General features: G+C 38.7%; 1 protein-coding gene across 1 annotated transcript; it reads left to right on the forward strand.

The window, feature by feature from the left end:
• The first annotated feature begins 17,467 nt into the window (after positions 1-17,467).
• On the forward strand, positions 17,468-31,345 carry LOC128119181 (zinc finger protein 120-like). The gene is made up of 4 exons (XM_052752429.1): positions 17,468-20,592; positions 28,293-28,419; positions 28,622-28,682; positions 29,836-31,345. The coding sequence occupies exons 1-4, from the start codon at positions 20,356-20,358 to the stop codon at positions 30,965-30,967; spliced, it is 1,557 nt and encodes a 518-aa protein (XP_052608389.1). The 5' UTR covers positions 17,468-20,355; the 3' UTR covers positions 30,968-31,345.
• Positions 31,346-72,089: the final 40,744 nt, after the last annotated feature.

Genomic DNA, 72,089 nt, shown 5'->3' on the forward strand with positions numbered 1-72,089 from the left:
TACATGTATCAGTTTGGCTCTATCTCTGATTGTTTACTCAAGAAATGCTTTGTAACCCTGAAAATGTAGCATATAATTATCCAGAGTTGGGCTGTTGGAAGAGGAGAGGAGGAGAATGTGTGTTAGTGTGTGTGCACAGCTATGTAGAGGAGCTGTGAAAAAGAGCTGGGTGAAAGAGCTGCTGCTATGAAGGAGCAAGGATGTGAAGGAACTGTGAAAAAGCTGTGCAGTGAGTGAGTGTGTGTGTGTGTGTGGGGGTATGTGTTGAGTGAGGAATATAGCTGAAGAGGCAGAGAAAAAAGTGTGAAAGATGAAGTGTGAGTGAGTGAGTGAGTAAAAAAGTGAGTGAATTATGTAGAAGTGTGTGTGTGTGTGTGTGTGTGTGTGTGTGTGTGTGTGTGTGTGTGTTGAGGGGTGGGTATGGGTGTACAGAAGGAGTTGAGGAGAGAGGATATATACCTGGGCAAGAGAGAGAGAGAGCAGAAAGATTTTTTTTTTGTTTTTCTTTATTAAGAAATTTTCTACTCACTCTGCATACCACCCACAGATCCCACCTCCTCCCTCCTCCCACCCCCAGCCCTCTCTCCCAACCCACTCCACATCCTCATATCTCCCAAATCAAGGTCTCCCATGGGGAGTCAGTAGAGCCCGGCACACTGAGCCTAGGCAGGTCCAGGCCCCTTCCCACTGCACCAAGGCTGCGCAAGGTGTCACACCACAGGCACTGGATTAACAAAAGCCTGCCCATGCACCAGGGATGGATCCTGATCCCCCTGCCTAGGTGCCCCCCCCAAACAGTTTGTGCCAAATAACCATCTTCCATATCCAGAGGGCCTAATCCAGTCCTATGGGGGCTCCACAGCCACCAGTCTACAGTTCATGGGCTTCCTCTAGTGTGGCCAGTCATCTCTGCAGGTCTTCCTATCATGATCTCGATGTCCCCCACCTGCAGAATCCCTCCTCTCTCTCATTGATTGGATTCCTGTAGCTCAGCCTGGTGCCTGGCCCTGGATCTTGAGCAGAAAGATTTTAAAAGAAGATTTTTTTTCAAGATGAAGTAAAAGAGAAAGTTACCATCCGAAAGTGTATGTGTTTATTTTCCCCTCGGATAGAAAAAAGTCCAGTCCTCTATGCATTTGTGGAGGGTTTTTTTTGCATACCCTGGAGGTAGCCTTGGAGCAGGTTCTCCAAAGGCTGTCAATAAATCTACATTCAGTGAACTGTATGGAAGTTGTCTTCGGAAATGGGTCTCCACTGTCAGTTTTCAGAGAGCAGCCTTCTGTCCTAGCATCAGGATAGGTTGTTTAGGAGTCTCCATGAGACCTCTTTGGTCAACAATTCAACCAAATGTAACCCAGTGCTACCACTGGAAGCCCTGCCTGTCTACAGAAGATGTTCAGTTTAGACTCCTTATCTTCCATTACTAGGAGTCATTACTAGGGTCATCCTCATAGATTCTAGGAAGTTGTCAGTGCACTAGGTTTCCACACTAGTCCCCAAATGCCCCCTAATTCTATGTTCTCTCTCCCTCTAACCATGCCTGATCCCTTCCTCCTGTTCATGTTCCACCCACGCACAGAATCTATTCTGCTTCCCCTTCTTAGGGAGATGCATGTGTTTTCCTATAGTCCTCCTTTATACATAACCTTCTGGGTCTGGGAATTGTAGCTTGATTATCATTTATGTAACAGTTAATACCTATTTATCCGTGAACACATACCATATTTGTCTTTCAGGGTCTGGGTTACCTCACTCAGGATGATTTTTTTTCTACTTGTATCTATTTGCTTATAAATTTCATGTCATTTTTTAAAGCAGCTGAGTAATACTATATTGTATAACTCTACCACATTTTCTTTATGCGTTCTTTAGTTAAGTGACATCTACTTCATTTCCATCTTCTGGCTATTATGAATAAAGCCACAATGAACATAGTTGAGCAAGAGTCACTGTGGTAGGATAGGATGTACTTTGGGTATATACCTGAGAGAAGTATAGCTGGGTCTTGAGGTAGATCAATTCTCAAATTTCTGAGAACCCACCATATTGATTTCCATATTGGCTGTCTTAATTTGCACTCCTGCCAGCAATGGAGGAGTGTTCTACTTGCTCCACATCCTCACCAGCATGAGTTGTCACTTGCGTTATTGATCTTAGCCATTTTGACATTTGTAAGATATTCACAAAAGAATCCTTTAGAACCTGAGAGCATCATTTAGAACAAGAAAATTTGGGAGAGTTTACTAAAACTGATTCATGCTGATACCAATATGCATAGCTTTTGAAACAAACACCAGATTTTATTGATGAAACCTAGAATTTTGGGTCATAAACCATTAGATATCAAGGACTTTATGATGCAGTGCCTTGTGTTTTAAACAGCAGTATCTGAGAATTACACTGAATGAACATAATCTGAGTCATATCTGGCCTCTAGCTTAGGTTAACACAAGGGGGTCATTGGCCAATCCTGCAATATCATAAATCTTGTATTATTGATTATTCATTTTTCTCTCTTCATGGTGATATAGAAGGAATCGTATAAAATGAAAATTGCATGTAAAGATAAGTGAGAAATTGTCACATCAAGCACCATATAATGACCTTTTTTCTTTCTTCGTTTCTGAAAAAAACACTCTCAAAAGATCTTGTATAAAACAGATGTTTAGGAGGGGCTCTAGTACCAACCAGGACAATAAGTGCAGGACCATACCAGTACCATACAAGGAACACATTGTTCAAATTCTCAGACCTCACAGCAACATTCAAGGGACACCTCTGTGGAAATTCCCTCATGGGTGCCTGTGATGATGTCTGTGTGCCTACTCCAATTCTTGTGAGTCTCATTTTATGTTCCCACATCTGTGCTTCTCCAAATAATTTCTGTGGGGCCTGTGTTCTCATTCAATTATACCAAACTGATGAGTGTTTAGATAAATTATGAATAAAGGTGAGAGGCTTTCACAACAGTGCCTAAAAAACAAAATGCTGCTGAAGTTTGAACCACGTAACAATAAAAAAGTAAAAAAAAAAAAAAAGTATTCCTAGTTTCAACAAAGGCCCAAAGCCTTTGACTCGTTGAAGGTAATTAAAAAACAATTCTCTGTAGTGCACTTATGGTAGGTTTTATTTTTCATAGTGAAACAGTGGAAGAGGGATTTAACTTCCCATGTGTTCTTGATTCTGACTGTATTTTTCTACACAGAAAGTTGAAAGTAAGAAGTCAGAGCAGAAGGATATGAAAGTCTCCTTCAAAAAAAAATATAGTCAGAAAAACCTTTCTAGAGAACAAATTTTAGGGCTAAGAAAAGATTCCAGGAGAGACAGAAAGTAAGAATAGAGTTTGGGTTGTTCAATGGGCAATATTTCAATAGCAGCTGAAAATGATATACTTGGGAAGGATATTCACAGGAAAGAAGGGTATAGTAAGAGAGCATCATTAACTGAAAAACTTGGCACTGGAATGTGATATAAAGTTATTAACTCACTGCCAAGGATCCAAACAAAACCAGTTTTTCAAATTGGGTAAAATAGATTTAGGGAAGAATATATTTACAAGAAAAAAAGGAAAACAAATTCAAACTACTTCATTCCTCCCAGTTGTAGCTCTGCTTCCATTCTTATATTGCTCTGGTTCACAGGAAGGGACACATCAGTGCTTCAGCATTCTGGATCTGTAGTGATAGATGCTTGTTTTTTATCCCACACTGGATTTGCTTTTTTTTTTCTTTCCATTTCCTTATTTACTTTTTATTATCAATGAAAAGGGACCAGAATAAAAGGGAATTTTTAGATCATCAGCCAAAATATCATATGGAACCCTAAAAGCAAAGCTCGATTCTGGAGAAGGAATAAATTTGAAGAAGGAACATGCTCTTCTTGGAGCATGTCTCTTAAAGGTAGAGAAAGTTTTAGCATTATCCATACTCAGCATCCTTGTAGATATTCAAGAGTAAATTCCTTCCTTGAGATAAACTGATGATAGTTTCCTTCAACATGATAACCTGAGGATAAGAGGCATGGTAGATAAAAGTCTGACAAGCTAAAGGATATGTCAAAAAGATATTGTTGAAGATCTCTTAGGAGTTAACATTCCTGTATGTCAGATGTACTTTGGTTTGCCATTGCAAACCACTCCATTGTTTTCCCCTCTGACCATACTGTGTTGTATAATAACAAAATAAGTGATAATAGTTGTAAAAGTGTGATGTGTGAAACACATGACTTAATGGATGCATACCAAAACAAATATCATTCTAAGTAACAACAGGTCAACATGGGTAGTCCACCACTGGCATGTAATGGGTTCTGAAAGAGTTGGATTTTTGTTCTCTGTCTAGCGCATCCATAAAATTGATTTCATTTCCTAGCCAAAAAAAAAAAAAAATACTTCAGTACTTCACATTTCTCATATGTTGAATTACTAATAACATGTCAGATAATCAAGAATTAGCCCAACACATTCATGATTAGTCTACTCTATTGAACTTGCCAAGTAGCTGTGTATAAGCAGTAGATTCTGGAACCGTGACTCCAGACATGCAGAGAAGAGACAATGCTCTGAGAGCAGGCAAGATCTATGACATCAAGCCAAGGAACTACTTGATTCCTCCTTGACTCAGGGAGCTTGCTAAGTTATGTTTGCTCTCATTGCTAGAAATCTGGGACCACACCCAGGGGATCAAAGTGAAGGAGCCCTGTGTAGGGATAGCATTTAAAAGTATAAGACCTGAAATGTTTCTATTTTTCTCATTTCTCTATCCTTGATGGTTCAAAGCATGCCTTACCCTTACATACAGCAGCTCAAAAACCATTGAAATAAGTTCAATCTTTACTGAATTATAAACATAAAAGTTGATTGTAGTGCCTCCTGATTTAGTTAATAGTGAACTTTTTGGAACTATTTAGTGAGAAAAGGGAAATGTGCATTTGAAGACAATGAGATATTTTGACATCTGACTCTTTTTCCTGCCAAAATAATTAAATATTTTTCAATTATTTTTTTTCATTTAGTTATTTGTGATTTTGAGATTTATTTTGAACCCCACTCTAGCCACTAAACTCAGGCCTCATTCTGAGTTCAGAGACTCCAGGTGTATACCAGCGTACCTGCCTGACCCTCACACATTTCATGTACCTAGACACCATAACAAGCCAGAGAAGTTTATGTCAGGTTCAGCTTTGACTTCTTTGCAGTATTTTCCGGCTCACTACTCCCTAGATTGATTTGTAATGTAACAGATGAACTTGGAGCTCCCAATACTGGCCAGGACCCCAGCGTCTCTGCCTCATCATCATCAGAAGCCTTTATAAGTGCATGCTTACTTTCGTCACTGCTTTCTGCTCATCACATTCTAAAATGTCACAGAAGTGTTAACTGTATTGATATTAAATTACATATTAATGTATGAATAAGGTGGCTGGAGAGATAGTGCTGTGGAGAAGAGATATGCTCTTCCATATGTCCCTGGTTCCATTCCCAGCACCCACCACGATGACTTGCAAATATCTGTAACTCCTATTCCAGGGGATCTCATGGCCTCTTATTGTCTCTGTGGGTACCAGGCACACATGAAGTACATATACATGCATACTTACATAATTAAAATTCCCAAGAAGCCATACATGGAAGTGCTTTATGGAAAATGTTTTAGGCAATACTTTGCCTATATTCTTGAAGATTTCCTTTGAGTTCTGATTATACTACAAAGTTCCCATTTTCTTTGTACTTACATAAGTAACATCACCTGTAAAACAAACAGGCAAACATAAAACTTCCCCTTTTCTGTGTTTGATCTTTTATAACAGATGCAAAAATCCAGTGTGCTCCCTTTGGAACAAGTTATCCATGTGTTACACAAGATTCAGTCATTCTTCCATTTATGACATGAGAGCTCATCTTTCATCAGTTCACATAGCCCTGAATGTTCTGTGGAAGGCAATGTCCTTCAACGCAGAATTGGGAAACGGTATCTCAGAAAAGGTAAGTGGAACTCTTATTTTCTGCCTTTGGGGTCAGAATTTTCACTGTCATTCAAGAATTGAGGATATCTCTGAGAGATCATTGTTGTTAAAGGATATCCTTGGATTGCATTCCTGTGGAGTGGAAGAGACATTGACCTAAAGCTAATCATGGCTATTCTTCTGATTTCTTTGGCTATTATCTCTGTATTTGGCTCTGTGTTTCTTATTTAATAAGACTGTTTAGAAATTCATCTACACCTAGTTCTGTTTAAGAGAGTTTTGTAATATTGACATAAATGTAAAATTATTTTTGTTATACTGTATATATGTTTTCACTTCTGTTTAAGATATTTTTATATTGATACAAATTAATGTTATTTTTGTCACATTGCATTATACATTTCTACTTCTGGTTAAGATATTTTTTGTATATTGTCAAAATTTTGAAGTTATTGTCCTTATACATATGTTTCTATTTTTGCACAAGGTTTACCTCTATAGCTTATGCATTTATATATGTAAAGCTTTAGTCCTTAAGCTATATAGGTTAATAAGAATTATAGGTTAGTAGTCACCCATGTTTGTCAAACTTATAGTCATGTTAGTTATGTCTTCTATGAGTGCAGTGATATGTTCCAAATACATAGGTAACTCAAACACTTCAACAACCTGCAAAATATGGCATTTAAAATGTTTTAATAACTTAGAATTCTTTTGACATGAGACATGACTGGTCCTGGCAGCATTGATCTACTCCAGAGAGAATGATGGGCACCAAAAACACTCCATATGGAGATTCTTTTCTTCTTGGCAAAACTGGCCTATTGGGAAAGAAACTGTCCTTGCTTTGACTGCTGACAGTAAGTATACTGTTCAATCTGGACAAGTAGGAAACAAAGAAAAGCGACTGTCAAAATTTGTCAAGACAGGGTGGTACCATCCTTCAAATTTCCCTGCTTCATAGGAAAGTCTGTCAGATATGCTAGGCCTATAGGCCAGAATTGGATGCCCCAATGTTGCAGAGGAAACTTCAGTGACTGTTCAGGCAGCCAGCTGTTTCTGTCATTTATTACATTTTTTGGAAGTCACTTGCCTACATTTCCTGCTTTCTGAGGTGTTATTTCCTTCTCAGGTCTTTGATGGAGTTAAAGACTCAATAGTTATAATTAATATTTCCTTGGTTATAATAAAGGCTAAATTAGATATCTAACTTTAGAATAACTATGATAAGATAAGTAATTAAATGTTTTCTCTGATTTTATCAAATACAAATAGACTGGATATTGTAACTATAATTCTTGCTTGATGACTGTTTTGTTATATGTAATTTTACTATGTTAAAGTTAAAGCCTTCCTTTTTGATTAGACATAAAGAGGGAAATGCTGTGGGATGATCCTTCTGTATGCTGTTAATATGTATTTCTCTCATTGGTTAATAATAAAGCTGTTTTGGCCTACAGCAAGGCAGGGTATAGTTAAGTAGGGCAATCAAACTGAGTAGTCAAGGAAGAAGGGTGGAGTCCAGGGAGATGAAGGCCAGTTGCCCAAGGAACAAAGTATGAGAGGAATGGTAAGCCATGGCCACATGGCAATATGTAGATTAAGAGAAATGGGTTGGTTTAAATGTAAGAGCTAGCTAGCAATAAGTCTAAGCCATCAGCCAAGTTTTTGTAATTAATATAAGCCTTTGCATAGTAATTTGGAAAGTAATTGCTGGGTATTTGGGATCAGGTAGATGGGACAGAAAACTCCACCTCCATTTATAGCCTAAGAATATTGAGTTTCCATTAGAGTACTCTTCTATGCTGATATGTTCAATTCTGCTTGACACAGTTAAGTCAGCTTAGAGGATTGAGAAACAGGCCATTGACTTTAACTCTGTGTGTCAGGTTACAGATCTCAGCATCCAACATGTACATATAAGAAAGATCAATCAGTCTCTTATTAATGATATTCCTGATACTAGGGAAGGGCCTACTCCTTTTCAATGTCAATATAGCTCAGTTTTTAAAATCTTAAATATACGTTTTTATCATTTTAAAAAGCCACGTATTGGTATCATTTTTAAACATCTTCTTTAAGTGCACTGCTTCTCTTATCTCTATTTGTTTCTGTTCTCCAATAATTTTAGGTCATTAAGACTTTCATTCCTGTTCTCTCAGCTGCTATTGATTGTTTATTTCCATTTAGAACAATGTCTCCTATAGCTTAGGTTTGCCTCATGCTATGTAATTGAGAACTGATTTGAACACCTAATTCTGCCTCTGCTGCCCAGTGCTGGGAAGACAGTCCTGCCACTCCTTTCAGGCTAGGCCTTGACTGGTCAGTGAGAAAGAAACATAAACCAATTAATGAGTGTCCTTCAGTTTCTTTGGCTTTTATTGGGGACTTACAAATGAAGAGGCACCTGTGTAAGAATTGAGTTCACTGACCAATTTTGAAACTGGTGTAGTGACAGTGAAGAAAGGGATCGTCAGGAAGGAAGGTGAGGGCTTTCCTGCTTTGTAATCATTGAGATTAGCAGTGTGGAGTCAGGTAATCAATTTTAGATGATTGCTAAATGTTCTGATTGGCCATTTCTTGGGGTTCACAGACCACAGCAATCAAGAATCTGGATAAACAACTGACCTTACTGTGTAACCAAATTGCTAGAGTTATACTAGTTCAACCAAATAGAAGATCTGGATAAAATGGTTTGGCCCTGCCTAACTGGACTATTGTTTTCCTGTTTTAAGATATTCAGCCCAAGAGACAAGGTATAAATAACCCTTGATGTGCTCACATACAAATCTCTAGTCTCTGGAACACATGGCCATAAAGCCTGTTTCTACCTTTCAAAATAACCTTTTGAGATTATAACTACATCATGTCCACAACCCTCATTGTTTTCTTTGTCATGGCCTCTTTTTGCTTTAAAAACAGTTAAACAGTAACAACAGTTGAAGGTAACATTCGTTTGGCTGCAGGACTTCCCAGCTATGAAGCAATGGTTGGCTGTACTGGATATAGTCTGTGTAATGGAATGTGCACAAAAAGGACCCTGTACCTTTTAAGAGGAACAGGAAGTGCTCTGGGAGACTGGAAGAATTTCTATTAAAATACTAGGGACCTGTCTCCTAGGTGGAAGGGTAGAGATTGGAAGGCATGTGCCCTTTGAGTACCTTGAGGTGTTAATCTCCTGAGGCCCAGCTGAGTGGGCCTAGCTAATGTTGGACCCTGGGAAGGCTTAGCCATCAGGAATACCAATGAGAGGTAGCTTTCAGGTTCTTTCCAGGATTATCCTCAAATGCAGCTGTAAGGAATTGTGAGGGAGATCATAAGCTATGCCATGGTAAGTGTGGGGTCACTGTCTGCATTATCACAGAGCAGGAGGAACAGTTCTGCTGAGCTGTCAGAGCTGGTGAGACTGGGATGGACCATGAGCCACACTGGTTCTGTTGCTCCCTTTGGGAACCTGGACAGTAGCCCTTATCCTCTGAGCCTCACTGAGTGGATTTCCTAGGGAAGGGGAGGCTGTGCAGCCCTGGCTATGGGAAGCCATTGTGCTAATAATATCACTGTCCAGTGTTCACACACAGGCACTGCTTCTGCTGTGCAGTTGGAAGACAGATTGGATAGCTGAACATTTGTTTTCTAGAAGTTCTGAACATTGCATTATTCCAATTTTAGTTTTGTCTTGTAAATGTTACTGATAGTTTAGAAGCTGATAGAAAGAGGTAAGTGGGATCATTTTTCAGCAATACATGATTGGAATGTTTTTAAATTTCTGCTACCACCAGCCACAGAAGTTCAGTTTCAAGGGACAAAAGGAGTTTCTGAGCTTCAGAGGTTTCTCAAGTGTGCATGGTGTTGTGCAGATGGATAGGGCAGATTTCACATGTTGTGCCATAACCCATGTGGCAGGAAGCAGACATTATATCCTTCTTCAATATTGTTTTTTGTTTGGGCATCAATGGGGCTGGGTTTACCTGAAATCATTAGGAGACATGAGAGTTTTCAGAGCCATAGCCGGAGATCACCTCCATTTGCAGAGAGGGCCCTAGAGCATGGAGCTTCTTTGGAAGAAATATCAGTAGCTTGAGGGTCAGAAACATAACAGTTTAAACATAACAGTTTAAGGGTAACTTTGAGTTTATTTTGTGGGAGTTGTGAAGTCTGTGTTTATTAAGTTTCTATATGCATAGAATCATAGGTAGCTGGGTAACATTGGTCAGGATTGCACTTCTTCTGGCTGAGTTTCCTTTGGTCTTTTGATTAAAAGTTGACTATATTTTCCTGTTTTTGTTCTTGGCTTTCCCTCATCTCTTTATTCTTTCACAAATATTGTTCACATTCTTCATTGTTGCAGCTTTGTTCTAAGTATAGAAGTCATATTGTATCAATGTATGTACTATTTTTTGATAATCCTATTGAGCATTCTGAGTGTTTTATCTTTGCATGTGGCTTTGCAATTAGATTTCCTTCTATAAATTGTTGGGAATTTTCTTTGGATTGTATTCAATTAATGTTGCAAATTTACCATATACAACATCTTAATATTGATGCATCATGTTCCCAAGGATCATTTATTTACTTTATTTATTTAGGTTTTATTGTTCTTGTTGTTGTTAATCTGTGAAAGATTTAATTTATTGGATACAAAGTACTATGGCATTGGCAGGTAGCTCAGCACATATTCTTTTTGGGGACAACCTGAGTTAATATCCTAACACCCAAGTTAGGAGGCTCATAACCATCTGCTACTCTAGATCCAGGGGATCTCAAACCTGTTTTTTGTATGTCATCTGTATTCACATGGAAGACATTCTCTCTCACATGAACATATGCAAAAAATGGGGATAAACTTGTTTTCAAAAGTTCTTGAGACTTATAAATAAATTAGAGCAAAACAAGTTGTACAAGACGTATTATATAAATCATACAATATTTCTTTAAAAATTGGTTATCTTGCATTTGTTTTTACAAGTTTTCATTTACTCACTCTGCTGCAGCCTTACATCCAATTATCAATTATAGGAAACAAAATTTTACAATTTGGTCTAGTGGTAAAGAGGAATTAGATGTTAAAGTGTTATCACTTTGTTTACACTCATGGTTTTCCCCTTCATTAAGGGTTGTTTTACATCTTTGAAGATACCTGTGATGGTAAGAGGCTTTATAATATACCTCACATTTATAGCACCTTTTTTTCTATATGAGATTTTTTCACACATTTAAAGAGAAGTGGAAGAACTCAGAACTTTACCACACTTATTGCATTCATAAATGTTCCTATATTGTGAGTCATACTACATTTGCAAAGTGAATGTTGTTATTATCAAACTTTCTTTTATACACATGTATGGAATATTTTTAGAATGCAGTGACCTATGATGTCACTGAATGAGTATGGGAATGTGTAAAAACTTTTGTTTTTCCTTGTTCACTTTGCAAATGTAGTGTAAACAAAGTGATAAAACCTTAAGATCTGATCCCTCTTTACCATTAGACCAAACTGTAAAATTAATTCATACAGATGCAAATATTCAACAGTGTAATGAATGTGGTAAAACTTTTACAGGTGCTGTGCCAATTATCCTTGCAGGCATGAAAGAAACCATACTGGAGAGAGAACCTATGAAGGTATTCAGTATGGTGAAGAGTTCATGCCTCCTGTAAAGAGAGAAAAGGAACTAGCGGGCATGAAGAATGACTTGTCTGAATGACATGGTATTCTGCTTCCCTGATACCTGCAAAACCCTCAGTAAGGAGCCTGAAGTGATGGTGACTCCAGATAACATCCAAGTTGTCAGGAAACCCTGAGACTTAAACAGAAGTCACTCTAAGGCTGGGGCAATCAGGCATTCACAAAGAGCTGTGGAGTATGGTGGAACTGTTAGGGAGGGAGTTTGCATGTGAAAGCCAGAGGATCAAATGGCCAGAGAACAATGCTTGGGGGTGTGTTTGAGGACATGCTGGCTCCTACTGTGTTCTCTTTATCCACTCAGCCCCATCCAGGTCTTCCAATCTTTTCTTTTTTGGCAACTACATGTAGTTACTCCCACTTTGTGGTCCCCACTTGGACCTTAAAGCTCCTCAGTCCCCATCCTGTCAATCCCTGGAGACTGCCTACCTGGTGGGAATAAGCATATTCTAAAGATATATCTGTTCCTTTGGCTAACAACTAGTGAATTGTGGACCCATGAAATTCTCATTTCCCGAGGAATCTCATTGTGAGAAAAGACTGAGTCCTCCCATGAGAATGTCTCTAATGAAGAAACATTTACTCCTTATCTGACCACCTTGCAGGACAGAGAGGAGCTGAGAATAGGGGAGGGTTTTAGAGATGGGAAATATTCATTATATGGCTTCATTAGGTTACTTAGTTTGCATATCTTTTGTCTTCTATCTAAATCTGATAGGACCCCAAGGATGGATTAGTTACTTTTTTTTTTTACATCACTTTTCCAAATCAGTCAAACTGAATAAATATCATGTTTTCAGTTTTCATCAATAATTTGCTCTTCCCCCTCTTTTCTAATGTTTTCTTTTTGATTTTTTTTAAACAATAGTCTTACCATGAATCTTTGGCTGGCCTGAAACTCACTCTATAGACTAGGCTATCCTAGGACATCAGAGAGATTTGCTCATATTGCCTCATGTCATAACTGGATAACTTGGTTCTTTTAATTGGCTTAGTAAGAATAGGTTGCTGTGACTGGCTGGTTATGGTAGCCAGGGCACAGGCTTTGGTCCTAACTCCAGTAACAGAAGAAGTCTCCCTCAAATGCAACCCTCCTGCCTTAAAGTACACTGTCTTCCTACTATGAACAATATTGTTTTTCTTTATCATTGAGTCTGTTACAACTCATCAAAGGACCTGCACAAAGTTCTGTCCTTGTTCTACAGATGGTGAAACTCAGACCTACAGAGATAAGTGGTTTTTGACTATAGTTAGTGTAACTGCTCATCTTAATCATCCTGTCATTCTAATGCCCTACCAAATAAGTTGAAGCTACCAAAGATGGGCATGGTGACAGAAGCCTGTAATCATGGTACTTAGAGTGTGGAGGCAGAAATTTCAGGATTTCAAAGCCATCCAAGGTGGGAATGGTCAATGGGCTATGGCGAGAAGGCCATGGAACCAAAGGAGACTGTGATTGGCTCAGAACTATGTCCATATTCCTCCCTCCAGCACCAGAATTTCAGGGCCATGACACTACAAAGTGTTAGCTGAGGTATTTATCACCTCACATTTTCTGTTCTTGATAATGTTTCCTGTCAAAGGCAGCCAAGGTCACTTCTGGGTCAGACTCTTGTTGCTCATTACAGAGTAAAATTCTCCTGCAGGTGGGAGAATTAGCTTCAGGCAGGGACGAGCTCCCTAATTGCATATCTAATGCAATGTGCTCAGCTCTGAAACTGTATACATACAACCAACAGAAGTGGAATCAGCAGGTTTTATGCATATATTTATGCATAAATCAAACATGCTTAACAAGGAAGATATTAGAAAGGAAAAATTTGGGAAAGGATGGAGAGAAGACAAAGAAGGGGGAAAGCGATGTAATATATTTTCATTAAAATGTATGAAAATAATTTTTAAATAAAGAAGTGGCTATAGAGATAGTTTAGCAGTTAAGAGTGCTGGATCTTGTTATAGAGGACACAGCTTCCATTCCCTGAAACCACCTGGTAGCTAAACATCTTCTGTTAAGTCCAGTCCTGAGGGATCTGATGCCCTCTTTTGGCTTCTGCAGGTACTACATACAAAAGCTTGGAGGGAAACACCCATCTACATAAAACAAAGCTAAAGCTTAAAAAAACGGAATTCTCTACAGTGATGTCACAGTTCTGTAACAGACAGCAGGCAGGGCTAGTTAAAATGAACTCCTTCTGGTCCTGTATGGAAGCAACTATGGCCTTCATCTGAGCCAACATGCTCAGAGGCAAAAAGCAGCCTTATTCTGAGGTTGGTATAGCTCAGCGGGACTGTTCAACTAAGAATAGCATCCACAATGTTGATAGGGGACTTTTCTTTGATGTTTTCTGTATTTGTGTTCTCTGCCCTTTGTATGTGTGAGAATTAAAGGCAATGATATATCTTTTAAATGTAGATCATAATGTATGATCTCTAAATCTTCATCTGTCTAAGTGGCTAGAACTGTAATCTCCTGTCCCTATTTAAATTGTTGAAAGTATTACCTGGGACATGATCCTAAAAGAGACTTAAGGATGATATCATATATGAAATGCAAAATCTGTTCTAGCCTGGCTCCTATCTTAGCATTAGCCAGAGTTGGATGCACACTGTTATTAAAGGGATTTTTGTTTATTAACCTTTTCAGTGTGTGGAGTGATTTCTCCCGGAAAGGCATATTAATTCTAGAAGAGCAATACCTCTAGCCATTTAGAAAATGTTTCTGAGACAAACCCTCTTATGTTGACTCAGATGACCTTGATCCCAGTCTGTTGCTCCCCAGGGCAATAGCCTTACTGTCCTCTTGATTAAACCAATTAAATTTTTAAATTAAAGGGCTGTAACACCACTGAGTTTAAAATTATCCATTTGAGTCATGTAGTCAACTGTCCATTGCAGTCAGAGGAAAGGGATTTGTGTGTGGAGCATGGCTTCTGCCTTCAGACCGGAATAGGATGAATAGTTTCTTGTGTACATTGTAGAAGTAAACAGGATAGGCAATCAGCTGCTGGAGTCACCATTATGAAAAATGGCCTGGGTTAGTGATTTTGTAATTTCCAAGCATATATTAATTGATGCCAGGCCAGATTGGAGGATGTAAAATTTGGGGAGGTTAGCTTGAACCAATGAATCTTGAATTTCCAACTAAGGGCTCTCCTTTGCAGATTTGTTCAATCCTGGTTGGCACAATGAAGGCAGCTCAGAAGGTTGAGACACAGGCCATTGGTTGTAGCTGTGTGTGTCAGGTTACAGATCTCAGCAGCTAACATTGCACATGGGGCAAGGTCAAACAGTATTTATTAATGCCATTCCCTCTACCAGGAAATGGCCTGTTCTTTTTCAAAGTCAGGATAGGTAGGTGTTTTTTCAATTATATTTATCTTTTTTAAAAGTCAATTATTGGTTTCACCTTTTCAATTTGATTTTCTTTAAATGCATCACTGCTCTAATCTCTTATTGGTTTTGTTCTCCAATGTTTCCTGATTATTAAGAATTTTTTCTATTTTTCTTTAGGTGCTGTTGATCAATATTTCTATTCAGAGCAGTTTTCTTCTGCAGCTCAGGTTTCCCTCACACTATGTATTTGAGAATTCCTTTGAACATTTAATCCTGCCTCTGCTGTCTGAGGCTGGGAAGACAGTCCTGCAACTCCTTCCAGGCCGGGCCTTGACTGGTCTGTGAGAAGGAAAAATAGACCAGTGAATGAGTGTCCTCCAACCTCTCTGGCTTTTGTTGAGAACTTACAAATGAAGAGGGACCTGTGTTAGAATTGAGTTCATTGATAAACTGTAAAGCAGGTGTAGTCACAGCACAGTAAGGGATGGGCAAGAAAGAGGGTAGAAGCTTTCCTGCTGTGACAGTAGTTGACATTAGCAATGAATAGTGAGGTAATCAATCTTAGATGATCAATAAGTGTCCTGACCAGCAACAGGTCAGGCAATCGGGAATCAGGATACAGAATTGAACTTTCATGAAACCAAAGTACTGTAGTTACTCTAATTCAACCAAAATAGAAGATCTGGGTGAAATGGTGTGGTCCTGCCAAATAGGATTGTTATTTTCTAGATTTAAGATGTACTGTCTGCTTGACATGGCACACTCCTTTAATCCCAGCTCTTGGGAGGCAGAGGCAGGCAGATCGCTGCGAGTTCGAGGCCAGCCTGGTCTACAAAGTGAGTTCCAAGACAGCCAAAGTTATTATATAGAGAAATCCTTTCTAGAACCCACCACTCAGAACAGTTGTACAGCCTGAGAGAAAAGGCACGAATAATCCTTGGTGTGCTCTAATACAAATCCCTAGTCTCTGAGCACATGACCTGTTTCAACTTTTGTAGATTTTTTTGGGGCTATAATTACATCATTTCCACCATCTCTTTCCTGCCTCTAAGCCCAAGTTTGTCAGTCATTCCAGGCTGGGCCTTGACTGGTCGGTGAGAAGGAAAAAGATACAGGGGAATGAGTGTCCTAATGCAGCCCAGGTTTTTATCAGGGAGTGGCAATGCAGAGGTGCTTTCTTCGAATGGGAATTCATGGTCCACACATTACAAGTTGTTATGATCACAGTACAGAAAGGGAGGGGCAGGAAGGAGCCTTAAAAGTTTCCAGTTTTGACTGCAGTTGGAATTACCAATGTGCAATCAGTTAATCAGTTATAGGTGATCTATAAATGTCCTGAGTCGTTATTTCTTGGGCTTCATAGACCAGGTTCCTTGGCCAGGAGATTGACCTGTCCCCATTGAAAAGTTAGGTCTGCATCCAGGACAGATTCTAATCTCTTGGCCAAGGGCCTTTATCTCTTAACAGACATTCTTTACTACTTTTAACATTCCTCCTTCCTAAGGCTCCCAGGATCACTTAGCATCAGAGATCAGAGCTCCCAAAACTCTTTTGGCATCTTTGGACTCTGGCAAGGATGAAACTGCTAGAGTCTCAGTGACACTTCTGGCTTTTAGTCAAGAAAGCAAGTAGTTTCTTTTCTTTGGGTTCTTCTTACCCTAGGCTGCCTAGTTGATTTCTATCTACGATTCTTATCCTGCCTCCCTTGGAAGAGGTAACCCTAACAGACATTATGGGATTGGAACAATGACCAATCTGGCTTCTTCCAGCTTAATTTTGGGTATCAGGTGGCAGTATTGGGATACCCTTCTAGAGGGTCTCTTGTAAAGACCAAACTCAGATATACACAAGAAAGGAATCCCTTTACTGGTGTCTAGAAAGGACTAAAATGTCCAGTGTCCAGAAGGCATTCTCGATGGGCTCACAGTAGCCCCCATCCTTTAGATATTTCCCTTTGACCTCTACAGTTGCTCTCCAGAGTGATGAACCCACACTTTGCTTTTACACCCTTTCAAAGCTATTTCAGCAGCCAAAAGTCAGCATGATGCCCTCCCATGTGGCTTCTGGATAGGGAGAGAAGATGTACTTAGCCATCATTTAATTTTGAGGTTAAAACAGTCATGGGCCTGTCTTCCATGGCTGTGGGCAGGTGCTCAGTGAGCCAACATCTAATGTCTCACATCTGGGCAACATCTTTTTTGTGAAGAAGATAATATTAGTGAAATTGGTTGTCTAAATAACATCTCATGCAGACTTAAGTCTAATGTCTGTGGAGTGTAATCCCTTGGGTTGTTACTAATTCCCTAAGTCTTTGGTTAAATTTTTCCTCCTGAATGCTGAAGACCATGCAAGTGGCCAAAATTAATATTTCTGTTTGTGCTGTCTAGACCAGTTGAGCAACTAGTCCTCAGGGGTCACTTGGGCTTCAGGGGAATCTCAGACTCTTCTAGCCTTTCTTTCTTTTTTTTTTTTTAAGATTTATTTATTTATTTATTATATATACAGTATTCTGCCTGCATGTGTTCCTGCAGGCCAGAAGAGGGCACCAGATCTCATTACAAGTGGTTGTGAGCCACCCTGTGGTTGCTGGGAATTGAACTCAGGACCTCTGAAAGAACTGAGCCATCTCTTCAGCCCTCTTCTAGCCTTCCTTTTACCAGTTGTCCATCAATGTGAGGTTAAGTGAAAGATTTTGTTTATGTACTGTCTCTTCCTTTGAAGCCTTGAATAAACCTTTCCCACAATGACTCCCCTTTTTGTAGACTGGATAATGTTTCAGATTCATCGAGTAGGGTTGTCATGGCCTCCATGAATAAGAGAACAAGTGATCAATCTTAGTCCCCAGGGATCTCATTGACATTAGAATAGCCTCCAAGAATGATTATGAAACACTCGGAAGATCAGTTTTACACCATTTTGGTACTTTTTACTACAGTATACTATTTCAATAGCCAGACATAACTCAATAAACTTTTGTTTGACATGTATTTCAGCCAGTCCTTGAAATAGTTGATATCTGATCTTGTAAAGGTTAATATAAATATGGTCTCTAAATCTCATCCTTTATATATAGCTTAAACAATTTACTCAGACCTTCTAACTTGCAAAAGCTTTCCAGTCTTTTTATTCTGGAGCCATCCAGTCATCATCATCTTCATGTGTCTAAGTTCTTTACAAAGGCCATTTCCATATTTACATTCTTCTAACATGTTCTTGTATATAGTGCTTCTTTTTTTAAAAACCATGAGATAGAGGAACATTGACAAATATATTTATGATCTGTTGTGAGAATTTTCTCCTCTGTGGATCTCATTGACATTAGAATAGCCTCCAAGAATGATTATGAAACACTCGGAAGATCAGTTTTACACCATTTTGGTACTTTTTACTACAGTATACTATTTCAATAGCCAGACATAACTCAATAAACTTTTGTACATCCCAGTGACAATGCAAAGTACAATTTGACCAAGTCCACCCTGGGGAACCAGTGAGTTTACTGAGCTTCCTTACTGAACGTGGTGGAGGAGATTCTTACAGGACTTTGGATACTGTGGTGGTTTGAATGAAAATGTCCCTCATAGTCCCATAGGGAGTGGCTCTCTTAGGAGCTGTGGCGTGGTTGGAGGAACTGTGTCACAGTCATTTTCTGCTGCCTGCTGATGCAGAACTCTCAGCTCTTTCTCCAGCACCGTGGTCTGTCTGCACACCACCATGCTTCCCACCATGACAATAATGGACTAAATCCTCTGAAAGTGTAAGCCAGCCCCAATGAAATGTTTTTCTTTATAAGTTGCCATAGTCATGGTGTCTCTTTACAGCAATAGAAACTCTAATTAGGAGAAAAACCCAAAAGGAGCCACACAGGAATATCTCCACCCAGAATATACAATGGCTCTCCCATAGCTGCAGATGTGGAGCTCACCTTCTCTCGACTCTTCCACTGCCCATGTACTCTAGCATTGTATTACATTTCTCGGTATACATAGGAGGTAAACGTGATAGCACTTAAGGTAAATTCCCACTTTCAAGATGGCTTTCATAGGTGCAAATGCAGAATCCACCTCCTTCCAAGTCTTTTCCAGGCTATGTACTCTAGCTCCTCCCCTAAAACCACAAAGACACATGTCATTAGGGCTGAATTGCCTTCATTTGCCTGGGAAAGAGTCTGGATACTCAGAAGGAGGGGATACCTTCTTTCATGATGGAATAGCAGTCAGCCAACCTGGTGGTGGTCACCCTTTGTGAACAAGCATATCATTTGTGATCATAGGAAGGTGCCAATTGTTTGTCTTAAGATAGTGCTGAGCAACAAGAATTGAATATAAGAAAGCTGAACAAAAACTGTATAATTACTATTTCCTAGGTACAATCTGTTAAACTAAATGTTCGAGAAAACACAAGACAGTTTTCATATAATACATGGCATCACTACTATAACCATGTTTTTGGTTTTTAATGAATGTATGTAGGTGATACAAAGAAACAGCAAATATATAACAAAACCTTATTGAATTGATGTTTATAGCATCCAGTACAATACAACTAAGAAATCTCTCTTAAAACTATGATGCTCTAGCTTACTATAAAGAGATCTTTGTGCAGAGGGTCTCTCTCTTTCCTCTCCATGGATGAGCATCTTATTAGCTGTTTTTACCACAGGCATGTGACCAATAACGGTTTACCTAAAAGGTGAACAAACATTTACATGCTAACATCCTAATCTCTAACAGGTCTGGTTAACATACTACTTATCTTTGGGATATTTTAGAGGCAGCCCTCCCTTAGCTAATTCTACTTTGTGTGACTTACTACCTCCTAAGCACTGGCAAATACTTTATATTACCAATTCTACTCTTCTACATCACAGCTCAGTAGTGGAGTTAGCTACCCAGTACACGAGATACCATTTATAACCTCCACAAAATTAACTCCAAATAGATCTTACACCTAAATGTCAAATGGGAAGTGCAAAACTTCTAGAAGATACTTGAAAAACTAGGCCTTTCCAAGTTTGGCAACCTTCCTAGGCCTTGGGAGGTTTCTCTAAGGTCAGGATGTTTAGAGGGTAAACAGAATTCCTTCACTAAAACCAGGAATATGCTTGGGAGAGCTGGTAGAGTTCTGGGGCCAGGGCTTTTGGGAAGGGGTTGCTTCGGATCTTGAGAACCCAACTCCCCACAAATGGCACTGTGGTTTTCAGTCCCATCACCACTGTGGCCTTTGTTTATAATGTTGTTGAGATGCCCTGTGTTCCTTTTGAGCAACATTGTCTGATTAGCCTCCTTCTGAATTTGTATACTTTTTAAAACTGAACCCATTGGTTTACATTAACAAGAAACTTGCTGGTGAATTTGGTTCAGTCTGTGCTTGTGATGGAAGCCAGGGCTGGGAACCACCATGCTGTGTCCCTTCAGCTCACCAGATCCTGTCACTCAGGCCTCACTAGCATATCAGAGCCTCCAGCGGACCGCCAGTTGGATGGGAGGGTGCTTCCGGGCACCAGGCTTCTGGCTCAGCTCCTCTGCAGGGGAAGTCGGAAACTGGCTGCTGTGCTGCATTCTGGGCTCCGCTGTGGGAACAGCGTGGGTGAGCTCAGCAGCCACGACATGGTGAGTGAGGGGCTGATGTCCCCAGATGAGGAGGAGTGGCCAGCCATGGTGAGCGAGGGGCTACTGGCCCCAGATTGGACGGAGCAGCCAGCTGAGCTGTGGGAGCCCATGTGGTGGGACCTCCCCCGACTAGGTGGGAGCCAGCGGCGAGAAGCAGAGTTTGGTGTGTGCCTGCCTGGTCCTGTGTGCCTGGTCCTGTGTACCTGCGTAGTCCTGCATGGTCCCGGGTGTCAGCCTCTGAATAACTTCACTCCATGGGCTGCATCTGTGCAGGGAACTGGCAGCAGGACTGTGCTTAGAAATAACCTTGTTGACGTCACTGTGAAATGCTGACTCCTGTAGTGCTTGTATTGTCCCGATGGAAGGCAGGTTTGCCAAACTCGGAAAGGCCTGGTCTCTCTAGTATCGTCTAGAAGTTCAGCACATTTAAAATTTAACATTTAGGTTTAGGATCCATTTGGAGTTAATTTTGTGGAGCTTGTAAACAATATCTCCTGTGTAGAGTAGCACTTGACTGCTGAACTGTGATGTAGAAAATTAGAATTGATGGTATAAGAATTTACCAATTCTTAGGAGACATTAAGTTACACAAAGTAGAATTTAGCTAAGGGAGGGCTGCCTTCCAAATACCCCAAAGATAAGTAGCATGAACCATGCTTGTTAGAGATTGGTATGATAAGATGTAAATGTTTATTCACCAGGATTAACCAACCAAAAGACCCACCCCCCATCAAAGAACAGGCCTCTAACATGCTGCTCAGGGAGCCATTACAGGGTCACAAACAACATTAAGTCCTGGTGTGCCATAAAGGCATATTAATTCTAAAACAGCTGCATCCCCAGACTTTTGGAAAATTAGTTTTGAGTCAAGGTCTCCTATGTTTATTGAAGTGGATGTGAACACTCTCTGTAACCCCACAGGGCACTGCCCTTGTTATCTCCCTGAATAGTTCCCCTAAATTCTTAGATTACAGGTCTGCGACACTACAGAGTTATAAAATTACCAGTTTGAGTTATATTGTGGACTGTCCATTGCAGTAACAGGAAAAAGATTTACATGTGGAGCATGGCTTCTTCCTTCAGACAAGAAGAGAAGGAACAATGTACTGTGCACACTGCAGGGAGAAACAGACTAGGCAACAGCTAGATCAGAGGCTGAAGTTGAAGGCAGTGAGCTGCAGGGGTCTCCATTACAAAGAAGGACCTAATGGGGCAGTGAAGTTGGTTTTTTTAAACTTCACTGTTTGAGGGCCCGCCACCCAGCTCCCAAATAATACTCAGAGTCTTATTCTTCCTTATGAATGCCCGGCCTTAGCTTGGCTTATTTCTAGCCAGCTTTTCTTAAATTATCCTGTCTATCTTTTGCCTCTGAACTTTTTACCTTTCTCTACTCTATATTCCTTTCTTACCTTCTTGCTCCGTGGGTAGCTGGATGGCTGGCCTCTTGTGTCCTCCTCTTCCTTCTCTTTTTCTTGCTCCTCTTTCTTCTCTCTTCTATTTATTCTCTCTGCCTGGCAGCCCCACCTATTCCTCTCCTGCCTAGTTATTGGATTGGCCGTTCAGCTCTTTATCAGACCAATCAGATGTTTTACACAGGCACAGTAACACAGCTTTACAGAGTTAAACAAATGCAACATAAAGGAAGGCAGTACATCTTTATATTATTAAACAAATATTTCACAGCATAAACAAATGTAACACATCTTAAACTAATATTCCACGACAGGGCAGGGTGAGTAACTTTCTGTGTAATTTCCTGGCATGTATTAATTCCTTCCATGTTAACAAAGACAGACAGAATTGGTGGGTGTACAATTCAGGGAGGTTAGCTTGAACTACTGAGTATTCCGTTTCCAGTTAGGGAACTCTCCTATGCGTTTATGTGCAATCCTGATTGACACAGTTAAGTCAGCTCAGAGGTTTGAGACACAGGCCATTGGCTGTAAATCTATGTCAGCTTACAGCACCCAGCAGCTAACATTTTAAATGGGACAAAGTCATACAGTGTCTTATTAATGGCATTCTCTCTACCAGGGAAGTGCCTACTCTGTTCCAAAGTCAGTATAGCTAAGTGTCCTTCCAATTATTTTTTCATTTAAAAAAGTCAATTATTGGTATCATTTTTAAAAAATTCATTTTCTTTAAATGCATTACTGCTCTAATTTGTTTCTATTTTCCAATGTTTCTTAGTCATTAAGAACTTGATTCAAGTTTTTTCTTGAGTGCTTATTTATTTGTTTATTTATTTATTTATATCAGTTTAGAGCAGTGGTACTCAACCTGGGAGGTTATAGTTCCCACTGGGGGATCAAATGACCCTATCACAGGAGTAGCCTAAGACCATTGGAAAACACAAATATTTATATTGCAGTTCATAATAGTAGCAAAATTATAGTTATGAAGTAGCAGTGAAAATAATTTTGTGGTTGGAGGTCACCACAACATGAGGAACTCTATTAAAGGGCCACAGCATTAGGAAGGTTGAGAACCACTGATTTAGATCAATGTCTTCTATAACTAAGGCTTGCCTCAGACTATGTAATTGAGAATTGCTTTGAACATTTAATCCTGCCTCTGCTGCCCAGTGCTGGGAAGACAGTCCTGCTACATCTTCTAGGCTGGGCCTTGACTGGTCAGTGAGGAGGAAAAAAATAGACCAATGAATGAGTGTCTTCCAATCTCTCTGGCTTTTATTGGGACTAACACAATGAAGAAGGAACTGTGTAAGAATTGAGTTCATTGACCAGCTGTGAAGCAGGTTTAGTCACAGCACATAAAGGGATGGGCAGGAAGGAGGGTGAAAACTTTCCTGCTCTAACAGTAGTTGACATTAGCAGTGAGTAGTGAGATAATCAGTCTTAGATGATCAATAAGTGTACTGACAGGCCATTTCTTGGATTCTCAGACCAGGAAATCAAGAATCTGGATAAAGAACTGAACTTTCATGAAACCAAATTACTGTAGTTACTCTCGTTGAACCAAAATAGAAGATCTGGGTAAAATGGAGTGGCCTTGCCTAACAGGACTGTGTTTTCCAGGTTTAAGATATACAACCCGAGAGAAATGGCATGAGTAGTACTTGGTGTGCTCTAATACAATCCCTAGTCTCTGGAACACATGGCCATAAAGCCTGTTTCAAATTTTTAACAATATTTATTGGGGTTGTAATTACATCATTTTCATTATCTTTCCTGCCCCCATACCTCTCATAGACCCTTCATTGTTTTCTAATCCATGGCCTCCTTTTGCTTTAACAACAGTTACTGTTTGAGTGTGACCTTTGTTTGACTGCAGGACCTCCCAACTAGGAAACAAAGGGTTAAATTTACAGAATTCAACAGGAAGAGTCCCAACAATAATGCTCTGGGTTCCTTGGCCCAGCAGATTGATACTATGGTGTTGTTCCATGTTGTGTTATCTTTCATTTTCTTGTTGAAGTTTCTATGAGGCACAGGGTGTAATTTGTTATGACTCTGCCTTGCCATGTTCTATTTCCCTCTCTGTCTGGTCCAGTTAGCACCAGAGCTCAGTAAAATAATTCTAAGACTATTACTATCCTTATAAAAGTGCAAACCCAGTTATTGGGTTAGGTCTGAGACACATTATGCTTGTAGGTCATCCAATTTTCTAATTTTCTCATTTCCATTTTTGTCTGTGGTCCAGATTGTATTGCCTACTTCTGACACCATGACTTCTGTCTCCTTTAAATCTCAAGGATTTCTGTCCTGAGAATGTTTATGGGGAATTATTCTGCACAGTCAGGAAATACCTGGTTGCTATTCTATCTCCAAGTCTGACTTAAGTGTCTTTTATGGGAGAAGCTCTATTCAATCTTTGTCTAGTATTTAACTCATAGCATGTAAACTTCAATATCATTTTTCAAGGTGTCTTTGAGTTATAAGAATTTGGTTTTTAAGCAGTCCATTCTATCTTTCTATATTGCCAGCTGCAGTTGGCTTATTTGCCAAATGGAAGACCCACTGTATGTCTATAGTCTGGAACCATTTCTGGACTTTAGAACCTGTAAAGTGTGTTCCTAGATCTGCTCAATAGTGATTAGGCAGCTGTATCTGGCTATTCAACACCAGAGTGTATATTTGTTGCCAACTGGTCTGGTCCATGACTTTCTCTAGCGAATCCGAGTCCTGTGCTTATATCTATGAGGGTAGATAGGCCCCTGTGAATATTCAAGAATTCAATGAAACCTATTTGTAGTGTGTAGTTAAACTGTTTAGGAGACCATGTTACAGCTGGTTGATCATGTCTGAATCTAGTTTTAAGTGCTGGACAAAGGTGGCAGTCTCTATTGACTTCTTTTTTTTTTATTTAATTTTTTTATTTTTATTTTGCAATACAATTCAGTTCTACTCTATTGACTTCTTTACAGAGCTGCCAGGATAACTTAAGGTTCCTTTTATTAAACCATTGGAACAAAACATGTGAGCCTAAATGTCCCATTGTTTTATGTGATCTTAGGATTTCTTCTTTACTAATTATGCTAACATTCTCAGGTTTCTTAATTTTCCAATCTGGGTTCCTTTTAATAGTTATTCTCATAGATTTGTCCTGATTTAATTTGGTTCTCCATTTCACCTCATTTTTTAGTGTTAGGGGTAAACATTCAAGTTTACCAAGTGTGTGATCTATCATCCTTGATAATTTATTCTGAATTGGTTCCCTAGGAAGTTTTATTATTCTAATCTGAATTGAAAAGGATGCTAATTTGTCTGCTATTTCATTATTTCTAGATGTGTTGTCTGTCTTGCCTGTGTGCGTGTTTACATGAGTTACATAAATTTTAATGTCTTTGCTGTGCATTGCTATTTCCATCCATGCCTCCCTTGATCAAATGTCTTTGTCATTTATCTGCCAGTTAGTGGTTTTCCATTTTGATGATCATATAGCTATACCATTGCACACACACCATGAATTGGAGAGGATATAAATTTTCCTTTTGTCTTCCTGAGCTGTTTGTCTTACAGTTATCAGTGCTGTTATTACTTCAGCATGTTGTGCTGATTTGGTGATTCCTTCCTCAGTACTAGCCATTCCCTCCCCTGGTCTATAAGCTGCTGCTTTCCATTTGGTTTTGGTTCCATCAGTGGTTCATGAGCCATCAGTAAGCCATTTGTTGGCCAAATGCTGTGACCATTCTCTTGGTTCCCACAGTCTAATAGATGCCTCTTTTGAGTGAGGGGTGAATGGTTAGATCCTTTATTTCTCTTTAAGTTTCTGTCTAAAAGACCCGCCCAGTGGTAAGAGTGGGGTGTTGAAGTCTCCCATTATTAGTGTGTGGGGTTCGATGTGTGATTTAAGCTTTAGTAATGTTTCTTTTACACATGCTCTTGTATTCAGGGCAGAAATGTTCAGAATTGAGACTTCATCTTGATGGATCTTTCCTGTGATGAATATGCAATGTCCTTCTCGATCTCTTTTGATTGATTTTAGTTTGAAGTCTGTTTTGTTAGATATTAGTATAGCTACACCAGCTTGCTTCTTAAGTCCACTTGATTGAAAAGTCTTTTCCCAACTTTTTACTCTGAGCTAATGTCTGTCTTTCAAGTTAAAGTGTGTTTCTTGTATGCAGTAGAAGGATGGATCCTCTTTTTGTATCCATTCTGTTATCCTTTGTCTTTTTATTGGTGAATTGAGTCCATTGATATTAAATAGGGATGTTAATGACCAATGATTGTTAATTCCTGTTTATTTATTTATTTATTTATTTATTTATTTATTTATTTTGGTGGTAGTATGTGTATTTCCCTTCTTTCGGATTTGCTGCCATGGGATTATCTATTGCCCATGTTTTCATGGGTACATCTAACTTCCTTAGGTGGGAGTTTTCCTTCTAGTGCTTTCTATAGGGCTAGATTTGTGGATAGGTGTTATTTAAATCTGGTTTTGTCTTGGAATGTCTCGTTCACTTCATGTTCATCTATGGTGGTTGAAAAATTTGTTGGCTATGGTAGTCAGGATGGCATCTGTGGTCTCTTATTATCTACATTAAGTCTGTCCAGGACCTTCTGGCTTTTAGTCTCCTTTGAGAAGTCAGGTGTTATTATGATGGGTCTGCCTTTATAAGTCACTTGGCCTTTTTCTTTTGCTGCTCTTAATATACTTTCTTTATTCTGTATGTTTAGTGGTTTAATTATGTCATGAGGGGACTTTTTGTGTGTGTGTGGGTCTAGTCTATTTGGTGTTCTGTAAGCTTTTTGTATCTTCCTAGGTATTTTCTTCTTTAAGTTGGGAAAGTTTTTTTCTATGATTTTGTTGAACATATTTTCTGTGCCTTTGAGTTGGTATTCTTCTCCTTTCTTCTATCCCTATTATTCTTAGGTTGGGCCTTTTCACTGTGTCCCAGATTTCCTGGATGTTTTGTCTTATGGCTTTTTGGCTTTAGTGTTTTCTTTGACTGACAAATCTATTTCCTCTATTGTATTCTCCATGCCAGAGATTTTCTCTTCCATCTCTTTTATTCTGTTGGTTATGCTTGCATCTGTAGTTCCTGTTCATTTACTCAGATTTTCTGTTTCCGGCATTCCCTTGCTTTGTGTCTTTTTCATTGTTTCTATTTCAGTTTTCAGGTCTTGAACTGTTTCCTTCACCCGTTTAATTGCTTTTTCTTGACTTTCTTCAAGGGATTTATTGATTTTTTGCAATTTTTTGTTTGTCTTTTCCTTAATTTATTTAAGGGAATTTTTCATTTCCTCTTTAAAGACATCTATCATCATCATAAATTTGTTTTTAGGGGCACTTTCTTCTGCTTCTTCTGTGTTGTGATGTTTAGGTTTTGCTGTTGTGGAAATGCTAGGTTCTCATGGTGCCATATTGCTCTTTATGTTATTGTATGCATTTTTGTACTGGTGTCTACCAATGTCTTCCTCCAATAGGTGCAAGAGGTGTCTGTGTCTGAGGGAGCTGCTCTTGGTCCAATCTGTGCTTGCTGTGTCCATAGCTCTTGGTCTAATTGAAGCTGGTAGATTCTGTGTCTTAGGGAGCTGCTCTTGGTCCAATCAGAAAGAACTGTTGGATTCTGTGTCTCAGGAAGATGCTGAGGTCACAGGGAGATGGGTAGGTTTGGGGTAGGGAGTGGGTCTTGCAAACTGCAGGATCCGATCGGGGGTATTGGTGGGGAAGCCTTTCTGCAAGAGTCTTTCCTGCTGTTCTGCAACTGGGACAGTGGTGGATGGGGGTGGGGTACACAGGTTGTGCCCCAAAGCCTTCGTCCTGGAGGCAGGACTTTCTGGGTAGGAAAAGAGTCACTCATCTCTTGGTTCAATCAGAGCTGGTGGATTCTGTATCTCAGGAAGCCACTGTGGTTGCAGGATGATGGGTGGGTTTGGAGTAAGGAGTGGGTCTTGTAGATTGCAAGTTCTGATGGGGGTATTGGTGGGGAAGCCTGCCCACAGGAGTCTTCCCTGCTGGCTGGCAACTGGGGTAGCAATGGGTGGGGGTTCCAGGGCACAGGTTGTGCCCCAGGGCCTAGCCGCTATATCGTTTTCAATGGTTTCAGAAATGACAGAGGTGAACTTCCTATTCAGTTTCCTTCTAAAGTGACTTGGTGATTATATTAGAACTTCTGTGTAATAGAATAAGAGTGGAAAGCACCAGAATTATATAACTACATTGATAAAGAGATATTAATTTACAGTGCTGTCAGTATCACATTTTCTTTTGTTCACATGTGTGGGATATTTTAGAATGAAGTGACCTATGATGATGTGCATGTCAACTTCACTTGGGAAGAGTGGGCTTTGCTGGATCCTTCCCAGAAGAGTCTCTACAAAGATGTGATGCTGGAGATCTATAGGAACCTCACAGATATAGGTAAGACTCAATTTTCCTTCACATTTTAAAATAATGGAATAACTGTTTTTTGGTTATTCATACTCTCCTATAATTTTGATTTAGAAAGAGGAAAAATGAGGTGAAGAAATCAGGCATGGTTCTAAGGTAGAGTGAAGATAGTAAGTTAAATTTCGCACAGTTTCCAATAATATATCATACATTTTCTGCTACTATATTTTAGGCTACAGTTGTGAAGACCATAATATTGAAGAAGATTGTGGAAGTTCTAGAATACATGGAAGGTAATTTTTATGTTCAAGCTGGTACAAATGTGCCTCTGAAGAAATTATAATGTGTCCCAGAAGTGTTAAAGGAAGGAAACTATAAATAAACACAGCTTAAACTGTATTGGTGATTATGAAAGTCTCACAAAGCTATATACCTCAATGTCAGCTAGCTGATCTGTAGTTGCCAGGCATTCATATAAGAAAAAAGACAAGGACACAATGACTTAAGTATATCACCATTTGAATCATAGCCCCATGAGACCTATATTATAGAACTTCCAATCCATTTAGTTACATACCATTCAGATATTGCAAATGTATACACAATTGAATAGGTGATAAGCATATGTCCAAAATCTCCTAATAGGCAAGTAGTCCAGAGTAAAGCTGGTGTTACTCCTATACTTGTAGTGACTTTGCTAAATTTAATGAGGGGGCAGTTCATGTGAGTCAAGAAGGTTGTTTTGGAGAAACCTTAATTCCTATATCATATGTCTTTGAGGAACAGAAAGTCGAATTGTGTGAAGGCAATGTGGAAACCTTTTATTTGTTAGTCTTCCTTTAGTAGATGTAACATATGTCACTCTGGATGCAAGCCATGTGAGCCATGTGAAATATGAAAATGAGCAGCATACCTCTTTTATTCTAAGAACAATGAAAAGATATGTAATTGTCCCCACTTTGAGTAGACCTGTAGAATTTGATACAAGTTTACAATTAATTGGTTTTCCAACTTCATATGAAATACATCAATAAACTGACACTGCTGAAAAGCCCTATAAGTATTGGAATGTGTGAAAACTTCTGTTTGTCCTGTTTCACTTTGCAAATATAGTATGACTCACACTTTAGGAAAATTTAATAATCTAGTATGTGTGGTATACTCTTAGTTCTTCTAGTTCTCTTGAAATATGTGAAAAAACTCGTACAGAAAAAAGATAATATAACTGTGAGCCATGTAATAATGGCTCTTACCATCACAGGTATCTTCAAAGATGCAAAAGAACCTTAATGAAGGGGAACACCATGAGTGTAAACAAAGTGGCAAAGCCTTAAGATCTGATTCCTTTTTACAGTTAGACCAAATTGTAAAATTAATTCATTCAGATGTAAATATTTAATATAACGAATGTGGTAAAAGTTTTACATGTACCAATTATCCTTGCAGGTATGAAAGAAGTCATACTGAGAAGAAACTTTCTGAATATACTCATTGTGTTAAAGCCTTTGCATATCACGATCATCTTCAAAGACAAGAAAGAATTCCTACTAGAGATGATCCCTATGGTTGTATTCAATATACTGAAGCCTCTGTATTTCACAGTAATCTCAGAATACATAAAAAAACTCATATTGGGGAGAAACCATCCAAATATAATGAGTGTGGTAAAGACTTTGAATGTTACAGTCATCTTCAAATACATAAAAGAACACATACTGGAGAGAAACCTTATGGATGTAATCAATGTGGTAAAACATTTGCATATCATAGTCATCTTCAAATACATAAAAGAACACATACAGGAGAGAAACCCTACAAATGTAATGAATGTGATAAAGCATTTTCACAACATAGTAGTCTACAAATACATAAGAGAACACATACCGGAGAGAAACCCTACAGATGTAATCAATGTGATAAAGCCTTTTCACAACACCTTATTCTCCAAATACATAAAAGAATGCATACTGGAGAGAAACCCTATAAATGTAATGAATGTGGTAAAGCCTTTTCACAATACAGTCATCTACAAACACATAAGAGAACACATACTGGAGAGAAACCTTACAAATGTAATCAATGTGATAAAGCCTTTTCACAACACATTATTCTCCAAATACATAAAAGAACACATACAGGAGAGAGACCCTATGAATGTAAGCAGTGTGGTAAAGCCTTTTCACAACACAGTAATCTCCGAACACATAAAAGAACACATACTGGAGAGAAACCCTATGAATGCAATGAATGTGGAAAAGCCTTTGCACATCACACGCATCTTCAAATACATAAAATGACACATACTGGAGAGAAACCCTATAAATGTTATCAATGTGATAAAACCTTTTCACAGCACAGTAATCTCCGAATACATGAAAGAATACATACTGGAGAGAAACCCTATGAATGTAATCAATGTTCTAAAGCCTTTGCATGTCATAGTGGTCTCCGAATACATAAAAGAACACATACTGGAGAGAAACCTTATGAATGTAATCAATGTGGTAAAGCCTTCACACGTGACTGCAATCTTCAAATACATAAAAGAACGCATACTGGTGAGAAACCCTATGAGTGAAGTCAATGTGGTAAAGCCTTTAGATGTCACAACCATCTTCAGATATATAAAAGATCACATACTGGAGAGAAGCTCTATGAATGTAATTAATGTGGTAAAGCCTTTGAAAGTCACACTTTTCTTTGAAACTCACAGTCATCTTCAAATATATAAAAGAATGCACACTGGAGAGAAACCCTATGAACGTAATCAATGTGTTAAAGCCTTTGAAAGTCACACTTATCTTCAAATATGTAAAGAAACACATACTGGAGAGAAACCCTACCAATGTAATGAGTGCAATAAAATAAAGCCTTTGCACATCACTGTAATCTTCAAATACAAAAATGAACACATTGGAGAGAAACTCTACAAATATAATCAATGTGATAAAGCCTTTGTGTATGTCAGTAGTCTCTGAAATCATTAGAAAAAAAATCACAGTGCTGAGAAACCCTATAAATGTAGTAGTCAGTGCAAAAAAGTTTTACAATTCATGGTAGTTTTTATATAAGCATAAAACTTTAAGTGTGAAATTGGTCTTTTCAAGCCTTTGTATATCACAGTGTGTCTTTGAGGACTTGAACCAACTCATACCAAAGGGAATCTGACTGTAAAGAATTTGGTAATATCTTTAGCCAATACATTTAAATTCAGATACACAAGATTATTCTGTAGAAAAGAATCTGACAATATCAGCATTCAAGTGTTATCATGTCCCTCTTTATTTTGTTTGCACCTGCAAATGCATATGGACAAAAGCCCTATGAATTTAAGCAATAAGGTAATGCTTTTAGATTTCATACTTCTCTTCAATTACATAAAATAACAATCCAGGTGTATAACTATGGATGTGCCTGCCATTTATAGGCATGGTGGACCCCAGAGGGCAAACACAGCTCTGCCCAAGGTCACTAGACTTGGGGCAGGAAGAATCTCACCTTTAAGCCACCTGTCATTACTAGACCTGGCAGACCCAGGGGACAAACACTGCTCTGCTTCTGGTCACTAGACTTGGGGTGGGAAGGATCTCACCCATGAGCCAACCACTGTTTCTAGGCCTGGTGGTCCTCTGGCACTGGGCATTCAGTCACCATCTTAATTTTTGGAAGCAGGGACCTTCCCAGCACCACAACAGACTGAGTGGAACAAGGAGACCTACATGCAGCACCAGACAGATAGGCACTATTGTGGTGAGCGAATGTATGGTGTGGTATGGGAGAGAGCCAGAATGGTTCATGTCCTATGGACAGAGGTATATCTGAAAGAGGTGACAAGCAGCCTGAAGTAGGTGGATTGATTGCTACCCAGGGCCATGGTGATGTCTGGGCCTGGGCTGCTGCCAGAACCCATGTCTGGTTTCATGGCCTCAATGCAGCTGCATTCTGTTTTGATGTCCAAGCTTCCTGATACCACTGAACGCTGAGAAGATAGGGCTGTACAGAGTTGGTCCCACCCCTCACTGGCTACAACACTAGGGAGAACTGGTCCTGCCCCTCACTGGCTGAAGCACTCAGGAGAGAGGGTCCTACATCTCACCTGGGCAGCACAATGAAGCTGACTCTGTTTGCAGGGGCAAAGGCAAGCTGGAACTAAGGATGTGAGATTGGGAGAGCAGGTTTCTCCTGCCATTTGGTGAGGGAATGATACCTCTTCTCACCCCTTGATACCTGCAGTAGGTAGGGGACCTGATTCAACCCCTCACTGGCTCCAGCACTAAGGAGAATGAGCCCTGTATTCCCACCTGGACACCACAGTAGAGAAGATCCTGTAAACAAGGTCACAGGTGAGCCAGCCCTGAGGGACTGAGAGGGGCACAGCTGGTACCACCTCCCTTGTCTGTGGTATAGTTGTGTGGTTAAGGGAAAGATGCCCTTGCCTGACTGCTTCTAGCTAGCAAGGGAGTTGACCCTCCCTTTACCAGGTACAACACTTGGGAAAGCAGGCCCTGCATCTTATCTAGGCAGCACTGCAGAGCTGAACCTGTTGATGGTGCTGGGGGTGAGCAGGCCAAAGAATGTGAGCATGGGAGATCTGGGCCCACCCCTCATCTGCCATATGTTGGCATGGGCAGGGGAGAGATTCCCCCCTGCCCTTCTCTGCCTGAGATGGGTGGGAGAACTGGCCCTGAGGTCCTAAGAGCAGGAGAGCTGCTTCTGCTGCTCATCAGCTGTAGCACTCAGGAGAGTGGCCCCTGCACCTCACCTGGGCAACACAGTAGAGCTGGCCCTGATGGTTGTAAGTATGGGAAAGCTCACCCTGAGGACATGAAAGCAGGATAACTGGCTCTGCCTCTTGCTCATTGCTGCAAGCGGTGAACTAGCCAGGGCTTGCTGGAGAGCTCATCTTGGAGGTGAGGACAAGGGAGAGCTGGCCAGAAGACCAACCTTGCAACTACCCAGGGCCAGAACCAGGGTTATGAGTTGGCCCACTCCTTCTGTGATCTGTAGGAGCACATGAAGGTGCCAGTTTGGCAGACCAAAAGCTGCAGGATCTCCATGACACAGGGCAACAGCAGGATATCCAAGAGGAGTCCCAGCAAGCATCCACCATTGATAGTATAGTGGAAACCAAAGGCCTTGAACTTAGACTAATGACTCTTTGCAATAAACACAAGTAAAAATTTATGAATAAAAGGGTTTACTGCATGACTCGCTGTGTCACACTATAGCTTTCAGTATGAGATTGATTTTTTTCTCATTTGTCTTAAATTTTATTTTATTTTATTTTGTTGGGGAGGTTGCAAAGGAGAGGGCAGACAGAGAGGGATGGAGAAATGATGATCATGATGCATGATGTGAAAGACACAAAGAACTGAAAGAGAAAAGACTTTATGGATGTGTATTAGTGCCTTCTCTCTTGCTGTGATAATACATAATGTCTAAGTCAACTTACAAGAGTTTAATTTTGCTTATGCTTCCAGAGCAATAAAGGGTCACCATGAAAGTGGCTAAGTCACTCTTAAGTCTTGGACAGTTAGGCATTTACAAAGAGCTGTGGAGTTTGGAGGAGTTGTTAGGAATGGAGCTCTGGGTGTGAAAGCATGAGGATCAAATTCCACAAAGCAATGCTTAGGGTATACTTAAGGAAAAACTGTCTCCTACTGTGCTCTCTGTTTTAACTCAGCTGTTGTGGGTCAGCCCCTTCCAGGTCTTCTACTTCCCTACCCACTTTTGGCAACTACATACAGCTGTCAGTGACAATTCCATGCAGGCCCCAACTTTGCATTCCTCACTTGGACTTTAAAGCTACTCAGCCCCTATTCTGTCAGTTCCTGAAACCTACCTTCCTAGTAGGAATAAGGATATTCTAATGAGACGTTTATAACTCTCCCTTTAGCTAACAGCAAGTGAAATAGTGGAGTCAATGACTGTAGATGTAATTGTCTTGTTAAATAAGAAACACAGAGCCAATGCAGAGATGAAAACCCAAGATGTCAGAGCAATAGCTAAGAGCTAAAAACCTTACCCTTTACTGCTGCTGCTGTCCTCCCTCAGCAAGAGAGCTACTTCCTATGTGTTTGTCTTTTTTATTGACTTTCTATTCTGCCTTCTCATTGGTTGTAAACCCAACCACATGACCTCCTCATCACTGCCTGTCTGTACAGACCTCCAGGTCTTCTATGGTTGGTATTGAGATTAAAGGCATGTGTCTCCATGCTTGTGGTATCCTTGAACACACAGAGATCTGCCTGTCATGTGATCGGGATTAAGGGCATGTACTACCACTGCCAGACTTCTGTTATGGCTTGCTATTAGCTCTGACCCCCAGGCAACTTTATTTATTAACATGCAAATAAAATCACATTTCAGTACAAATAAAATATCACCATAAATGACATTCTAATTTCTGTAGAAATCTCATTGTGGGAAAAGACTGAGTCTTCCAGATGAGAATGTCTCTACTGAAGAAATATTTACTCATCATCTGAATACCTTTCAGGAGAGAAAGGAGCTGAGGAGCTGGCTTAGATTACTTAGTTTTGCATGTCTTTTGCCTTCTATCTAAACCATCCTTAGGATCCAAAGATAGATTAGTTACCTTATATCTTCATCTCTCTTCCAAATTAATCACATTGAAAAAATATCATGTTTTTCTGTTTTTTATTAATAAATTTACTATTTTTTCTTTTCTATTGTTTTCTTTTTTTTTAGTGTCACTATGAATCTATGACTGGCCTGGAACTCACTATGTAGTCTAGACTCTTTTAGAACATCAGAGAGATTTGCCCACTTTGCCTCCACTGTACCTGAATTATAGGTGGGTACACCACAAACAACTAACTTGTTTTTTTTTTTTTTTTTTGAGACAAGGTTTCTTTGTGTAGCCTTGGCTCTCTTGGAACTAGCTCTGTAGACAAGGCTGGCCTTGAATTCACAGAGATCCTTCTACCTCTGCCTCCCAAGTGTTGGGATTAAAGGTGTATGACACCACCTCCTGCCATAACTTGGTTTTTTAAATGGGATGAGTGACTTAAGTAAAGATGAGTTGCTGTGGCTGGCTGGTTAGGGTAGCCAGGACACAGGCTCTTGTCCTAACTCCAGCAACAGAAGGCTCCCATCAAATGCAGTCCTCCTACCTTAAAGTCCACTGTCTTTCAAATATGAGCAACATTGTTTTTCTTTATCACTGAGTCTATTACAACTCATCAAGGGACTAGATCAGAGTTCTGCCCTTATTCTATATATGATGAAACCAAGGCTCACAAAGATAAGTTGTTTTTCAATATTGTTAAGTGTAACTGCTCATCTAACTTATACCATCTTTCTGATGAATCACTGAAAGAAGGTGAAGCCACCTAAGCCAGGCATGGTGATACAAGCCTGTAATCATGCTACTTAGAAAGTAGAGGCAGAAATTTCAGGATTTCAAAGCCATATGAGGTGAGAATGGTCAATGGGCTATGGTGGAAGGACCACAGCACCAAGGGAAACTGTGATTGGCTCAGGACAATGTCCATAGTCTTCCCCGAAGCACCAGAACTTTAGGGCCATGATACTACAAAGTGTTAGCTGAGGCATTTATCATCCCAAGTTTTCTATTCTTGATAATGTTTCCTGTTCAAGGTAGCCTAGGTCACTTCTGGGTCAGATTCCTGTTGCTCATTAAAGAGTGAAATTCTCCTTCAGAATTCGCCTCAGGCAGGGATGAGCTCTCTAACTGCATATCCAATGCAGTGTTCAGCTCTGAAACCATATACACACAACCAACAGAAATGGACTCAGCAGGTTTTATTGAGATATTTGTGTATACTTAATCACACATACTTTTAAGGAAGAAATTGAAAGGGAAGAATTTGGGAAGGGATAGAGAGAGAACAAGGAAGTGGGAAAGTGATGTATGTATATTTTAATTAAAATGTCTAAAAATAAAATTTAAATAAAAAATGTGGCTAGAGCGATAACTTAGCAATTAAGAGCACTGGGTGTTGTTACAGAAGATACAGGATTCCATTGCCAGAATCCATGGTAGCTAACCATCTCCTATATCTCCATTTCCAAGAGATTTGATACCTCTGGCCTCTGCAGGTACTGCACCCAGACACATGCAGGCAAATAGCCATATACAGAAAACAAAAATAAATTAAAAAATGGAGTTCTGTATAGTAATGTCACAGCCTTGAAACAGACAGCAGTAAGAGATAGTTAGAATTAAGTCCTTTTGGTTCTGCATAGAAGCAGCTATGGCCTTCCTCTGAGCCAGCCTGCTCAGAGGCAAAATAAGCCTTATTTTGTGGTTAGAATAGCTCAGAGTAGCTCTTCATTTAAGAACAGCAGTCACGGAGTTGGAGAGAGGTCCTGAGTTCAATTCCTAGCAACCACATGGTGGCTCACAACCATTGTAACAAGATCTGGCGCCCTCTTCAGAATAAATAAGAAAAAAAAATCTTTAAAAAAAAAAAAAAAGAACAGCAGTCACAGTGTGGATAGGTGACTATTTATTTATTTATTTATTTATTTATTTATATTTGTGTTCTCTGTCCTTTATATGTGTGAGAATTGTGGCATTGATCAATCTTTTAAATGAAAATCTCTTGTACTGTAAATCTCCATCTGTCAAAGTAGCTAGACTTGCAGTCTCCTGTCTCTATTTAAATTGTTTACAGTATAACCTGGGACCCGACCTGACCCTAAAAGAGATTTAAGGATGACTGTACACATGGAATGCAAATTCTGTTCTAGTCTGTCTCCTCTTTTATCATTAGCCACAGCAGAATGCATGCTGTTAGTAAAGAAATTTTGGTTTATTAAACTTTGGAGTATGTTGAATGTTTTTTCCCTTGGATGGCATATTAATTCTAGAACTGCAGTACTTTCAGCCTTTTAGAAAAATGAGACAAACTTTCATATGTTGATTTAGGTGGCCTTGATTCTAGTCTGTTGCCTTCCAGGGCAGTGACATTGTGGTCCTTATTGATTAAACAAACTAAATTCTTAGATAAAGTACTCTAAAACCAATGAGTTTTAAAATTACCAATTTGAGTCTTGTAGTCAACTGTTCATTTCAGTAACAGGAAAACTATTTGCCTGTGGAGCATGGCTTCTCCCTTCAGACCAGAATAGGAGGAATAGTTTTTGTACACCACAGGGGGGAACTTGGTAGGCAATCAGCTACTTGAGTCACCATTATGGACTGATTGTAGCATTGGGAGTGATTTTGTAATTTCCCAGCATGTATTAATTGATGTCATGTGAATGAAGTCAGACCAAATTGATGGGTGTACAATTTAGAAAGGTTAGCTTGAGCCAATGAATATTAAATTTCCAACAAGGGAACATTCCTATTCAGATATGTTCAACCCTGCTTGTCAGAGTTTAATCACCTCAGAGGTTTGATACAAAGGCCATTACACAGTCCTTCTTGTCACAGTTAAGTCAGCTCAGAGATTTGAGACGCAGGCCATAGCTGTGTGTGTCAGGTTACAGGTCTCAGCATCCAACATGTACATATGAGCAAGATCAATTGGTCTCTTATTAATGACATATCCTCTACCAGTAAATGATTTGCTCTTTTTCAAAGTCAACATAGCTATGTTTTTTCAATTATATTGATCTTTTTAAAAAGTCAGTACTTAGTTTCACTTTTTAAATTTGAGTTTTTTATATACATCACTACTCTACTCTCTTATTTGTTTTCATTCTCTAATGTTTTCTAGGCATTAATAATTTCCTTTCATTTTTCTCAAGTGCTGTTGATTATTTATTTCTGTTTAGTGTGATGTCTCCTGTAGCTCAGGCTTGCCTCATCTTATGTAATTGAGAATTGCTTTGAACACACCTAATACTGACTCTGATGTCCAGTGCTGCAAAGACTGTTTTGCAACTCCATCCAGGCTGGGGCTTGACTGATGTGTTAGAAGACAAAATAGATGAGTGAATGAGTGTTATCCAATGTCTGTAGATTTTATTATGTATTTAAAAATGAAGAGGGACCTCTGTAAGAATTGAGTTCACTGACCAATTTTAAAGTACAGCACAGAAAGGGAGGGCATGAAGGAGAGTGAACTTTTCTGCTTTGACTGTAATTGACACTAGAAATGAGTAGTGAGGTAATCAAGTTTAGATGATCGATAAATATTCTGACTGGCTACTTCTTGGGTCCACAGACCAGGCAATCAGGAATCATGATAAAGAACTGAACTTATCATGAAACCAGAGTACTGTAGTTACTCTAGTTCAACCAGAATAGAAGATCTGGGTAAAACAGTGGTGGTCCTGCATAACAGAGCTGTTATTTTCTAGATTTAAGATGTACAGCCTGTGAGAAAAGACATGACTAACCATTGTTGTTCTCTAATATAAATCCCTAGTCTCTGGCACACATGGCCATTAAGCCTGTTTCAAGTTTTTAAAATAATTTTGGAGGATTACAATTACATCAATTCCATGATCTCTTTCCTTCCTCCAAGCCCTCCCATAGACTCCTCATTGTTTTATAATTCATATATAAAGGATATATAACCTTTAAGAGCATTTTATCTTTTAAAACTTTTTTTATAACCGATCCACACATATTACAATGTACTCAAGTTTTCTGATTTTTGTCTTCATTTTTCCTATTTTAATTATGTAATAACCATCATGTTCAGAAAATACTCTGTGCCTATAATCCCATTAATCTAAAGTAATTTACCTGTTCTATCTCATCATCTTTAGCAAAAAATATATCTATAATCTTATATTTTTCTCTCAATACTTTGTGTCTGACTGTCTATCTGGCAAAAACCAGTCAGTTCAACCAGATGGCACAGTTACAGATACCAGACTGAAAAGGATTAGAGAGTAATAAGGAAAATATACCATCAGTGGCACAGAAGAGGACTGGGCCTTGCATGTTGGGGCTCACTATTAAAAGTAAGTTTTAGTAGGAAGCCTTTGAGATGTCCCATGGATTATGATCCAGATTCTTTTCATTTTGAGCAATACACAGGGTAGTAGTCTAGTCTCATTTCTGTCTAGCTGATCAAATAACCTGAATAAAATAACTTTGTGGGGGAAAGCAGTTATTTGACTGACAATTCTAAGTTACAGTTCATCATTTACAAGGTGTAAATACAGAAACTCAAGGACCTAATCACATCACATTCACAATCAAGGGTGAAAGGAAAATAAACACATTCTTGCTTTCTTCTTTTCTACTTTCTTCACTCTTATACAGTCCAGGGTTCAGCCTATGGAAAGGAGATACCACAAGTGGGTAATTTATTGTAGATCAATTAACAGTCAAGACAGTCTACCACATATGTGCACACAGGTCAACCTAATCTACAAAATAACCCATTAAAACCCTATCCAAGTGATCATAGGTTGTGTCAGGTTCACAGTTGAAATTAACCAGTAAATTCCTCATCTTGTGAATTAATTGCCATGTGCAATCAGAAACATCCCTTTCAAACCTAACCTTTACGTTCCTGGTCCCTAAGTTCTCACTTTAATCATAATGTAAAATATGTTTCACTTTTTTCAATTCCAACATTTAAAAAGTTTAAGGTCTTCTAACTTCATGTTCTTTGAAAACAAAAAAATGAGAACCATACATTTTTTTCAAAAAGGGAACTGGGGCATAGCAAATAATCAGTGACATTAAAGGAAAACCAAAACTCAGCAGCATTCATATGAATCCAGAGTCATAGTGTCCAAATTCTGGGACTCTTAATGATATTCTAGACTCTAGAGGACTTGGGAAGCTCCAAGTCTCAGGATCTGTCATGCACAACACACATAGTGTTCCTATGTGCCAGCTCTACTACATACCTACAACTCTCCTTGATGGTTATCCTGTGGTCCTAGAATTTACCACACCTTCAAGTGTCCTCTGCAACCTCTGCAGAAATTCCAAACCTGCCACAAGCATCATCAGCTATCCATGACATTAATGCATAATAATCCTGATCATGCATGCTTTTAAATCTAGTACCACATAGATGATAGTTACACTGCAATATTCAGCTCCAAATGTAGCCTGACTTTATTGGACCAAACAGCAGTCAAAGCTATTGCAAAGAAACACATCAGTTTCAATTCAGTGGTGCTGATCTCTTTGACAATCACAGGTGCTCCTACAACTCCAGCACAATGAGCACACACAGACTCTTAGCCAAAATATGAAACAAAAGACCCTTAGAAAATGACTACAAAAGTCTTTATTCCCATCTGAAACTTTACAAACAAGCCTCCATTGTCAGTGATTTTCTCACCATTTTTCCCCTTTTCTATAAAAAAATAGCCCCTCAGGAGATCTCTTCTATTTTCCCTTCCTGGGAAAATCCATGTATCCTTACTTGGGCCCTCCTTGTTACCTAGCCTCTCCAAAAATGGGGATTGTCACATGGTTATCCTTTATTTAGAGATAATTTCCACTTAGGACTGATTACATACGATGTTTGTCTTTCTGGGTCTGGGTTACCTCACTCAGGATGATTTTTTTCTCTAGTTCCAACCATTTGCCTGCAAATTTCCTGAAGTCATTGTTTGTAATACTCCATTGTGTCAACATATCACATTTTCTTTATCCATTCTTCAGTTGAGAGACATGTAGGTTGTTTCCAGGTCTGGCTATTACAAATAATGTAGCTAGAGTTTTCCTGCCTGGCCCACAGTCAGGACAAATCTCTGTCACCTGCCAGTCCCACAGCTGCTCAGACCCAACCAAGTAAACACAGAGACTTATATTGCTTACAAACTGTATGGCTGTGGCAGGCTTCTTGCTAACTGTTCTTATATCTTAAATTAATCCATTTCTATAAATCTATACCTTGCCACGTGGCTCGTGGCTTACCGGCATCTTCACATGCTGCTTGTCATGGCGGCGACTGGCAGTGTCTCCCTCTGCCTTCCTGTTCTCTCAATTCTCCTCTCTGTTAGTCCCGCCTATACTTCCTGCCTGACCACTGGCCAATCAGTGTTTTATTTATTGACCAATTAGAGCAATTTGACATACAGACCATCCCACAGCAAGATAATGTTGTTATGAACATAGCTGAGTGTCCACAAGTGTCCTTGTGGTATGACTGAGCATCATTTGGGTATATGCCCAGGAGTGGTATTTCTGGGTCTTGAGGTAGATTGATACCCAACTTTCTGAGAAACCACCATACTGATTTCCAAAGTGGCCATACAAGTTTGCACTCTTGTGGTGATATATTGTGTACCCTAATAAACTTATCTGAGTATCAGAGGACATAGCCAGCCACTAGATTAGACATAGAGTCCAGACAGTGGTGACACACACCCTTAATTCTATAACTTGGGAGACAGAGATCCATCTGTGAGTTCAAGGCCACACTGGGAACAGAGTCAGGCAGTGGTGGCACATGCCTTTAATCCCAGTACCTGAGATCTCATGCCTTTGCTTGGAAAGCATACATGCCTTTAATCCCAGGAAGTGACATTGCTGGGTGGAGAACAGTATATAAAGCATGAGGAGACAGAAACTAAACAGTAGTTCAACTGAGACCCTCAAGGGTGAGGACTCAGAGGCTTTCAGTTGAGGATTCACAGAAACAGGATCGGCTGAGGAGTTGGTGAGGTAAGGTTGGATGTGGCTTCTGTTTCTCTGATCTTTCAGCTTTCAACCCAATATGTGGCTCTGGGTTATTTTTTTTTAATTAATAAGACTATTTAGCAATTTGTGTTACACACTCCCAGCAGCAATGGAGGAGTGGTCCCCTCATTCCACATCCTCTCCAGCATAAGTTGTCATTTCTGTTTTTGATTTTAGACATTCTGACAGGTATAAGATGAAATCTCAGAGTTATTTTGATTTGTATTTCCCTGATGACTAAGGATATTGAGTAAATCTTTAAGTGTTTTTCAGTCATTTCAGATTCTTTTGTTGAGAATTCTGTTTAAATCTGTACCCCAGTTTTTAATTGGATTATTTGGTTTTTTGGTGTCTAGTTTCTTGAGTTCTTTATATATTTTGGATATTAGCCCTCTGTCAGATGTGGGACTGGTGAAGATCTTCTGCCATTCTGTAGGCTGTCATTTTGTCTTGTTGACAATGTGCTTCACTTTACAGAAGCTTCTCAGTTTCAGGAGGTCCCATTTATTAACTGTTGCTCTTAGTGTCTGTGACACTGGTGTTATATTCAAAAAGTTGTCTCCTGTGCCAATGCTTTCAAGGCTACTTTCCATTTTGTCTTCTATCAGGATGAGTGTAACTGGATTTATGTTGAGGTCTTTGATCCACTTGGACTTGAGTTTTGTGCGTGGTACTAGATATGGATCTATTTGCATTCTTTTGAATGGTGACATACAGTTATGCCATCACCATTTGTTGAAGATGCTTTCTTTGTCAAAAATAGGTTTATAGGTGTGTGGACTAATGTTTTCAATTTGATTCCATTGATTCACATGTGTGTTTTTATGTCAATACCATGCTGTTTTTACTATAGTTCTGTAGTATAGCTTGAAAGCAAAGATGGTGATACATCCAAAAGTTTCTTTACTGTACAGGATTGTTTTAGCTATCTTGGGTGTTTTGGTTTTCCATATGAAGTTGAGTATTATTCTTTTGAGGTACATGAGGAATTGTGTTGGGATTTTTATGGGGATTGCATTGAATCTGTAGCTTGATTTTGATAAGATGGTCATTTTTACATGAGTAATCAGGTTGGGGTGGGATAGAGGGGGAAAGTAATGAAAGAGATGTCTTGTCTGGGGCATTTGGAGGTGAGATAGAAACCTGGTGCAAGGAAAACTCCCGTAAATCTACAAGGATGTCCCCAGGCAAGACTCCTAGCAATAGTGTGTAGGTAGTCTGAACTATCCATCTCCTATAATCAGATTGGTGACTACCCTAATTTTCATCAGAGACCCTTCATCCTATAATTGATGGAAACAGATGCAGAGATACACAGCCAATGTGGAGCCCCCATGGGACTGGACTATGCCCTCTGGATATGGAAGATGTTTGTTTGGACCGAACTGTTTTTGGGGGGGGCACCCAGGCAGGGGGATTGGAATCCATCCCTGGTGCATGGGCAGGCTTTTGGGAGCCTGATGCCTGTGGTGTGACACCTTGTGCAGCCTTGGTGCAATGGGGAGAGGCTTGGACCTGCCTAGGCTCAGTGTGCCAGACTCTGCTGACTCCTCATGGAAGACCTTGATTTGGGGGATGTAGGGATGTGGGATGCTTGGGAGGGAGAGCTGGATGGTGGGAGAAGGGAGGAGGGAGGATTTGTGGGTGGTATGTAGAGTGAGTAGAAAATTCCTTAATAAAGAAAAATGAAAAGAAAAAAGCATCAAAAGTTCTCAACCACAGGGGGAAAATAAATAAGGGAATGACAGTTGTAAGTCTCCAGGTGCATGTTGGGAATTGAACCCAGATTCTTCAGAAGAGAAGCCAGAAGTGCTGTTAACCACTGGGCCATTTCTTTAGCACCTAGCCTAATGTTTAGTTATTACTTAGTTCTGTGGCACAGATAATTGCTGGGAGATGTCTTCCTGCATGTTGTGAATATATGTTGTTCCCATTTGGTTAATAAATAAGTTGCTTTGGCCTGTGGCAAGGCAGCTTAGAAGCATGCAGGAAATCCAAGGATAGAGGAAGGAGAAAGGTGGAGTGGAGGAGACGCAAGACTAGACACTAGGAGCAGCATGTAATGGGATGCAGGTTGCTTCTGCAGTTCCTAAGCAGCTATGAGTGAGAACAATGGAAGAACAGAACTGACTCATTGAAGTTGCCTTTTGACCTCTCTAACTTTTCCTGTGGCACACGTGTGATGATATATACTTACACACATGTAATACACACACACACACACAAATGCATACTTGTGGTATCATAAAAAAAAGAGATACACAGCCAAGCACTGGACCACGCTCTGAGAATCTTGTTGAAGAGAGAGAAGAAGGATTGAATGAGCCAGGGGATGTCAAGGTCATCAGAAGGAAACCCACAGACATCCTGGGCTCATAAAAGCTCACAGACACTGGACCAATAGCTAAGGAGCCTATTTGGGACCAACCTAGGCCCTCTACATATGTGAGATAGTTGTATAGCTTGGTCTGCTTTTGGGACACCTAGCAGTCAGAGCAGGCCCAGTTGCAAATGCTTTGGCAGGCTTTTGGGAACCTATTTCTCATAGTGGGTTGCCTTACCAAGCCTTAGTATGAGGGAAGGAGCTTAGTCCTACCACAACTTGATATGCCATGCTTTGCTGACACCAGTGGGAGGCTTGCCTCTTTCTGAACAGAAACAAAGAAGGAATGGATTTGGAAAGGTATAGAGGGGAGCTGGGGGAGGGAAGAGAAGGAGCAGAGGGAGGGGAAACTGTGGTGGGCATGTAAACCAAATGAATAAATTTAATTAATGAAAAGCCCCTCAATCTCTCAGCATTTAATGCCTTTACAACCCAGCTATCCAAACATATTCACAAACTTCTAAAAAATTGTTCAAAGACATAAAAATTCATAAATCCATATTCCTCATATCAGTAGCCCCATTTATCTGGCACCAGTTCTATTCTAGCTTCATTTTTTTTGTTGAGAAATATAGCTGGAACAAAAGCAACTTGAGGGAGAAAGGATCAAATTATGATTCCAAATAATATTCTCTTTTTTCAGGATGTCAAGCTAGAAACTCAAGCACCTACTCACATAACACCCACAGTCAAGAGCAAAGAGAGAATGAACTCATTCTTGCTTGTAACTTCCTTTACTCATTGATGTTTTGGGTTGCAGCCTAGGGAGCGTTGCTACCTATAGTGGTCTGGGTACTCTTCATCAAGTAACAACACAGAGAACCCATCACATTCATCCCCACAGGCCAACCTGGTTTATATATTTATTCATTAATTCTTTCTAGGTAATTATATAATTAATATAATTCTAGATAATATCCAGGCAATACTGCCCTTGCCTTTAATCTCAGCACTCAGAAGACAGTGGAATGCATACTTTTGTGAGTTCAAGACCAACTAGGTCTCCCTATAGCGTTCTCTGACAGCTAGGCCTACATAGTAAGACACTCTCTAAAAACCACAAAAACAAGCAAACAAACAAAACTACTCTGGACTGGTATTAATGATAAAGCTATAGGTGTCTTAAAAGTTGGGAAAGATCATAGAAGGCAATCTACAAAGCAGAAGGTAGCTTGAGGAAGCATGTGATTCAAGAGGCCTGTTTTTATACTTGCAGGCTTTTTTTTTGTGAATACAGTGGAAAATTTCTTTCAAGAAATGGACTTTTCATTTTTTTTCTTTAAATGTTTGAGACAGCTTCTCTCTGATTTACTCTGGATGTCCTGAAACTCACTATGTAGATGAGACTGACCTCAAACTCACAAAGATATGCTGCAAGCCCCAGGAAAATGTAATGGAATTCAGCTACTATCACAAAAGCTACTACCTGGAAAAGTCAAGGACTTCTCCAAAGGTCAATCCATGGCTAAAGAAGTCTTGGTGATATTTTAGCCTTTATATATATAATATATATATATTAGCTGGTTCCTAAAATGATTTTCTTGTGTGCTTCCAAAAACTCCTAACAGTGTATTTATATAAAATACCTATCAAGCATCCAAGGCCAAACAAAACATCACCTGTCCCCTAGGTCAGGGGATAGCTTTATTTCTTGTGCAATTTAGGGTGAGACTCTCTTTCCTTACAGCCTTACTAATAGACTCCTAATTTCTTACCAAACCACTTCTAAAAATATAGATTGAGCACATAAATTTGCTTCTTGATATACTAATCGATCATTAGCTCTCAGTTGACCTCCTCCTTTACCACTCCCCTTTTGGGTTGTAAAAGAAAGCCTGGTGGTCACTGCCTGAGGAAAATTCTTACCTGCCTTTATCACCCTGTAAGAATTCAAGCCTGCTGATCTTGCTCTGCCAGAGGATTGCTATTGCTTGGGTTTATAACTCAATTCCTGAGAGACTTGGGGAGAACTGAGAGAATAAGGAGACTGAGAGGAGGAGGAGGAGGAGGAGGAGGAGGAGAGAGAGAGAGAGAGAGAGAGAGAGAGAGAGAGAGAGAGAGAGAGAGAGAGAGAGGAAAAAAGAGAATGAAAGAACTAGATGGGCAAGAACTGGAGAGGAATGGACTAGATGGGAAGAACTGGATTGAAGGGCTAAAAGAGAATACTAGAGGAATGAGATGGAAGATGAGGAAGAGCCAGATGAGAAAGAAGGAGATGGGAGAGGAGCTAAGATAGGAAGGAACTAGATGGATGAGAACCTAGATGAGGCAGAACTAAGATGAGAGAATTAAGATAGAGCTTAGAGAGGACAGCAGATAAAGGTAAAGACAAATCAGGCAAGAAAGGAGCTAGGCATGAGAGCAGAATAGAAGCTGTGTAGAGAGAGAACTGACACAGAACAGTAAAGTGTATGGACTAAGGAGTTTCATGTACATAGATTCATTTCTTTTCATCAAAGATTAAATTATCAGCTGGTTGTAGATTCTTCCCAGACCCTGGAAGGGGACTATGGAGGGGCCGGACCTCCCAAGTCCCCGATAGAGATATACTTGTTTTTACCTCCCAAGTACTAGGACTAAAGGCTTTTACCACCATGCCTTGCAACCTTTGTTTTGATCATGCATTGTATGTGTTTGATGTTCATTGTTTGCTGGAGGGATTTCTAGCATCTAGGGATGGACCAAGTCTGTCAATCAGCTCTTTTAGCTCACTTTCATTCAAGTTTGATGCTAACTTCCTGAATAATTTCCAGACTGAGGCTTAAACCTGCATTAACAGTCAGCCACTTATCTGATGAGGGATTCTGTTTTTCTCCCAACTTAGTCATTATTGCTGATGAAAAGATTGTTTGGTTAACTCTAACAGCTTTCTGAAACTGGGTTCTTAAATTTCTGAAATTACTGAACCTCTGAGATCACTGAGTTTTTTTTATATCATTCTTATAGTACTTAGAGATATGAGACATAATGATCTTGTATCTTTAATTCATTAGTTTTTCATATTTTACATATAAAATATTATATATTTTTTATATTTACATTCCATAATTTAATTGACACTGACAAGTCTGAGTGTGTATTGAGTACATATTTCTTTTAGAGTTTTTTCAGCATTTCACAACATGCTACAAAGAGATTCCTTAGAAATGTCCAGTGTCATATAGTTGGCAAATCAATTGCAGAAATGAGCAAGCCTATTAGAAATTCATCCTGGGGTTAGAAATGACCAGCAGTTAAGAACACTTGGTGATGTCATGAGGACTTTAGTTTGAAACCAGCCCAGATGTCAATGGAGCACAAATGCCTATAACTCAATCTCTAGTGATCTAATACTTTCTTCTGGTTTTTCTGAGCACGTATTTTCACAGACAGAGTCCACACCTGGGCAAATCCCTCACATGCACATACAAGTTAAAAATAAAACAGAGAAGAAATTAATCCAAGAGAGAGAAGGGACTGAAATCTCTGAAATCATGGGCCAAAAACAATTCACTTTGAGTTCTTTAGATCACATACTTTCTCACAGATGTAATTATTATATGAAGATTAATTGAAAGACTAGGTAGAATATCAGAAAAAATTGTGTTATTTCACTGAAACTGAAACATTAACTCAAATGCTCAACTATTACGATTATTATGCAAGTGAAATATATGACACTATGTAAGCATCACAAAACAATACTGGGTATAACTCATATTATTGAATATGTCCAGATATCAATAGAAAAAGTTCCTTAATTTGAAATATGCTTTTAAAATGAGCTATCTTTGAATCAGATAATGAAAAGAAAATATAAGCACATCAAACCAGTGAGTGACCTCAGTAGCCCTTCTTAGAGTTTAAAAGGTATGTCTTTATGTGGTAGTGGTGGTTGTGGGTATATGCCACAGTTCAAGTGTATAAAGGAGGGAAACAACTTGTGGGAATCATGTAGGTTTCTCAGAATTCAAGTCATCAGGCTTTGCAGCAACCACTGTTACCTACTGAAGCATCTCTCTGGAACTCATTTGTGTTTCTGAGAGCGTGTTTATGAAAATGTTATAAACACAAGCAATTTTATGTTTAGTATTCATAATAAAGAGACACACACATTAAAAAAGATGAGAATATGACTATTCTTTTCACTTAAAATTGTATTTATTATTCAAATTCTTCTCTGTTTCTGTATCCTTGGATTACTATACTGTTTGCAGGTTTAAAATGAGATACAACTTTTACTGGTGGGATAACACAACAAATGTTATTTGGGCACCAGTGGTAAGTCTAACTGGGAAAAATGTGTGTGTGTGTGTGTGTGTGTGTGTGTATGTGTGTGTGTGTGTGTGTGTGTGTGTTGTGCAAACCTGGTAACTTGAGCTTGAAACTCACAACCCAAGTAAAAGGATAGAGAGAATAGTCCATAAAGCTTTCATCCAGTCTACAAATATCTGTCATGGCCTACACATTCATGATCATAGAAGTATTTGATAAATAAGATGTCTCATTGCAGTTCCATTTAAAGGTATTTCAGGGTAATCCCATAAGGGAGCAATTCTTCAACATGAAGTTCCCAAATGAAAAAAAACCCTAATTATGGCATAAAGCAGCAGAGAACATCAAATAATACATACATGACCAAAATATAACTGTAATGGTATAAGATATACAAGTTGATTGCTGAATATTTTATTTCATTTTATTTTAACCAGGTAGGTTGAAATGCTTCTTTAAATACACACATGAGGCATTTCTTATTTTTGATATTCTCTTCTTTTAATCATTTTAACATTTACATTATTAACATGTGTTGATGGAACAGGGCACATTGGGGATACATCTTCTAACCAAGTAGCCAGGAGACTGACACACGAGGGCCATGTTCAAGTGTAGCCCTAACTAATTACTGACGTTTAAGCCAGATGAGAAAACAGACAAGACATCTCAGGGGAATTTGTAAAAATACAAAAAACAAAACTAATCACATCAACCACCACATTTTAAAGACACTACTCCTTGAAAAGTATCATCACACATTGTGTTAATATTCATGTAAACAATGAACCACTTCTATGATTGACACCACATTCTATATATTGTAGTAGAAAAATACCTATGACCAAATAAAAACACAAGAGAGGAGGAGCATAAACTATAGAATAGTATAGGAACACCCAAATTAAATTCAGTAGATGGATTTGCCATACTTTCTGCAGACTTCAATAGCTACTCTAAAAGTTTCAAAATACAAACCACAGTGCAGTGATCTCTACCATAAGCCTTGAGTGAACATGGTAAGTTATTTACTTGCTTCAAACCTATGATGGAAAAGAGGTGAAGCAACAATTTTTCCTGTAATTGAATACAATTTTGATGTCTAAAGCTTTATCAAGTTACTAAATTGTTTACATTGAAAGAGTTTTTCTCTTGCATGAGTTATTTCCCATTTGCCTGACATGGGATGATATATAAAGGCTTTAAAATACTATTTCCTGTCTTTTCTTTTTTTCCATTTTTTTTGAGACAGGGTTTCTTTGTGTAGCCTTAGTTGTCCTGGAACTTGATCTGTAGACCAGGATGCCTTCGAACTCAGAGATCTGCCTAACTCTGCCTCCTAAGTGATAGGATTGAATTTTAAATCCATGTGTGGTGGCATGCACCTTTAATCCCAGTACGTGGAAGGCAAGAGCAAGTGGATCTCTGAGTTTGAGGCCAACCTGGTCTACAGAGTAAGTTCAATGTCAGCAAGAGCTAGGCAGAGAAACTTTGTCTGAAAAAAATAAAGAAAGCATCAAAAATTTTCTGGGGCTAGAGAAATGGTCCTTCACCTAACACAAGTTCCTCCCCACAGTGCTAGTAAGTGGCTGAAAGCTTTATTTAACTTATTGCTTAAAGATATGTATTTATTTTCCATATAAGTTATTTGCTATTAGATGGTGTTGGATATACACCAATCCCCTAATTAAAGTGTACTAATTTGAAACGAAATGGTTTGACAGTTCTACAATACGGTTGTTATGGGTATGATTAAAATGGTGATATTTGTTAAGACAAGGTCTTCATTTTGTTTCTTAGAGAAATCTTTTGAAAATACTGATAAGCTCTCATAGAATGAGGTACTTGGTTTTCTAAAAACATAAAAATCATCAATGTACTTAAGGCTGTGTTTATTTACTGTGTTGCATGTCCTTAAATTTCTGGACCACAGAAATACTACTTCAGAGGGACCTTTGTATTCATTTTTCCATGAAAATAACCTTCAAGTATTTCTACAACTTTGGCTAAGTTTCTCAATATTGTGGTCACCAATTTGTATCCTAAAATGTGATGCTAAAAATGTCTACTATGTTTTTGAAAATTATGGAAAAAGTAAATTTCTATCTTCAATGAGCCTTACAAACATGCCCCATTTATTTAACACTTTCTTCCATTGACACAATCTAAATCACAGAAGAGCAGAGGTAATCAAGAAATACTTGCTCCTCTATTCAGAGTGTGAAGGAAAACTCACATTCTTATCTACAGCATTGAGGTTCCTGCAGGTTTCCAGCATCCCATATTTGTACACACTCTTCTAGGAATGAACCAGCAAAGTCCACTCTTCCAGAGTGAAGTTTACATGTGTATCCTCATAGGTCACTGAATCCCCAAAATCCCTTTCATCTGTGTAACAGAATGGGTAAGACTGACTGGGTTACAAATGTATTCTTCACGGGAATGTGTTCACCTATTTCTGTGTGCTTCACACATTTATTCCATAACACAGATTTTTAAAATGTAATCAACAAGTCATTTTAGGAAGAAACAAAAAAAGGGAGATCATCCCTGTCATTTCTGGGCCTGCTGAATGAAACATGACAATGTAAGCAAATGCCTACCAACAGATACTCAGAGGGACATGCAAATGAATCAGCAGTATTGAGGAAATATCAGAGAAAATGTATCAGCTATTGCCAACTTCAAAAAAGGGTTGCATAATCTGAGTGTGGTGGATCACACCTTTGATACCAGCAATCAGATGCAGAAGAATCTGTGAGTTCCAGGCCAGCTCAACTTCTAGAATTTCAAGCAGTAGAAAGAAGAAAAATACATTCCCCCTCATTTGAAAATGTGAAAGTAGTAACCAGTAAAACACAAAATAAAACTTGGTGACTTGTAAAGTGTTGTATTAAAAACAAGAAAGGAAAGGCATTTATAGTTATTGCCATTGTACTCTCAAAACTTGTAATAGTGACTAAAGATAATAGCTAAAGAGAAATGAAAAAGATCATTGCACTTCCATCTCATTCAGAAAAATTTTAACATGTTTCTGTCTGGTCTTTGGGACAAAGACCATGTTGAACAGAGAGACTTCCTCCAGGTTCTCAGTGTGATTTATTGTCCAAAAGCAGTTTGTTTCAGTCAAATGACAGAAAAAGACAGGAGGGTTCAAGATAAAGATGACAAAAAAATGAAATGTGTACCTTATACATTTCTACCCAATTCTGGGAATGGACAGTGGTGGTCCAGAGTCAAGTTACTACATTTACATGCAAGTATATGTATATCTTATTTCTCTTGCTTACCAGAGAAGCCACTTACATTCTCTAGTTCTGTTTGGTCTGTCCTATATGACACCACCTTGAGGAATTAGAACTCTTTGGGCCTTAGGATCTGCATCTGAGGACCTCATAATGTGACAAATGGAGCTAGAAAACATATTGTAAAATCTTTTTCTTCTGCCCCATGTGCCACGATGTTGTTCATGTACATATAAACGTACCACAGATAGTTTCCTTGAGAAAATTTGGGACCAGACCTGTTCCAATAAACCATGGGTGTGGACATGTTTTGTGAATACTGTGTGAAATCTTGTAACTGGATTTCATCAGAAATCCAAAGTAAGTTGTGGCATGAAAAGGTCATGTAGGGCCATGTTCATCAGAGCTCATACAGACATGTGGAGCACTATTGCCACTGTTTTTCAAAATAACCTTGTGTATCTATGCCATGTTCCATATTACACTTGTGTGCAGAATCCTCATTAACTGAATGTTTTTTTCGCATGATCTTAAGAACCAGTACTCACAACACAATTCAATTGGAGATAGTTCCATAATCATACGGAATCCAATAAAGGCCCCCCTCTCCTCAGTATCTCCATATCAATGCAGTCTAGATTCTTACCTGAGTTCTAAGTCATTTTCCTACTTCTTGGTCAACATCTCCCATTGACAAACAGCTTGTTATGATAGATTACTTTGTATATCACATATTTTATTTTTCTATTTCTTGAGGTTATCTGAATAGATTAATGGCTGAGCATCAATCCTAGATATTATGTACAAAAATGTTTTTCTATTTCCCCAAAAGAATCTGTCTATTATTTTTCTGTTCTAGAATGTATGTTTTGATTTAAGAGTACACAAGTCTGTGTTGGAGTGGAGAGCCTCTATAGATATGTGAGGTGCGAAGGAAATGGAACACATTGGGGGATATTCATTGCTGTGATAGCTAATATGTTTTGAGACTTGAGACAGGGTACACAGGTATTGTGTTTTTTTCTAGACATAGTATAGAATTCAAAATAGTTTCTCAATAGTCAAAGTTCTAGTTTTCAGATATATTCTGGTAGATGTTGAGATATGTACAGAAGAGTTAGATATGAGGAGTAAACAGTAAGAGGAGAAAGAGAATAAAAATGATAAAACTCCATTTTTCTTTATAGTAAATGAACTTGTGGAGATGGAACCCCACTTGACATTTCTGTCACCAAATGAAACCTCTGGTTTTCTGCCTGGGTTACATCTAATTGAGTTGTTTGTCAAAGAAACCCCATGGAAATTTAAAAAACAACCCAGGCTATGGCCAAAGATTTTAGTTGCTCTCCACAAACTGATGGCAAAACCTTATTGATGAGGACAACACCCACACAAGTCACTGAATACAGAGAAGTTGAGCTGGTGCCAACCTAGAGTCTTTACCTGTACAGTGTTTACAGTACTGAAAGATACTCTACATGCTACCAGAGGATGAAGGTAGACACAAATTACAAACCCAGTTACAAACTGTGAATCTACAATGGTGACCGGCCTTCAACATGTGCTACTGCAATAGTGCCACAAACTTTTGGGAGTAACCAACCAATCAATATATGATTGGATTTAAGGCAACCTCCATGAGATGGGTTGCTTCCCTGACACTGCTCTGGTGGTCAAGAACCTGAAAATAGATAGGCTAAGGACATAGGAGGAAGTCAAACACTATTGTTCTGCTAAAGGAATGTAGCAACATAATGACTCTAGATGAGATTATGTTGTACTCTTACATTAGTGTCTTCCGAAGCCATCACCAGGAAGTCTTTTCCTTGGAATAGGAATAGATGAGAACATAAACAGAGACCCACAGCTGGAAAATGTACAGAGTCCCAAATGGGATGTTTTTCATTGGATCCGTCCCTTGGATATTAATAAAGACTGTAGAAGAGAAGAAAAGAACAAAAGACCCAGAGGGGATGGAAGCAAATAAGAAAACAAGGCCTTCCAAACATAGCATGACTAATGTATATATGAACCCACAGAAACTGTGGTAGTATGAACAGTGCCTGTGTAGATCTAGACTAGATGGGGTCCCAGCACTATGATAGAAAGTAGACAGAAATCATCATCACTAACCAAGAAGCTATCTCTATTTGATTACCACCAGCAAATAAAAATTAGTTTTCTCCAGCAGACTCTCACTGGGTATACAAAGCAATCTTAAGGGCAGTCACCACTCCCAGAAGTATATGGCAAACCACATAAACTCAATGGCATTTTGGGGAGGTTCTTTGCTTCATAATACTTTGTGTATGATTTTTATTTTCTTTCTGTTTTTGTTTCTTACATGTCATTACAAATACAGTATTTCTGGTTAGGTTTTTTTTTGTGGCATTTCTCTGTGAGGAAAGGTGTGTGTCTCTGTGTGTATTTGTGTTTCTTGTGCTTTTTCTCCTGTTTGTCAGCTTCATCCTATTCTTGTTTGTTTGCTTTTATTTTATCTTATATGATTATGATGATGATAATGATTAGATACCTCTTTGTACATCTGAAAATGAGAAGGAGAATGTGTGAGATTTGGGTGTGTCTGGAGATAGAGAACATCTGTGAGGAGGTAGAAGGACATAAACCACAATCAGAATATATTGTGTGAATAAAAAAATCTACTTTCAATAAAAATGGCCAATAAAAATGTTAAGTAAAGAAAACACGGCTCAATGTTTGTTGTCATTATCACATCCTTATCATTTAGCAGACACTTAATGAGTTTTTATGTAAAAGTTTCTGGTTTAAACAAATCATTTAAATCATATTATATTCTGAATTCCTTGTGATATTATTTAAAATCAGGTGTTGTAATACTTCTGCATTGTACTTTTTGAGTAACATTTGGATGAATGTTTGACAATCATTTTGTCTACTCCTGTCTTCTATGTTTCTACAAAATGTTAAAAGTTTCCTTTCCTATTACTGTTAAGGATGTCCATCAAATTTTGTATCTCAGAATTGCTTTTGGCAATGTGCTCATTTGTAAAGTGTTAACTCTATTGATGGGATTATTACCTATACTTCTTCAAATTTAACTATACTGAGTTAAGGTAATCTTTGTAGAGGTTATGAACCAAATGAATAAAGTATTTATATTTACTATGTATTTATAAAGGCATTTGAAATGGGATGTTTTGTTGGATTCTTTTCATTAAGGTTTTATCTGGATGGAGAAAATATAATGATTTTTTTAATGTTTCTTTTGTGCCCTGTTAATCTGTTGAAACTATCATAACAATGTATTTTCTTATAATGCTCATTGTTTTTATAAAGAGCTTATTATAGAAAAATTTGAATCATGACTTATACTATTTCTATAGTTTTTAATCCTCTCTTGTGGCTTCTTTTTATTGGTAAGGCTATTTATTTCCATCACTCCTCACAGCTAAAAAGAAATTACCTGAAAAGAAGCAACTGATTTGACAAAGGTTTAATAGGGGTTCTAATTTGAGTAGGTCATGTCCATTATGGCAAGAAAGTCATGGTGCATGAAATATATGACTATTACTGATATCTGTGTAGATCCAGATTCAGAAAAAAGTTTATCTTGACTCTCAGGTATCTGTTTTAATTTTTGCTTAATTTCACCCTAGTCTTCACATCATAGGATGGAGAAGCCAACATTCAGAGGGTTTCTGAACTCCTCATTCATGTTCTGTGTGAATAACTTTACAAACACATTTACATATTACATGCTTTCAATCCTGGTAAAGTGTAATCCACTCACATGGACAAATGGTGGTATCCATTCTGTTGACTAGATTTATGTCAACTTGACAGAAATTAGAGTTGTTTGGAAAGAAGGAATCTCAAGTGAGAAAACACCCCTATGAGATTGGATTGTAATTAAGATGTGGTACTTTTATTTGACTGATGATTGAGGAGGGAGGGTCCAGCTTAATGTGGGTCTTGCCATGTCTGAATCAGTGGTCCAGGATGCTATAAGAAATCAGAGTAAACAAGCCAGGAGTAGCAAGTCAGGAGGTGTTTAGAATCTTGCATTGAGTTCCTGCCCTGACTACCTGGGATGTTGGAAGATACATGGTAAGTAGAAATAAATTCCTGTCTAAGCTGCTTTTGATCATGGTCTTTAATCACAGTAATAGAAAAGTAACTAAGACATCTGACTACTCTGTTTTGAACATTGTAAAATGAAATTTGAGAGAATACACATAATTTTCTAATTTGTTTGTTTATTGATTCTCAATTTTCTAAGAAATTGCCATACTGATTTCCAAAGTGGCTATACAAGTTTGCACTCCCATCAGTAGTAGAGGAGTGTTCCCCTTATTCCATATCCTCTCCAACATAGGCTTTCATTAGCATTTTTGATCTTAGCCATTCTGACAGGTATAAGATGGTATCTCAGAGTCATTATAATTTGCAATTCCCTGATAGCTAGGGATGTTGAACAATTCTGTAAGTGTATCTCAGCCATTTGAGATTCTTCTGTTGAGAATTCTCTGTTTAAATCTGTTCCCTAATTTTAAATAGGATTATTTGGTATTTCGATGTCTAGTTTTTTGAGTTCTTTATATATTTTGGAAATTAGTCCTCTGTCAGATGTGGGGATGGTGAAGATCTTTTCCCATTCTGTAGGCTGCCATTTTGTCTTACTGTGTGTCCTTTGCTTTACAGAAGCTTCTCAGTTTCAGGAGGTCCTATTTATTAACTGTTGCTCTCAGTGTCTGTGCTACTGGTATTAGACTCAGGAAGTAGTCTCCTGTGTCAATGCATTCAAGACCACTTCCCACTTTCACTTCTATCTGGTTCAGTGTAACTGGATTTATTTTGAGGTCTTTGATTCATTTGGACGTTAGTTTTGTGCATGGTGATAGATATGGATCTGTTTGCATTTTTTTTTACATGTTGACATCCAGTTATGCCATCACCATTTGTTGAAGATGCTTTCTTTTTTCCATTGTAAAATTTTGGCTTCTTTGTCAAAAATTAGGTGTTCATACGTGTGCAGTTTAATGTCAGGGTCTTTAATTCTATTCCATTGATCCATGTGTCTGTTTTTATGCCAATACTAAGCTATTTTTATTACTATAGCTCTATAGTAGAGCTTGAAGTCAGGAATGGTGATACCTCTAGAAGTTCCTTTATTATACAGGTTTGTTTTAGCTATCCTTTGTTTTTTGCTTTTCCATGTGAAGTTGAGTGATGTTCTTTCAAGATCTGTGAAGAATTGTATTGGGATTTTGATAGGAATTGCATTGAATCTGTAGATTGCTTTTGATAAGATTACCATTTTTACTATGTTAATCCTAACTACCCAAGAGCATAGGAGATCTTTCCATTTTCTTATATCTTCTTCAACTTCTTTCTTCAAAAACTTAAAGTTCTTGTCATACAGGTCTTTCTCTTGTTTGGTTAGAGTTACCCCAAGATATTTTACATTACTTGTGGCTATTGTAAAGGGTGTTGCTTCTCTGACTTCTTTCTCAGCTTATTTGTCATTTCTATATAGGAAGGCTATTGATTTTTTGAGTTAATCTTATATCCAGCCACATTACTGAAGGGGTTTATCAGCTGGAGCTGTTCCTTGGAAGAATTTTTGGGGTCACTTCTATACCCTATCATATCATTGGCATATAATGATTTCTTCCTTTCCCATTTGTATCTCCTTGATCTCTTTTTGTTGTCTTATTGCTCTAGCTAGAACTTTGAGTACTATATTGAATAGATATGGAGAGAGTGAACAGCCTTGTCTTGTTCCTGATTTTAGTGGAATCACTTTGAGTTTCTCTCCAGTTAATTTAGTGTTGGCTGGTGGCTTGCTGTATATTGCTTTTATTATGTTTAGGTATGTCCCTGATCTCTCCAAGACCTTTGTCATGAAAGGGTGTTGGATTTTGCTAAAGGCTTTTCAGCTTTTAATGAGATGATCATATTTTTTCTTTCAGTTTGCTTATATGGTGGATCACATTGACAGACTTTCATGTTAAACCATCACCACATCTCTGGGATGAATCCTACTTGATCATGGTGGATAATTTCTTTGATGTGTTCTTGGATTCGGTCTGCCAGTATTTTATTGAATATTTTTGCCTTAATGTTCATGAGGGAGATTGGTCTGTAATTATCTTTTTTGTTATATCATTGTGTGGTTTGGGTATCAGGGTAACTGTATCCTCATAAGGAGAGTTTGGCAATGTTCCTTCTGTTTCTATTGTGTGGAACAACTTGAGGAATATTTGTATTAGCTCTTCTTTGAAATTCTGTTAGAATTCTGCACTGAAACCATCTGGCCTTGGAATTTTTTTTGGTTGGGAGACTTTTAATGACTGTTTCTATTTCTTTAGGGGTTATAGGTCTATTTAAATTGTTTATCTGGTCTTCAGTATGGTGGTTTCTCAGAAAATTGGGAATCAATGCACCTCTAGGCCCAGTGATACCACTCTTGGGCATATGCTCAGAGGATGCTCAATCATACCACAAGGACTCAACTATGTTTGTAGCAGCATTATTTGTAATAAACAAAACCTAGAAACCACCAAGGTGGCCCTCACCCAAGGAATGAATAAAGATAATGTACATTTACACAATGGAATATTACACAGTGGTAAAAAAACAATAACATCATGACACTTGCAGGTGAATGGATGGAACCAGAAAAAAAAATCCTAACTAAGGTAACTCAGACCCAGAAAGGCAAACATGGTATGTACTCACTCATAATTGGATATTCGATGTAAAGCAAAGTATAACCAGGCTGCAATCCACAGCCCCAGAGAAGCTAGGTTGCAGGAAGACCCTAAGAGGGACACATGGATTTCTCTGGAAAGGGGAATTAGATTAGATCTCCTGGGTAAACTGGGGGCAGGGAGGGTTGAGAGGAGTTGATAGGGGTATGGGAACACAAGGGATCTGGAAGGTCAATTTGGGAGTGGGATGGAATGGGAGAATAATGAAAGATATCTTGATAGAGGGGGCCATTATGGGGTTAGGGAGAACCCTGGTACTAGAGAAATTCCCAGGAATCCACAACAATGTCTCCAGCTAAGAATCCTAGCAATAGTGGAGAGGGTGCTTGAACTGGCCTTCTCCTGTAATCATACAGGTGACTACCCTAATTGTCATTAAAGAGCTTTCATCCTTGGCAGTGGGACCAAGATTTATCCTTGGTGTGTGAAGTGGCTTTTTAGAGCCCATTCCCTATGGTGGGATACCTTGCTTGGCCTTGATGCTGGGGGAAGGGGCTTGGTTCTGTCCCAACTTAGTATGCCAGACTTTGTTGGCTCCCCAGTAGAGAACTTACCCTCTCTGAGGAATGGATGGGGGTGAAGTGGGGGGGGATTTGAAGAGGGAGAGGAAGAAGGGGAGGGAGGAGGAACTGTTCTTGTTATGTAAAATGAAAAAAAATTTAGATAAATAAATAAATAAATAGGCCTTCATCCAATTACCAATGGAAGCAAATGCAGAGATTCACAGCCAAGCTACACAGACAGCTGACCTAAGCTCAGGGACTCTGGACCAACAGCTAGGAAGCCTGCATGGGACCGAACTAGACCCTCTCCCTGTGGGTGACAGTTGAGTAGCTTGGTCTGTTTGTGAGGTCCCTAGTAGTGGGAACAGAACCTGTCCCTGGCACATGAGTTGGCTTTTTGGAACCTATTCACCGTGATGGGATGTCTCTCCCAACCTTGATGCAGGAGAAGAAGCTTGATCCTGCCTCAACTTGACATGCCACGCTTTGTTGACTCCCATGGGAGACCTTCCCCTTTCTGAATGGAGATGGAGGAAGAGTGGATGAGGGTTAAAAGGGAGGTAAAGTGAGGGAATGGAAGGATAGGAGGGAAGGGAAACTGTGGTTGGTATGTAAAATAAATAAAAAAATTAAAAAACAGGGAAAAACAAAACAAAAAATTATTTGTTTTAGGTTTCATATGACAGGACATGGTTATTTGAAGTTGAATATAGTAGTGTGTCACAGATGTGTGTCCAATTTCATTCTAACACAGATGGGCATCAATTTTTCCTAGCACACGATTTGTTAAATATGGCTGCTGTGGGATGTTCTGTATGGCAAATGTGTTGCTCTGATTGGTTAATAAATAAAACACTGATTGGCCAGCAGTCAGGCAGGAGGAAGTATAGGTGGGACAAGGAGGAGAAGAATTCTGGGAAGTAGAAGGCTGAGTCAGAGACACTGCCAGCTGCCACCATGACAAACAGCATGTTAAGATGCCGGTAAGCCACGAACCACATGGCAAGGTATAGATTTATGGAAATGGATTAATTTAAGCTATAAGAACAGTTAGCAAGAAGCCCAGTACGGCCACACAGTTTGAAAGCAATATAAGTCTCTGTATTTACTTGGTTGGGTCTGAGCGGCTGTGGGACTGGCAGGTGAGAGAGATTTGTCCTGACTGTGGGCCAGGCAGGAAAACTCTAGCTACATATGGTGACTGTCATTTAGGGTGTATTTTTAGTACTATTAGAAAGTATCAGGTGACTATAGTTTTGTGCACTCATGGAGCATCTTTTATTTATTCCACTGACGTGCAAGTGTTTTGTACTAGTACCATTTTGGTTTTAATATTATAACTTTATAATATAAACTATATAGACTGAAGTCTGGTATTGTTATCTCTCTAGAATTATCCTTTACTTGGGGTTCCTTGTGTATCTGGGTCTATTGGGCTTCCATTCAAACTTTACAGTTTTTGTTTCCTATTTCTGCGACCAATTCTGTGATAAATTTTGATCTGGAAGTTTCATTCAGTGGGTTGGTCATTTTAAGAATATTATTCTAACCAGGACATAGTTCTGCAAAATCTTTGTATTTTCCAGTTTCTTCTTTAATCTTTCTTTTCACAAAGTTAAATTATTCATTGTAGAAATGATTTACCTTTTCTTTCAGGCTTATGTCTACTTATTTTTTTTTATTGATTTTGAGGCTATTGTGAATGGGAGGAGTTTCATGAATTCTTTCTCAGCATTCTGATTATTGGTGCTTATGAGGACAACTGATTTAAGTAGATAAGTTTGTTTCCTGCCACTTTGCTCAATGTGTTGACATTTTCTCAAAGTTTTCTGGAAATAATTGGGAATCTCTTATGTATTATATGTATCATTTGCAAAAAGGAATGAATCAAATTATTTTCCTCTTAATTTTATTCTCTTTCCTTATTGCTTTAATGAGTGCTTTAAGCACTATATTGGAAAGGAGTAAGGATAGTGAACAGCCTTGTCTCATTCTTTATTTTAATGGGATTGCTTTAAGGTTTTCCCCTTGTAGAAAGCTATAGCCTTTATTATGATGTATTATTTTCTCTAAGGTACTGTACTTCCAAGGATTTGTGTCACACACACATGGTGGTTATTGACAAAGGTTTTTTTATACACCCAGTGAAGCAAATTGTATGTTTATATCTACTTGTATGATTTACTACATGTTTACTTATATATGGTAAAGAATCTTCACATCTCTGGGAGAAATCCAACTTTATTGTGATATAGATTGTATTTTTTCAGTCTTTTATCAGATAAGGCCTCATTTTGTCTTTGCTTTATAATGGTTTATATTTAAAATTAAAATATAATTATGTTGATTCCCTTATTACCTTTCCACCTGACAAGCCCTCTAATACACTCCCTAATTTTCAGTCAAATGGATGTGATATATACACATGAGTGTAGTGTAAGCATTCATTAAAGAAGCTTCTCTTTACTGCCAATGGAAACCACTGTGGGACCACAACTTGATATATACAGAGAACAATGGATCATGAGGAGTCCAGCCACTTAAGAGTTAGAAGGTTAGCATGTCTGCTGTGAGACTAGTCTCCCCTCAAAGGGGATACTTAAGTAAGATGTGGGCAATGGCAAAATTAACTGTCATGCTTATGTACAGAGAGAAACATAGAAATAAAGAAGAGAGCTTTAAAAGACTTTAAATACAGTCTTCTGAGTCAGTTTTATTGTTGATATGTCTACGACAGAATGATTTCAGGGCTGACCACTCTGCATTTTGTAAACAGGTAGGGGACTCATTACTGGAAGTCACCATTAGTCCTCTCTTAACAGTTTTCAGACTATAGTTCTATTTTTAGAGGTGTGAGCTCCTGAGATTTCCCCCTTCCAGATTAGTATGTCTATGTATCTTACATCAAATGGACTTAACTGATATGTATCTACAGAATATTCCACCCAAACACACACAAACTTTTAGAGAATAAAGAGATCATTACTGAGTTAAGAATAGGTCAAAGAAGTAATCAAGGAAGAAGGAAGAAAATTCCTGAAACTAGATGAAAATGAAAACAAACTACAACAAAACCAGTGGAATATACTAGAAGGTAAATTCATAGCTCCAAGTACTTACATGAATAAAATGAGAGAAAGCACAAATAAAAGACTTCATGACATGTTGTGGAATAGTACTTTAACTGGGCAAAGATGTGATATATTTGTTTATGCTGCAGAATATTTACTTTAACAATATGAAGCGTTACATTTGTTTATGCTGCCTTTGTTAGCTATGTAAAGATGTGTTATATTTGTTTATGTTGCAATTGTTTAGTAATATAAAGATATGTATGTTGCATTTGTTTCACACTGTCTGCTTAAGGTACCAGACTGGTCTGATAAAAACATGAATGGTCAATAACTAGGCAGGAAATGGACAGGCAAGATAGAGAATGTATGTGGAAGAAGAGAGAAGAAGGAGGAGAGAATAAGGGAGGAAGACAGTGAGATTTCCAGAGCTAGAAGCCAGGAAGCCTACTAGCCAGACATGAGAAGCAGTGAAAGTAAGATATACAGAAGAAAGGGAAAAAGCCCCAACACAAAGCATAGAGAAAGAGAAACAAGGTAATTTAATTTATAGCAAGAAATGAGCCTAAGGTAGGCTGAGCATCATAACAATAAGTCTCCACATCATGATTTGGGAGCTGGTTGGTGGTCCAAAAGAAAGCCAGTTACAATGATGCAATACAACAATTTAGAAAAATAAGAACAAACCAAATACAAATTCAATCAATGGCAAGAAATAATAAGATGTAGAGCAGAAATTAATGAAAAAGAAATTAAAAGGACAATTCAAAGAATCAACAAACCTAAGAGCTCATGCTTTGGGGAAAACAGATAAGGTCGACACACCCTTGGCCCGACTAACCAAAATAAACCTATGAGAAACCCAAATTAAGAGGATCAGAAATAAACAGGGAAATAGTATGAAAGGATACAATAAACTTCAAAATATAATGATGGACTATTTAAAAAAAATCTGTACTTCATTAATTTGAACAGTGTAAGAAAATAGATGAATTCTTAGATTCAATCAAAAAACACAAAAATTAAACCAAGATGAAATCAACAAGATAAAAAGACTCCGAACAAAGGAACTGCTCAACATCCCTAATCATCAGGGAAATGCAAATCAAAACAACTCTGAGATACCACCTTACGCCTGTCAGAATGGCTAAGATCAAAAACACTGAAGACACCTTATGCTGGAGAGGATGTGGAGCTAGGGGAACTCTCCTCCACTGCTGGTGGGAATGCAAGCTTGTACAACCACTTTGGAAATCAATATGGCGCTTTCTTAGAAAATTGGAAATCAATCTCCCCCAAGATCCAGCTATACCACTCTTGGGCATATACCCAAGAAATGCTCAACCACACCATAAGAGCACTTGTTCAGCTATGTTCATATCAGCATTGTTTGTAATAGCCAGAACATGGAAACAACCCAGATGCCCTTCAACTGAAGAATGGATAAACAAAATGTGGTACATATACACAATGGAATACTACTCAGCAGAGAGAAACAATGGCATCATGAGGTTTGCAGACAAATGGATGGATCTAGAAAAAATCATCCTGAGTGAGGTAACCCAGACTCAGAAAGACAAACATGGTATGTACTCACTCATAGCAGGATACTAGACATGAAACAAGGATGACTTGTCTGCTACTCACATCACCAGGGAGGCTACCTGGAAAACAGGACCCCAAGAAAGACACAGGGATCACCCAATGACAGAGAAATGGAATGAGATCTACATGAACAGCCTGGACATGAGTGGGGGTAATGAAAGGCGAGGGTCAAGGGAAAGAGAGCTTGGGGGAGCGGGAGATCCCAGCTGGATCAACAACAGAGAGGGAGAACAAGGAATAGGAGACCATGGTAAATGAAGACCACATGAGAATAGGAAGAAGCAAAGTGCTAGAGAGGCCCACAGAAATCCACAAAGATACCCACACAACAGACTTCTGGCAATGGTCGAGAGACTGCCCGAACTGACCTACTCTGGTGATGGGATGGCCAAACACCCTAATTGTTGTGCTAGAAACCTCATCCAACTACTGAGGGATCTGGATGCAGAGATCCATGACTAGGCCCCGGGTGGATCTCTGGGAGTCCAATTAGCGAGAATGAGGAGGGTTTATATGAACGAGAATTGTTGAGACCAAGGTTGGATAAAGCACAGGGACAAATAGCCAAATGAATGGAAATACATGAACTATGAACCAATGGCTGAGGGGTCACCAACTGGATCAGGCCCTCTGAATGGGTGAGACAGTTGATTGGCTTGATCTGTTTGGGAGGCATCCAGGCAGTGGGACCAGATCTTGTGCTCATTGCATGAGTTGGCTGTTTGAAACCTGGGGCCTATGCAGGATTGTTTGGCTCGGCCTGGGAGGAGGGGACTAGACCTACCTGGACTGAGTCTACCAGGTTGACCTCAGTCTGTGGGGAAGGCTTTGCCCTGGAGGAGATGGGAATGGGGGGGGGGGTTGGGGGGAAGGTGAGGGACGGGAGGGGGGAGAACAAGGGAATCTGTAGCTGATATGTAGAACTGAATTGTATTGCAAAATAAATTAAAAAAAAAAGACTCCGAACAATGAGGACATTTCAATAGTATTAAATATTTTAATAAAAATAAAAATAGTAATAAAAATCCTTACAGCTAAAAATGTCCAGGGCTAGGTGAATTCACAGGAGAATTCTATAAGACTTTTAAAGAGCATCCACAACCACTCTTTCTTAAACTATTAAAAAAATGAAAAGGAAAAATACTCCCAATATCCCTCTAGGAAGCTAGTGTCTCTCTGATACAAAAGACAAGGCAAAGACACAACAAAAAGATAACAATAGGTCCATATCCCTGATAGACATAGACTCCAATGCCTCAATAAAGTACTTGCAAACAGAATACAGACATGAACTAAAAAGGTTATCCATCATGACCAAGTAGACTTTATCCTGAAATGCAGGGATGTTTCAAATTAAGGAAGCCAATAAATGTAATAAATGGACTAAAATGCAGAATCACATGATCATTTCAACAGATCAAGAAAAAGCCTTTGAGAAAATTTAACATGGTTTCACCATAAATGTCCTAGATAATGTATGGATAAACATAACCTACCTTAACATAATAAAGGTATATATGAGAAACACAATTCAACAAAAACCAAAACAGAGAGAGTCTTGAAGCAACTCAGCTGGAGTCACCTGAAATGAGACAGCGTTGTCCATTATACCCACTCAGTTATATTGTTCTAAGCTCTAAATGCTAGCTGGAGGAATATGGTAAGAGAAGAAAATTAAAGGAATACAAATGCAGAAATAAAATGTCAAATCATCCCTATTTATAACATGGGATATCCCAAAAGTTCTACCAGAAAACTTATAAAAAGAAGCTAATTCCGCAATGTGGCAGGATACAGAATCATCTTGCATAAATTAACAGTTTTTTCTATACACAGATAGTGAACGTACAAAGAATGAAAGGATGAACACAATCTCATTTACAACCCTTAAAGAAAATTAAATAAGTAAGAACAAACCTAATTAAGAAAGGGAAGGACATCTGTGATGATAGAGAAGACATTAGAAAATCATCTTATACTCACAGACTGGTAGACTTAATAATACGAAAATGACCATTTTACACAAAGCTATTTAGTACAATCTCAACTAACATCCCCATATCATTCTTCATAAAAATTGAAAAATCTATCCTAAAACTCACAAAAGATCCCAGATAGGGAAAATAATCCGAAACAAAATGAACAGTTCTGGAGAGATTAGCATTCTGTATATATTATGTATATACATCTATTACAGAACAGTAGTGAGAAAAATATGGTACTGGCAAAAGAGCAGACATTAAAACTAATGAAAGTAAATTGAACATCCAAACATGAGTACATGTAACTTCATATTTATCATCTCACAAGGGTGTTAAAAATATAAGCTGAAGATAAGAAAACATCTTCAACAAATGGTCTTGGGAAAGGTGGATATCCGTGTGCAGAGGTCTGACATTAGACTTGTATTTATCACCTTGCACAAATATTAACTACAAGTGAATCAAAGACTATAACCATGAAATCTGAATCACAGAAACTGCTAGAAGAAATCATATGCAGTACACTATATGACATATGGGGAAGAACTGACTTTCTGAACTTACTTGTCCAACAAATTAGGCCTCTGGAAGAGGCATATTGTCTTGGTTGTTTATGTTCATGTTTTTGTGCTGGCACTATGCATCTGGAGTTAAGATGCTTGACGTGTAGATATCTTGTCTTGTCTTTGTTGAGTGGTTGTTCTATTCCTGTTTGCAATTCCCAGATATGGGTCCTAGCCCATTCTTGATAGAGAATGGTTCTGCAGTTCGTCAGGAGTTACAAAGAAATTAAGATAGGCTGAGTCCCAGGCTAGTGTATCCTCAGTTGGTCCTTGGTAGAGAGTAGTTCTCAGGGGTTGGGAGAGTCACAAAGGAATAGAAATGTTTAGAATGAAAGACTGAAGGGAGCAAAGGGAAAGAACTATGGGGACACCAGATCTGGTGAAACTGAGGTTTTAAAAACCTAAGTTCCTAGCCCAAATACATTATGGCTTCTGAATATAAATTCCAAATTTTATAAAGAGTTATATGATTTAAAGTGTCTGTTTTGTTCCTGAACCATACTTCTTCCCCCAAACAACTATATTTATGTTTTGAGAATATATATATATATATAATATATATATTATATATATATATATATTACACACACATATGTGTAGTTGTTGATCATATTGGGGATATAGCTCAGGGGTAAAGCACATGCATGAGGTCCTGTTTTTAATTCCTAGTACCACAGAAAATGAGGAGAATGAAGTAATTAAGGTCCTCATTAATAAAAAGATTAATTTTGGTGAGTGACTGTTCTCCTAGGTGGTCACAGCCTAGAGGCACAACCCATGCTCCCATACCCCTACCCATTGCAGCCCCAGTTGCAGGCCAGCAGCAAGACTCCTGCAGGCATGCCTGACTACCCTCCATTGGACCTTGTAATCAACGAGCCCTACTCTGTCCTCCAAACCCACCCATCCCCTGAAAACACAGCTGCTCCCTGAGACACAAACTCTGCCAGCTCTGATTGGACCAAGAGGTGAATGACTGTTCTCCCAGCTGATCACCCCAGCCTCTAGGTCCTAGGCTCAGTGGCATAACCCATACCCCCTACCCACACACAATGCAGCCCTGTTGCAGGCCAGCAGGCAAGACTCCTGAGGGCAGGCCTTCCCAGCACCACCCCACATTGGACCCTGCAATCTATAAGTCCCCACTCTGTCCTCCAAACCCACCCATTTCCCCAAGACCCCAGCAGCTTCCTGAGACACAAACTCAGACAGTACAGATTGAACCAAGAGCAGCTAACCCAGACACAAGCACCGTTTGCACCAACTGAAGGGTCAGGTGGGTAGATGCCAGTCCAAGAATACACTCAACAACATAAAGAGCAATATGGCACCACTAGAACCTAGCAGTTCTGCTACAGCAAGACCTGGACATCCATCATAGAAGCAGAAGACAACGACCTTAAAAATGATTTTGTGAAGATGATAGACGTCTTTAAAGAGAAAATGAAAAATTCCTTTAAAGAAATCAAGGAAAAAACAAAAATTGGAAGAAATCAATCAAAATCAAGAAAACCAAGAAAAAGCAATCAAACAGGTGAAGGAAACAGTTCAAGATTTGAAAATTGAAATAGAGGCAACAATAAAGACACAAACCGAGGGAATGGTGGAAATGGAAAATCTGAGTAAACAAACAGGGACTACCGATGCAATCATAATCAACAGAATGCAGGAGATGGAAGAGAGAATCTCTGGCACTGAAGATACGATAGAGAAAATAGATTTGTTGGTCAAAGAAAACATTAAAGCCAACAAAGTCATAACACAAAACAACCAGAAAATCTGGGACACCATGAAAAGGTCAAACCTAAGAACAATAGGAATAGAAGAATACCAGCTCAAAGGCAGAGAAAATATATTCAATAAAATTATAGAATAGCCGGGCGGTGGTGGCACACGCCTTTAATCCCAGCACTCGGGAGGCAGAGGCAGGCAGATCTCTGTGAGTTCGAGGCCAGCCAGGTCTACAGCGCGAGATCCAGGAAAGGCGCAAAGCTACACAGAGAAACCCTGTCTCGAAAAACCAAAAAAAAAAAATAAAAATTATAGAATAAAACTTGCCCGGGCTGGAGAGATGGCTCAGAGGTTAAGAACATCGACTGTTCTACCAGAGGTCCTGAGTTCAATTCCCAGCAACCACATGGTGGCTCACAACCATCTGTAATGAGATCTGGTGCCCTCTTCTGGCCTGCAGGCATACATGCAGACAGAACATTGTATACATAAAATAAATAAATCTTTAAAAAAAAACTTGCCCGACCTAAAGAAGGAAATGCCTATGAAGATACAAGAAGCGTACAAAACACCAAATAGACTAGACCCCCCAAAACGTCCTCTCGCCACATAATAATCAAACCACTAAACATACAGAACAAAGAAACAATATTAAGAGCTGCAAAGGAAAAAGGCCAAATAACATATAAAAGCAGACCCATCAGAATAACACCAGACTTCTCAATGGAGACTCTGAAATCCAGGTCTTGGACAGATGTTATACAGACACTAAGAGACCATGGATGCCAGCCCATACTATTATACTCAGCAAAACTCTCAATCACCATAGACAGAGTAAACAAGATATTCCATGACAAAACCAGATTTAAACAATACATATCCACAAATCCAGCCCTACATAAAGCACTAGAAGGAAAAGCCCAACCTAAAGAAATTAGATGCACCCACAAAAATACAAGTAATAGATAATCCCAGACCAACCATACTAAATACTACCACCACACTACAACCAAAAAATGACAGGAATTAGCAATCACTGGAAATTAATATCCTTTATTGTCCGTGGACTCAATTTGTCTATAAAAAGACACAGGCTAAAAGAATGGATATAAAAATACCATCCATGCTTCTGCTGTATCTAATGCCTTTTTTTCTTATTAAGAAATTTTCTATTCATTTTGTATACCAACCACAGATCTCCTTCTCCTCCCTCCTCCCACCTGCTAGCCTTCCCCCACCCCATCCTCCATTCCCACATCCTCCAAGGCAAGACCTCATATGGGTAATCAGCAGAGTCTGGTACATTCAGTTGAGGTAGGTCAAAGCTCCTTCCCCTATACCAAGGCTGTGTAAGGTGTCCCACCATAGGCACTGGGCTCTAAAAAACCCGCTCATGCACCAGGCATGTATCCTGATCCCACTGCCAGGGGGCCCCTTAAGCAGGTCAAGCTACACAACTGTCTGGCCTATGCAGAGGGCCCAGTCCAGTCCAATGGAGGCTCCACAACTATTGGTCCATAGGAGAATACAGTATAGCACCTATTGTTCCTGAAATGCCCTAGTTTTCACCAACAAGTGCATTTGTCTCTCAGTGAAACATAGTAACTTCAAAAGTTCTGTTTTATGTGGTATCAACTCCATGAGGTCATGATTTTCTTTGACATTTACTCTTTGGGCATTCCTTCCAAAATTATCATGCTATGACATATGACGTAAGTGAGAAATTCAAGATAATTTAAAAATTGAAAATATTTGTTGAACTTACATCTGTAGTAACCACTATCATAATTAAGAGTATGTACTATCAATGATTATGTTATATCACTAATACTAAATTATATCAAATCATATATTTCATAGAGCATCATACCATTGTTTATGAAGTCTGAGTACTTTGTATTTATATTATCTATACATGAGTACATTTTCCTATTGAACAGTTCCAGGAGAAAGCTCATAAATTGAATGTAACTCATTTAATGCAATTGTACATAGACAGAAAGATAGATAGATGACAGATAGATAGATAGATAGATAGATACACACACATGCATACACACATACATATCAACAGTTAATGAAAACAGGGGCAGCAAATATGAAAAAAAGGAGGGAAAGGTATATTTGGCAGCTTAGAAAGAGGAAGGATAAAGGAGAATTATGTAATTATACAATAATCTCAAAAAATAAAAAATAATTAACAACAGAGTGAATAAATTTAACAGGTGTAAATTAGATGCAAACAAGCACATTTTGATCACATTATTTTTGGTTCCTCATTGTTTGATTTCCCCATCCTTTTCACAGTGAAATGATAATGTCCATAACTGGATAGTAGAAAGAATGTAGATTCTAAAATGGAATATGTATTTTCCATTTGGAAAAAAATAGTTTCTAGAGTTGTATGACGTTGATTGCTTCAAAGAAATTAGAGTGTAATTGATGTCATTGAGGTGAGTCTCTGTGGTGAAAGTGCTAGGTATTTAAAATTATGCTTTATTCTACTGAAATGTAATAATATCAAGTGAGACTTGCAAATATATGTCTATACATGTGGGCCTATATATTGTTGAATATATGTAAATATAGTGAATAACACCCAAATAGAGGAATAATCCAAATCCTATGTACAGAAAAATATTTTCTCCTTCTTCCTCCATTAATTGCAGCCACTCCCTAGAGACTGGGAGAACACTGACCAATTTGGGTAATGAGGTCTGAATGGGATTTTATGGGCCATAGAAAGACAATAACTAGCCTTGCTAGTCATTCTGCTCAGTAGCTTATTAGTTATGAATATCTGTGTCTCTTCAGCTACAGTCTTCTGCATTGAGAAATACCTCTTGGTAATCATATCCATCTTTAGGACAGAGATTGATTAGTCACTGGGTGCAGGAAATGGAGGGATCTTCATATCTGCACTTCATTGTTACGGCCCATCAAGGAAGAAGTCCAATCCAGTAAGTGCTAATAGAGTTTTTTACATTAGTAGAAATATGATAATTATTGATTTGTCATCATGAGCCTCATGGGTAGGAGAATGCCAATATGAAACAACTATAATTATGATGAATTTTATGTTTCTGTTTTTAGTTGTGGTAAGGTAAACGAAACTTACTCAGAAATTCCATTGTGCCTACAATATTCTACTTCCCCTAGATGTTTAATCCACAGCAAAAGAAAGTAAGATTTTTCTGAACCATTTGTTAAGCAGCACAAATGGTCCTGTAAGAAGAACAGAGTCACTTTAATACAATTTTCTATTGGATCTTAAGTGAGGTGATGAACTATATGTTTGTTCTTCATTCCATGGGCTTAATTGTCCAGTAGTGAAAAGTAGTCACATTACTATGGAGTTACAGAACATAAAGATTATAGTAGTTTAAACTACTCCAGGTATGTTAAGAAATAATGTAATTATAGTCCTCACAACTGAGGTTGTTTTATATTGGCATTCTCCTATCTGGAATAGTTTTATTAAAATAAAAATGAATGAAAAATCTTTACACTGGCTTGTCTCTTTTTGGAAACAGTATCTTATACCAGGGGGATATTTTCAGGTCCCTTGAAGACTAAAATAGTCACTGCAATTTTACTATGGAAAGAGATTCCTTGATTTCTACTCTATTTTTGCTGAATATCTTCTTAGATCTCCAAAGAAGGCTAAGATTTGCACCAGCACAGACATGATAGGAAAGTCACTCACAGATAAATAAAGTTACAGTTATCCACAATTGTCCTCACCACTTTAGGACTTCTATGCAGCTTTTCACATCTTGTTTATCATTATATCAGCATAAAAAATCTCAAACAGATATACACTATCAGTTCTGGACTAGGTTAATACTTAAGATACTAATCATACTTACAGAATACATCAGACACATTCTGAAGGGTTGTTAAGATCTCAGGAAATCTCAAATATTTCAATCCATGGAGCATGTTTTAGAGATAGGCATGGTAATTTAGTTTTGCATATTATTAGATCCACTAACATTTTTTTTGTCC

This window comes from Peromyscus californicus, unplaced genomic scaffold (assembly GCF_007827085.1).
Source record: "Peromyscus californicus insignis strain IS unplaced genomic scaffold, ASM782708v3 Scaffold_23__1_contigs__length_62951481, whole genome shotgun sequence".
Lineage (NCBI taxonomy): Eukaryota > Metazoa > Chordata > Mammalia > Rodentia > Cricetidae > Peromyscus > Peromyscus californicus.

Bases quoted from the DNA above. Each gene is read 5' to 3' on its own strand.
- LOC128119181 (XM_052752429.1), top strand. From the start codon at position 20,356: ATGGAAGCCAGGGCTGGGAACCACCATGCTGTGTCCCTTCAGCTCACC. The intron at 28,420-28,621 runs GTAAGACTCAAT...ACTATATTTTAG, and splicing joins TAGGAACCTCACAGATATAG to GCTACAGTTGTGAAGACCAT. The intron at 28,683-29,835 runs GTAATTTTTATG...TTATCCTTGCAG, and splicing joins AGTTCTAGAATACATGGAAG to GTATGAAAGAAGTCATACTG.